The 71,400-nt window shown below is 42.6% G+C and overlaps 1 pseudogene; it reads left to right on the forward strand.

Annotated features, from left to right (window-relative positions):
* Positions 1–28,226: 28,226 nt before the first annotated feature.
* On the forward strand, positions 28,227–37,701 carry LOC132022351 (small ribosomal subunit protein eS25-like; annotated as a pseudogene).
* Positions 37,702–71,400: the final 33,699 nt, after the last annotated feature.

Genomic DNA, 71,400 nt, shown 5'->3' on the forward strand with positions numbered 1-71,400 from the left:
TATAGGAAACAGTTGCTATGACAACAGCCCATCATGCCAAAGAAGACCCCAGAATACAAGTTCCACCTCCCCAAGCCAAGAGTGCTGAAGAGACATGCAACCTGACAGGAAGAAAAAGACAAATGGAGCTCAGTGATGGGGCCACAAAGAGAAATGAATTACCCAGAAATGAAGAAATGCCATCTCCATGGCATCCTGTATGCTGTTCCAGTCTATCAGTCCAAGAGTGAAGAAGACACTTCCAAAGCAACCATCACGGCAAGGATAGAAATCAGAAGCAGCCATGGGTGGGAGCGCCACAAATATTCACTGATTGCAAAATGCTTTCACAAACTATTTGCACACAGTGCCTTCAAGATGTTTATCTCAATCCAAAATTATCTCATTTATTTCGTTAGTTTTCTATCAGTCTTTCCCACTGGATTATAAGGACATGAGAGCCTTGTCTGTTTTGCTCACCACCATAGCTTCACTTCTGAGAATGATGCCTATAGCACATAATAAGCAGTGCCCAGAAGACATCTGAACAATGAACAAATGAGGGGCAAGTGAGCAGGTGCGCATGGTCTCTCCTCAACTATCGTGAGACAGATACATTTCACCCAGCTTAAGTGAGGAAGAAAGGAAAGCATAGAGATGTCAGATTCACCCAGCCCATCAATGGTTAGCCTGGGCCTTAAAACCAGAACTCCTGACCCCAATTCTCACACTTCCTGAAATGAAAAACACATAAAAATTGTCTTGATCATTTAATTTCTCATACCCTTGGGTCATACACATTGTTAGGACTCACAGGACAATCCCAGGGCTGATGGCTTTGCTTTAATCAGCTCAGGTCTAAAATCAACAAGACATTTTATCAAACTGTGGGGATCTTTCTTGACACCATTCTCATAAAGACATGTCACAGTGAGCATGGGGACTTCCTGAGGAGTGACTCCATTTTGTCCTCAGCAACCATGCAACCCTCCTCCCATCCACAAAGAGGCTGCAGATGCCCATCCAGGAGCTGACGCCCAGGGGGAGAGTTTTCTACATTCAGAAGAGTGCTGCTCATTGACACCAAAGGAGGTAAATGAGGTAATACTGAATTCTAAGAGGCCCAGAGGAGTAAAGTGACTCCTACAAGGTTACAAGCAAGCTGACTTAGGTCAGGTCAACTACCTGAATGTGTCATTACAGGGAAAGTGGAAGGAGGGAGAGAAGGACAGACAGAGGGAAAGGGGAGGAAGAGGAGAGGGCAGGGAGGAAAAAGGAGGAATGGAGGGAGGAAGGATCCCAGAGAGGAAAAAAACCAAAAAGTACTTTTGGTGATTCAAGCATTCACATTCATATATGAGAGAAGAAGCATTTAGGGACATTTAGGGACAAGGGGAACTTCCCAGAGCCTCTCCCACTACTGGCACCAGTGATCACTCCCCTGCCTTCCCCCAACCCAGCTATGACTACTTGTCAATTGATCCCACTCCATCTCTTTTAAAAGCACCAAGGATTATGCTGATTTATCATCACAAAACTCAAGTCTCAGATATCACAAGGAGGCTGTACAAGAACAAGCTAAAAACAGAACAGAATTCTGTGTCTTCCCTCAAATTTCCTAAAATTGGGCAGACACACACACACACAAACACACACACAAATGTGAGATTTGCTCCCCCACCCTCATTCTTGCTATCGCCACCAGCAATTCTCAAAGCCCAGCCTAGAGACTCCCCAGGCTCACTGGGGATCAAGTCCAACCTGAGGCATCTTTAGCTGAGCCCCATGCTGCCCTGGGGCACCTGAGCAGAGTGTGAGAAAGGGCATCCCCTGTTGATCCAGCTGTCCCAGGCCCTGGCCAGTGCTTTACAAACAGTATTTAATCTTCCCAGCAAGCATGCAAAGATCCCTTTTTTAACAGATGGGGAAATTAAGGTTTGGAAAGACAAGGTACTTTATTGAGAACACAGCTAAAATGCCGCCTCTGAAACTCTGCTCTTTTCATTAAACCAAACACCTAACTCATTGCTAAATTATTTCAAGATGAAAACACACAGCTTTCAATTCTCCAAAACAAAATTGACCACATTTACTCAAGGCTGGATAATGAAAACCTCAAAAATTTCATCACAGATAATACTAAAATTGCAAATCAAGGTGAAAAAGACAAGGGCAAATGCTGACTTTAACCTCACTGGGAAGTGGACCCCCATGGACAGAAAACTGAGCACTTCCACACACTCAGCAAGAGTCAAAACAGTACTCTTCCCCAAATCCTGCAGTAGCCTGGCTCTCAGGCATCAAGTCCTCTGAGGTTTATAATGACAGTCTTCCCACAACAGGCTGTGGCTACATCAGGCAAAGCATAGCAAAAAGGACTTTGAGAGCCTCACAAAGCCTCTCATTACAAACTGGAGGGGAGTCAAGATTCCCTCCGTATGGAAAGCATTCTTCAGCTCCAATGTGCTGTTGGGGTGGTAGGCACAGGGGAAGGGCAAGAGTTCTGCAGTTGGATATAATTCAGGGCATGTAAACAGGGGGGACTCATCCATCAGATGTCTTGCTCACCAAAAAAGCTACCAGTCATTCGTCCAAGAGATTCCTAGGGAATAAGGGCAGGACCCCGTGGATTTTTCACTTACTAAGTAGTGCCAGAGACTCACTGTGGGCTTAGCAGGGCTGAAAGATGGTCTCAATTTTACTGAAAAGCACCCAAGCCCGAGGCAGACACCAGAATGCAAGTATATTCAGCTGCAAAGAGAAACTCAACCCCACGTGGGCCCCCATCTCCCGTGTTGGCATGATCTGCACTTTTCGCTCTCTGCTCCAGCTACTTGGGAAGCCAAACCCTAACCTGCGGCGACTTTTTTATTTGCCATGAGCCATCCACGTCACAAAGACCAGAAACGCTCAAAATCTCTTTGATCAGCACTTTCATTGTAGGAGAGAGGTGTGAAACCAAACTGCAGCAGAAGATGGCCTGGTGAACAGGGCATCGGAGCAAAGGTGATTGGATGAATCAGAAGTTTAATGGCCTCACCCTGGGAAGAGCCTGGTGCAGGTTGATCACTCAGAGATGTTTTGCCAAGGAGACCGCCAACCCCTTTCCCTCTCATTCCTGCAGCTCTACTGAAGCCAGAAATAGTCTAAGAGAGTTTAGTGAAATTCCTCTCCCCTGTGCAAAGCAAGGGCCAAATGACTGGTGTTTCTCTTCCATTACAGCTGGCCAATCCTGCTTCTAAGACTACTCTTTCCTCCAGATGCTTGGGTCATTTGTTTACATCACCGTCAAGACCTAGAGGCCTCTCTGTAGTAGCTTATTTATTCCACTCTCATTCAGGGTTCATGTTGGCCCCCAGGTACTGACGAGTATTCTCACACAGAAGAAGAATCTGAAGCAACTTTTGAAAAATGCATTTGGGACCTGATCTGTCCAAATTATCAAAGCAAAGTTTCTATAGTTTACCACTTTGGCTAGGAAGTTTCTTTAATGAAATTCTTCAGTGCTTCACTAATTAATATACAGGTTTGGCTACTTCAGAAAAGATCCCAAACAATCATGGTTTAAACAAGATAGAATATAATTTCTTCTGACCTAACAATCTGAAGGTATACAATCTAGGACTGATACCATGGCGCCATCTGGAACAAGTGCTTTTTATTTTGTTGCTCTGCCAACCATAGTACAGTCTTTATCTGCATGACCTAGGATGTCTCCTGGTAATGCCCGTGCTTCTGTTACGGGACAGGACAGTGGGTGGCAGAAGTTAAAAGTTACCTTCCTCCATTCATTCATTCATTCATTCAAAGATTCATTCACTTATTTTGGGGGGAGGAGCCCAGGGAGAAGGAGAGAGAGAATCTCAAGCAGACCCCCCCAAGAGCAGAGCTCCACCTGGGGCTCCATCCCATGACCCTGAGATCATGACCTGAACTGAAATCAAGAGTTAGACAGGCAACTGACTGAGCCACCCAGGAACCCCAGCTTCCTCCCTTTAAAGGCATGACCTGGGAGTCACACACATCACTTCTGCTCACACTATTGCCAGAACTTAGTCTACATTCTAGCTGCTTGTCTTGTAGTATTCTTTAGCTGGTGAGCCTGGTGCCTAGCTGCAAACTCTGTATATCTGTGTAAAACTGGGAGAATTATCTCTGCCCAGCTACTATCATTTCTCCTTGCCACAACTCTACTCGCCTTTGAAAGTCCCACAACTCCTTAATAAGAATTAGTATAGCCTACTGTATAAAATTAAATTACAAATATGCTACTTATGGAAAGCAAAGATGTCACATGGCTTCAGAAATGATTTTAAGAAATCAAAATTCAATGTCTAAAGAGTATCATTCTAAAGTTCAAGACTAGGGGTGTTCTTCAATTAATACCTGGGTATGGTGGGCATGTTAGCTTGAGAGATGACTTCATGTGAAGGAAGAGTCATAAGCAGAAAAAGGAGTTTGGGGTTCCACTGGGGAGGGTCCTACATGGGCAGGCCAAGGAGACTTGTTTCTCTCTTCATGCTGGATTTCAGTTTGGTGTGCATGTTCAGGTTTATAGAGCTTAATTATGTTCTCTATAAGTAACTGAAGATATATAGCATTGGGCTTTCATAGACAAAATCTTCAGATCATATTTGTTCCTGAATGAGGATCAGCTCTATGCTCGGCTATCATGGACCAAAGTCTCTAACTTGATTGCCGACTATAAGTCAGCTCCATCATCATACTTCCTCCACTCTCCCCTTATTATCAGTGAAATGTCCTGTCCTGTTTTTAGCTGAAAAAGCAATCTCTGAGCTCTTGAAAAATAAATGAAATGAAAATGAGATGTAATTATGTATGGTTGCAACCATAACCACAGACTTGGTTGGTATAAATGTTGCAATATTTTATGGGTCAGCTTCTGATCCACCACATGAAACATTTTTTTTTAAATTTAAAACACTTCTCCCTACCTCTATTGACTGTATAATCATTCAAACTATTGTTCCCAATGGACCAGAGGGGTGCGTGCATGTGTGTGTGTGCACGTGCATGCACACGTGTGTGTGCAGCATCCAGATAGAAGGGAGGTGTTTAATTAACATATCATTGTCTTCTGTTGGGGAAGAGGGGGCCTTTAGACCCAGCCACTTCCCTATTAGTTCCAGCTCATTTTTCTTGCCCAGAACACCTCACTTAATAATTAGCTCATCTCTCTCTGGGGCTTCGTATATAAACATGCCACATTTCAAAGTACATGAAACAAGAGAGGTAAAGTGTGTCTGTGCAGTTTGAGGAAACTGAATTCCCAGATTTTATTCTCTGGGCCCAAATGGGTTCCATTAGCCTCAGGTGTTCTTCCAACAACAAAAAACTTATCCCTCCCATTGTAAAAATCCATCTAATACAAATGGTTAACCAAAGAACAGAGAAAACAAGCTCTAGCCAAAAAGAAAAGAGAGGAAGAGAGAGGATGGGAGGGAGGGAGGGAGGGAGGGAGGAATAGATGAGACATTCTCCCCGAACACCAAGCTTGAAGGCTCTCCACGTGAAGGCAAAGGTCAGCCTCCCTCCCATAGTAGCTTCTGAAAATATCCACCTCCCTTTCAAATACTAACTGTGCAGCTTTTCTTTCAAAAACTACTCCCCCACAAACAACCCATGTGCTTGGAATTGGTCAACAAAATCGATCATTTCTGGGTTGGTCAGCCCACATTTGAAGAATCTGCAGACTGGAAAGGCCCTGGCGGCCAAAGGGGGGTACTTCTACCCCAAGGAAAGATGGAATCCAAGCCAGAAATTCTTGGCCCCTGTTTTATAACACATAGAAACCTCAGAGTGTTGGGAGGGAAAAGAAAACAAACAGCTGAAAAATCAGCTTCTTCTTTGCCCTTCTTTAGGCTTTTTTGAGTCACACAAAAAAATCCTCCAATGTTTTGCAAGGTCTTTAGATCTCTAAACATACCAATTAATAGTTTTATGAGCAAATCAACTTGCTTGTCCTACAGTAATAAAGTCTTTTTTTTTAAGATTTTATTTATTTATTTGACAGACAGAGATCACAAATAGGCAGAGAGGCAGGCGGGGGTGTGGGGGAAGCACGCTCTCTGCTGAGCAGAGAGCCCGATGTGGGGCTTGACCCCAGGACCCCGAGATCATGACCTGAGCTAAAGGCAGAGAGGCCCAATCCACTGAGCCACCCAGGCGCCCCTAGTAATATAGTCTTAAACAATGACATTTTAAAGCTGTAAACTCTAAGTTTATATTGTACACATTCATATTTTCTTAAGCTTTACACATCTGGCAATACCTCACATCGTTTCTAGTTATGCAACAGTCATTCAATAAAAATGTACTGAGTTGCTGCTATGGGCCAGGTACCAAGCTAGAATCTGAGGATAACACAGGGATCTGCCCACATAGAGCTTACAGCCAAACAGAAGAAACAGGCTTTGAACAATTGCAGGACAAAGAATTCAGTTTCTTCTGTGACTGATCTCAAATCCCAAATCAATTTGAATCTATCTTCATACAAACACATCACAGCCGAGGGCTACCTCTCTCACTGAAGTGGCACCTCTCGCCACCTGCAGGCAGCCAAGGTGTGTACTGAGTGTGCTCAGGCAAGCTGCAATGCCACACCCACTTTCCTCCTCCTTTGATTTCAGGGCAGCTGTCCAATCTTCATCTCTGCCTACAGGCTTTCTCTGCCTGCTGGAGCGTGCTCTACCAGATCATTAACACCAACCACTGCCACCAGCAGCGGCCCTCAATCCATGACGGCCAGAGGTCGTATCCAGATACTCTCTCGTCCTGGGAAGCACATGTAGAGGGTGTTTCCTGAATGAGAGCTAGCTCCCCCTACGTAGAGGTCCACATTCCAGTAACTTGCTTGGTAAAGCGCCCTTTGTTGGCTGCCTTCCTCTCCTGTCTTACTTCCTCATTCTCCACAGTCATATCCTAGAATCATCTCCTACCTAAATAATGTACTTGCACTCAAATCCTTGCTCCAGGGATAACCCCCCCCACACCGCGCCATGCCATTGCGAAGAGCCTGCCTGATGCACACTTCTTTATGAAATCAGTCATCATTCAACAGCAGCTACTGAGCCTTGGCTGTTTCATTTTTCTGATTTAATTTATTAATTTTAAAGAAAGAAATGTGGGGGGGTGCCTGGGTGGCTCAGTGGGTTAAGTCTCTGCCTTTGGCTCAGGTCATGATCCCAGGGTCCTGGGATCGAGCCCCTCATCGGACTCTCTGCTCCGCAGGGAGCCTGCTTCCCGCTCTCTGCCTGCCTCTCTGCCTACTTGTGATCTCTCTCTCTCTCTCTGTCAAATAAATAAATAAATAAGTCTTTTAAAATTAAATAAATAAATAAGAAAGAAAGAAAGAAAGAAGGGTGGGAGTGTCTCCTATGCCTGGTGAGTTTTTTGAGTCCGGTGCACTGAATTACATGGCCTTGTTGCTCTGAGCCACCACGTTGTGAAGTTTGCCATCATGGCCACACAAAATCTCTTCTCTTTCCACTGACACCTATTTCCTAGTGTTCTGTCCCCTGGTGACAGAGGCCTAGAAGGGGGAGAAGGATGGGAATGGGGTGAGATAGGCCACTGGAGTGCCCTTTTCACAACAGGAAAGGGACAAATAAATAAAAAAATATTATTTTAGAATGATAAGGGAAAAAATGACTTTTCATGAAGGTGATGTGGACTCAGCGTTCTTCATTCCTCTTTGGAACTGGAAAGCTCTAACTACATTTCTGTTGTTTGCGTCTACCAAGGGGCATCTACCAAGAACCCACCACGCTCTCTGCTGTTTATTTTAAAATGTCTAACTTAGCAAGAGTCAGAAGCAGTTTAATCAATTTAAGTCAGAGAGGGGGGTTTCGGAAGGATGCAGGGGAATCTCACGAAATAGCCAAAGGTGGGGAAGAGCACTTGGGTATCCTCAGACATTCAGCTGGCCGGTACCTACATGGCCTTACTGGCTGCTCACAGCCACCTCCCTTCTGATTGGGGGAGTCTGTACCTAGCTGTGCCACTTCCTGGGTATCCTGAAAATTCACCCTGATGAGCTCACAAAGTCCTTGTGAGTGTGGAGAAACAGGCTTTAGACCGAGCTTCCCAGAGAAAGACCTGACCTGATGTAGGAACTGCCACCAACTCCAGAGCCGCTTTGCGTCTCCCATCCCTCAGTGTCATTGGGATGGAGCCCACTCAGCCACACTGCTTGCTGATGTAATTCCCCAAGTCCTACACAGGATTCTCCGGTTGGGGTGATCTAGGCCCCCACTGTACACCTTTTCTGCAGAGGAAGCTGGGAAATTTAATTTGATTTGTTTGATTATGGTTTTTGGAACCTACCTTGAGGTGAAAAAGATTCATAAAATAGGGTATATCAAAATATGGAAATACTCACAAGATTTGGACAGCCACACATGGCAGGTATCCATTATAACCCACAAAGCAGAGGGAAAAAAGGCCACAAATTATATAGCGTATAGCTTCAACCGCTGAAGAAAGACTAACCTATCTCCATTCTAGTCTAAAAATCCTAAGAAACAGATCTTTGGTCCAAACCACCAACCACCCCCTGAGACAGTTATAGGGCCACAGAAGAACACGGTTCCTTCTGAGGGAACCATGTATATATTGGCAGTAGAAGGGAGATAGATGAGGTTACGGCAGCCTGAAAAATAGAGGTTTGAGGTCATTCAAAATAATAAGTAATCACAAGATTAGTTGAATACTATAGAAGGGATCACTGAAGGATTCATATTCAAAAATATTTCAGTAAACTAGGTGTCAACAGATATGAATCCCCTAGTAAAAGGTGAACACTGGGGAGTAGCAGTACAAATGAAAAATAAACACATGCAAAGATGCTAACCATCATTAGTCATCAGGGAGAGTCAAATTAAAGCCACGAGAAGATCCCAGTACACATCCATCAAAACGGCTAAAATTAAAAACCCAAATATTGATGAGGATGTGGAATAACTGAAACTCTCATGCTTTGCTGGTGGGAACACAGATACTTTAAAAAATAATATAGTGTCCAAACTTCCAGTTATAAAAAAAAAAAGTCACACGGATGAAAAGTACTGTGTCGGGAATACAGTCAATAATATTGCCATAATTTTGTGTGATGATAGATGGTAGCAACACTTGCTATGGTGAGCATTTCATAATGTGTATAAATGTCAAATCATGCTTAAACACCGAAAAATTATATGATACTGTATGTCAACTCTACTTCAACTAAAAATATAAATTAAAAAATAAATTTAAAAAATGTAAAACAATAAGGCTATTTCATGTAAACTTAAATATACATCTACCATGTGGCTTCACAATCCCCCCCCAAGAGAAATGAAAGCCTATGTCCATACAAAAGCATACATGTGAATATGCATAGAGCTGGACTCATAATAATCATACTGGAGAGAGTCCAATGTCCATCATCTGGTAAGGTGATAAACTGTGGTATGCCCATACATTGGAACATTACCCAACAACAGAAAGGAATGAACTACAGATACATACCACAACATAAACAAATCTCAAATGCATTGTGCCTAATGAAAGAAGCCAGTTTCAAAAGGCTACAAACTGCATTTCTTTTATATGAGATTCTTTTTAAAAGGCAAAACTATGGTGATAGTGATGGTCAGGGGCCAAGAGGTGAGGGAAGGGGCTTAACTACAAATGGGAAAGAAGGAATTTTAGGGGGTGATGGACATGTTCTATACCTTGGTTTTGATGGCAATTATGCAGGTGTGTATACATTTATCAAAACTCATCAAATTGTACACCTGAGGGGGCCAATTTTACGTTATGTAAATTACACATCAATAAAGCTGACAAAAACAAAGAAAAACAAACAAACAAAAAACCTCTGCTCGCCTTTTCCTGCCCTTTCTGAAGTCCTCCTGTACTTACTTACGTAATGTACGCGGTATGAGGAATCCTCTTTGAGTTGTGTTTTTTTCCAATTGTTATTCCAATTATGACTCTTTCTTGCTAAAATGCCAATTCTCTGACAGAAGGGAGTTATTGAAAACTGACCTAAGCCAATTTGGTTACACACAACATTGCTTCTTCTTGGTAGAAACAGCAGCCACAGAAGAAGTTGGAGGATTTGCAGCCTCCTCACACCCTCCCCATCCCATTACATTGATGGAAAACCTCAAACCAAATTCTGCCACATATACACACATTTACTAAAAAACAACTTACTAACAAGTAAGCAGAAAACCACTTATAAAGCCTGTTCTATCAGCCCTGAAAAGTCTAAGCTCTCTATCCTTGAAAATGCTTTGACCAACACCTCATATGAAAAATTTATCTGAAAAAGACCAGACAACATTCCAGAAACAAGATTCTGTTACCTGCACAGGTGGCATTAGGTAACCAGACACTCCCCTAAACCATGACCGGATAGAAGACCATTTAGGATCAAGTGCCTGTTGCCTGCCCTAAGGGTATAGCTAGATTCTTCTACCTGGTTTATGCAAGTGGCTCTGAAACATTTTAGCCCACCTACACACATCTCAAATATATTCAGTTCATCAAACTGAGGCTCACTTTTATTACACAGGCTACTAGCTCTTACTTTCACCAGTGAAACCCTTTGTGACATTCACAATGCTAATTAGTGAAGCAGAAAGTACTCGGCAAGGTATGGATCTCGTTAGCATTTGTAGCTGCTGCCTGAACTTCCTGATTAGAATGAAGTTGGCCATGTCCTGGACTGGGTGTTCCTGGCAAGAGCTGCTACCCTTGGAGTTGGAACTTAAAACAAATAGCATAATCTTAAGATTCTCTGTCTGTGCTGAACTTTTTGGAAGCAAATTCTAGACATCATTCCAAAAACATATCCTCTTCTTCTTTTAACTCTTCATAAAATGTTTTACTTCTAATAGATGCTTAGTAACTGATAATGACTATAAGCCAAGCAAATTAAGAATGGGGGGTTTTTAAGCAGGCAGGCAGGCAGGAAGAAAGAAAGAGAAGAGGAGGGAAAGAGAAAAGGAGGGAAGGAAGGAAGCCTCGGACCTCCAGACGTTCCTTGTCTTTGAAGGTGTAGATACTCAGCCGTGGGCTCTGCCTCAGCTTCTGGTGTAGCTTTTTTGAGGAGCTTTTGGGGCTGGTGTGTGTTTTTTTTAATATCCAAAATAAGGAGATGATGTGGTCTGTGAAAAAGCTAAGTCACTCTGTGTAAATAAAACTGGGGAATTTCTGGAGTGAAAAATAATTGCTAGAGGCTAATTAACAGCCTAAATTTAGTCAGATTAGTCTAGGTCACTGAGTTTGCCATTTCAAGGAAGCTCTACTCCCCCACCCATCCCAGTCACCCTCCAAGTCCTTTTTTCTATATGACCAGTCCTAGGGGTCATGGAGTCAGAGCCACTGGGGGCCAAACTCAAAGGCAAGAAGTGATGGTGTGACTAAACATGAAATCAGACCTCTAATCCCAAGTACCACCCTGCCACCTACATTTCTGATCACTTCTAGTTGAACGTTTTATGGCAGCATGGCACAAGCTTTGGAATTCAAATTGTGGCTTACCACTAGATCTATGGTCTTAGGTGAATTACTTAGCTTCTATTAACCTCAGGTCCCTCATGTGTAAAAAATGAAAACAGGGGCACCTGGGTGACTCACTTGGGTAAGTGGCCAAATCTTGATTCTGGCTCAGGTCATGATCAAAGGATCCAGGTCATGATCAAAGGATCCTGGGATTGAGCCTTGTATCAGGCTCTGCACTAGCAAGGAGTCTGCTTAAGGATTCTCTCTCTCCCTCTTCCTCTGCCCCTTCTCCCTGTGTGCGTGCTCTCTCTCTCTCTAATAAATATATAAATCTTTTTAAAAAATAAAAACAAAAAATAAGAAAAGCACCATACCTACTATAGTTGGGCACTCAATGCATGTCCTTGCTTGCTACCTCTCCCCCTGCCAGTAGCAGCACCCATTAATCTTTAGTGGAACAACTCCTTATTCCTTTTGGCCCACATGGTTCTCATAAAGCCATGGAACCAATTGTCACAAGGCCAAGATCTGGCCAATCAGCATATTCTATCCTGGTATCACAGTGAACTGTTCAGTTAATAGTTCATTACCCACTGGGACTCAGTTCTGAGACTTATATTGGAACTACTGTATATTCTCTCTCCCTTATGAACTTGAAGCCGATAACGATGTGGGTCTAGCAGTGCTCAGGTCACCATGTGGAAACAGGCTGCCTGAGAATGAGCCGAGGCAAGAAAGAAGAGCACCAAATCCTGATGCTTAAGCATTTGAGAGCAGGTGGGCCTAAAGCAAGGCCCACTCAGGGACTGGTCAGTTACAGGAGAGAATAAATTCCATGTTTGGCTCAAACCAGTTTGAAGTAGGTTATCTATCACCTAAAAACCAAAATACCGGGTGCCTGGGTGGCTCAGTGGGTTAAGCCACTGCCTTCGGCTCAGGTCATGATCCCAGGGTCCTGGGATTGAGCCCCACATCGGACTCTCTGCTCTGCAGGGAGCCTGCTTCCTCCTCTCTCTCTCTGCCTGCCTCTCTCCCTACTTGTGATCTCTCTGTGTCAAATAAATAAATAAAAAATCTTAAAAAAAAAAAAAAAAAACCAAAATACCATTAGGGTGCCTGGGTTGCTTAGTTAGTTGAGTGTCCAACTCTTGATTTCAGCTTGAGTCGTGATCTTGGGGTCCTGAGATCAACCCCTGCACCTGGCTCTGCACTCAGCATGGAGTCTGCTTGTCCCTCTCCTTCTGCTCCTCTCCTTCCCCGTGTGCTCTCTTTCTTTTCTTTCAACCTAATTAATTTTTAAAAAACTAAAATATCATCAACTCTGAATCCCAATGTCTGAGTTTAAATTGTGATTCTGTGACTCATTACCTGCAGGAACTTGGGAAGTTTGCTTATTATCTCTGTGCCTCAGTTTCCTTACTAATAAATGGGATATCAATAGCATCAACATCAAAGGTTATTAAGGATAAAATGAGTGACTACACATAAAGCATTCATAACAGTACCTGGCACATTGAGAATATACTATTTTACTATTATAATAATTACCAGCTATTGCTATTATATACTAATGACTATTACTACTACTATTATTTTTTTTAATCTCATAGATTTATAGGGTTTGGGGAATATGGCCAATGAATTTGAGAGAAATTAAGAACTGTCCTGGTTGGGGCATCTGGCTGGCTCAGTTGGAGGAACACGCAACTCTTTTTTTTTTTTTTTTTTTAAGATTTTATTTATTTATTTGACAGAGAGAGATTACAAGTAGGCAGAGAGAGAGAAGGAAGCAGGCTCCCTGCTGAGCAGAGAGCCCGATGCGGGACTCGATCCCAGGACCCTGGGATCATGACCTGAGCCGAAGGCAGTGGCTTAACCCACTGAGCCACCCAGGCGCCCGGAACACGCAACTCTTGATCTCAGGGTTGTGAGTTCAAGCTCCATGTTGGGTATAGAGATTACTTTTAAAAAAGAGAAAGGGGGGAGGGAGGGGAAGAAAATATTCTCCTGATTAATGCTCACAGAAGGAAGGAGTCTTAAATTTTATCCAGCCCAATGTAAGGACCTTTTAGCCTTATTGTCTTTATTGCTAGACTTAAATCACCAGTTAAGTGAGGTCTGCCATAGATGTATTTAGGATATATCTTAATAAAAGACAAACTTTTGTCAAGACCCTGATGATGTCTATATGGATAAGATTAAGAGCTCTGGGTGAAGTTAGGCATCATATTTGACTAACCAATTAAACCTAACCTCAGTGAGAAGATTTGAGCAAAATTTGTAGGACTGGAGAGCATTAGTCTTGCAAATACCTACTACAGGAAGTTTCCTGGGAACAGGAACGGTCAGTGCAAAGGTCCTGCCAAGCATTTTGAAGAAACCACTGGATTAGAGTAAGTGAGGGGGATGTTTGTGGGAGATGAGGGGGCAGAGAGGCAAAGAGGCCAGGTCATGTGGGAGACATATTTGCTCCATTTTTTTACTCTGTGTGAGACAGGGACCCAAAGCAGGGTTTGGGGCAGAGAGGTGACATTTGACATTTGTTTTTAAAGATCACTCCAGTTCCTGCATGCAAAGTAGACCGTCAGTGAGCACAGGTAGAAGCATTGAGGGGAAAAGCTCGAAGAGCTCTTTAGTATCTAGGTGAGAGATAATGCCCCTCTCAGCATGTTGGCTTTATTCTCTCAGACCAGCTTCTCCTGATGAAGAATCTGTGTCTGCTGGTGGCTTTAAGGCTTGCACCCACAGTTTATGACCAGAGAGCAAAGGCCTCCTTCCCTTTAATTCTTAATTCCCTTAAAAATGAATAAGTAGAACCAGAGAACAACACGCACCATTCCACTTTACATTCCACTTTCCATCCTACCACAGGCCTAGTACCTAGTTGGCCCTCACTGAATGCATTTTGAAAAATAAAGAAATAGCACAAAACACAGAGACCTGCTACTTGACTGATTTTGTGGGATGGATTGTAATACACCATTTATATCCTTGTGTTGTTTCTACTTGATGACCAATGATCCTATGTTCAAATTTACCAGATAAATTTAAGAGGGACGCCAATGGGTATAAGAAGCATAAGGTCACACCCAGAAAACTGAATTCCTGGCCTCGTTAACATTATCTTCTCATTGAATCATTCTTTCCTATAGAATGAGAAGAACATACAGTTTGAATTAGGCAATATATTTTTAAATCTCAGGCATTGTTACCATAACAATGAAAGTAGGGAGCCACTTTCAAACAATTTATCAACATTTTTTTTCAAAAGAATAAGGACAGAATCATCAAGTAAAGCTTAGAAGAGAACAAGAAAGACATGGAGAAATATGGAGCATTTATATCAGACCCTGGAGATGCCTGGGTGGCTCAGTCAGTTGAGCATCTGCCCTCTGCATGGGTCATGATCCCAGAGTCCTGGGATCGAGCCCCACATCGGGTGTCCCCGCTTGGCGGGAGACCTACTTTTCCCTCTCCCATTCCCCCTGCTTGTGTTCCCTCTCTCTCTTCCTCTGTCAAATAAATAAGTAAATAAATAAATAAAATATTTTTAAAATAAATAAATAAATAAATAGAATCGGGCCCTGAAAACCAGCAGCCCAAGAATCTGATATGGATAGATAAATAGATAGATAGATAGGCAGACAGGCAGACAGTCATGTATTTTATTTGGACTGCACAGCACTGGCCCATTCACTGATTTTAATTTTCAAATTAGTGGTTGACACACAAAAATTGGGATATTTCATATGAAGTCAGATCTCTTCCTCATTATAATATTAAACTATGTGGCAATGTTGAGCCACAGTTCTCTCAAGGCTCTGAACAGCAGGATTTCCTTTAGCAAAATTTCCATCACTCTCAACCCATGTTCCGCTTCTAAAATTTTTATTTCCCTAATACTCATTTTTTTTTAAATGGAACTAACAATCTCTAACTTGAAGTATATTGTCTGAGACACTATACAAAACAGAATCCAGAATAGTGTTCTAGAACTAATATGGTAAAAAAATTTCAAAATGCACCCAAAATGCAGAAGGGACAATCTGATTATCCAGCCTTGGTCTTATTAACTACAGAAATGCAGAACTTCTGAATTAAGAATAGGGAAGTTTCGGGGCGCCTGGGTGGCTCAGTGGGTTAAGCCTCTGCCTTCGGCTCGGGTCATGATCCCAGGGTCCTGGGATCGGGCCCCAGGATCGAGCCCCGGGTTGGGCTCTCTGCTCGGCAGGGAGCCTGCTTCCTCCTCTCTCTCTGCCTGCCTCTCTGCCTACTTGTGATCTCTGTCAAACAAATAAATAAAATCTTTAAAAAAAAAAAAAGAATAGGGAAGTTTCAAATTGGGTGCGTGTATATTATAGACAGAATAAAACAGGCTAATGTGGTAAAATTTTGGCACATTTACCACAACTGAGGCCTTTAGCCATGCCAAATCACAGAGATAAATATAGAATCATTCAAAACCATTAGGATTATTAGTTCCTACATAAGAAAAACACGATTGATAAACGCCTGCCTAAATAGAAATCAGATCTTTGGCCTCTGTCTGCTATTCTACACCATAACTGCAAAATTCCTAGTGTGAATATATTACAGCCAGGAACTGGAGATGACCCAAACTATGAACCCCAAATCGGAAGGATCACACTAATTTGTGAAACCCAGGACTGAACTGAAACAAAACACAATTTTTTTTCCTAAATTGTGAACTCACCCAAAAAGATTTCTATGAAAACCAATAAAATCCAGTTAAACTAATATGAACTATAACTGAACCAAGGTTTTCTAAAACAGTTAAACCAGAACAAGAAACCAAACCTGAACCAAACCAGTATTTTGTCTGTCTGTATCTCCTCTGGTAAGTTTCTTTAAAGGCCTTCATACTTTTGTTCTGGTTACTGTGCATATCAAAACTACAGGACACACATTTCAATCAGTTACAAACTCTTAATTCCAACAGACACTTCTAGTTGCCAACCAAATACCCATTCCTTCCTATGTCTTTAAAAACAACCCAGATTTAGTCAAGAAGACAATCTATCCAACTTCCTTTTCCTAGCCTCTCTTGGAACCAAGGGTGACCACATGTCTCAGTTTCAAACTATGAGAATTTAGGCAGATGTTGGAAGAAACTCGCAGGATACCTTGTTCCCATGGACCCATTCTACATTCTTCCATCCTGGAATTCAAGTACAGAGCTAGAACACCAATCAAAAGATAAATTTCAAGATAGAAGCTACGCACAAAGATGACAAAACAGGGACGCCTGGGTGGCTCAGTTGGTTAAGCAGCTGCCTTCGGCTCAGGTCATGATCCCAGCGTCCTGGGATCGAGTCCCACATCGGGCTCCTTGCTCAGCAGGGAGCCTGCTTCTGCCTCTGCCTGCCATTCTGTCTGCCTGTGCTCGCTCTCTCCCCCTCTCTCTCTCTGATAAATAAATAAAATCTTAAAAAAAAAAAAAAGATGACAAAACAGAAATCGGGACATGGAGACATTGTTGATATCCTACAGGTCCATTCCAGCTCTAGACTTCTTTCACGTGAGAGTTCAACAACAACAACCTGTATTGTGCATGAGCCATTGTTTCAAGGGTTTTCTGTTATACATAGCTAAATCTTACCTTAATTTATAAATTAAGTATGCCAACATTATAGAAAGCAATTCAGTATACCTTTTTTATTCAACAAATATTCACTGAATACCTTCTATGTTTCAAGGATGCATGAAAGATACTGACATATTTCCTGCTCTCATGGAACACAGAAGAAAGAAAATTTGGCTAGATGACTAAATCCCAGACTCAGCCTCACTGTTAACTAGTAATGTCTTTGAACTTGGAGAAGCCCCTTCACTTCTCATAAGCTTCAGTTTCTTCACATGCAATATGATGAAGTTTGACCACATTTTTCTCGGCCCATTTCCAGCTCTCCGTTCGTATGATTCAGTTGGTTTCCACAGAAAGTCAGTCATTTTCCAACTCTCCATAGAAACCTATCTCACCCTTGGACCCAGAGGCCAGTAAATATGATCCTAATTGCCCTGCCTTCAACCGTAGTTAATAAGACCAAGGCTGGACAATCAGATTCTCCCTTCTGAAAATCTGAAATTGGAAGATTTTGACACTGAGCTAAGGTCATGTGGAACAGAGGTCAGAGTAGATGGCATGGCAAACCAGGATCATCTGTGAGTCAATATTTGGGGAGCAGAGGCACATGAGGAAGCAGAGACAGTGGCCTGCATAATGAAGCAGGAAATTGGAAAGAAGAGCAGACATGAAAATCCAAAGGTACCAAACTGGCAGTATGACAAGGCAGAACTAGTCTTTAGTTGGATTTTCATTTTCATATTTTTCTCACAACATTTTAAATAACTTGGGTTAGTTGTCAAGATTTTCAAAAGAGGTTACATGGAGCATGGGGTGTGATGCATAAAGAATGAATTTTGGAACACTGAAAAAAAATTAAATTAAATTAAATTTTAAGGATTTTCAGGGGCACCTGGGTGGCTCAGTGGGTTAAAGCCACTGCCTTTGGCTCAGGTCATGATTCCAGGGTCCTGGGATCGAGCCCCGCATCGGGCTCTCTGCTCAGCGGTGAGCCTGCTTCCTCCTCTCCCTCTCTGCCTGCCTCTCTGCCTACTTGTGATCTCTGTCAAATAAATAAATAAATAAAATTAAATAAAAAAAGAGAAATTTTCAAAAGAGGAAGTTCTGCATAAAATTCTAAATTTCCAGCTTCTCTGAATTAGTGGAAGAGCTGATGACACAAGGCCTTCCTATTGCATAGCCACAAGAGACCAGAGCAGAGATGTTTAAAGGTCTCTATTGTTCCATCTCAGCCTAAGTGGAAGTCTCTGTGAGCTGGTTTTAATCTGGTGAGTTATGTCAGCACCTTTCTACCCCGTGTCTTGCACCACTGCTGTGCATTTGTCTCCTTCATTTCCCCTCCTTGCGGGGCTCTAGTTGGTATGCGAGTGTGAGCCTCTGTTCCTGGCAATGCAGTCTCATGAGAAAATGACCAGCTCAGCTACAACTGTCCAATTTCAGTATTTCCTGTGTAGCCCCACCTCTGCTTCAATGACTCTCCTTGGATATTTAGGAAATTTCAAAGCCAGTAGTGAGGAAAGCCAAGAAATGGCACAATGACATCTCGGAATCTTCCCCTACTCCAAATGCCTCAGAAATTGTCAGAACCAGGTACTTCTGAAGTAGAAGGTTAAGATAGGACTCAAAGGAATATTGATTGAAAACCAGATTAAAAGCAGCTCACAGAGACCTCTACTTAGGCAGAGATGGAAGAATAGAGACCAGATTTAGCCTCCTACCGGACACAATTCATAAAAGAGACAAAATAGATAAAACAATCGTTCTCAAGACACTGGATATTAGGCAACAAAGTGCAGCCATCACTGAGAGAAGGAAATGAAGATGTGCTCCGTGTCTATCCCAACTTACCATCTTGAGATCGTTTCTATTTTCACCCAAGATTGGTAGAACACACATTCTCTTTAATGCAAAATGATCATTTACTAGAAGAGTCCATATTCTGGGCCATAAAACAATTTCAATGAATTTAAAAGGACTTAAGTCAAACAAAGAATGTTCTATGACCAAAATGAAATTAAGATAGAAATCTTTAGGAAAACATACCTTAAAAATCCCAAACCAAATGGTACAATTCTTAACCTACGTGTCAAAGAAGAAATAAAAAGAGACATTAGAAAATACTTTGAACTGAAGGAAAATGAAAACACAATACGTCAGAATTTGTGGAATACAACTGAAGCAGAACTTAGAGGGAAATCTATAGCATCAAATGCCTAAATTAGGGAAAATAAACAGAAGAAAATCTCAAATCAACAACTTCAGTTGCCTTTCAACTTAAGAAACCAGAAAACAAAGAGCAAATGAAACCCAAAGTAAGCAGAAGAAGGGAAGTCATAATATCAAAAGTTTAAAAAAGTAATACTAATTCTACACATTCTTCCAAAAAAAAAAATGGGCACCTGGATGGCTCAGTGGGTTGAGCCTCTGCCTTCAGCTCAGGTCATGATCTCAGGGTCCTTGGATTGAGCCCCACATTGGGCTCTCTGCTCGGCAGGCAGCCTGCTTCCTCCTCTCTCTCTCTCTCTCCCTGCCTCTCTGCCTACTTGTAATCTCTGTCAAATAAATAAATAAAATCTTTTAAAAAAATAAAATAAAAAACAAAAAAGACCAACAGCCAACATCATGCTTAATGGTGAAAGACTGATTACCTTCCCCCTAACATCAGAACAAGGAAAGGATGTCTGCTTTCATCACTTATGCCCATATTCCGAACATTGAACTGGAGGTTCTAGCCAGTACAATAGGCAGGAAAAAGAAAAAAAAATGGTTTCCAGATTGGAAAGAAAGAAATAAAACCATCTTTATTTACAGATGACACGATTGTCTATGTAGAAAATCCTATGTAATCTACAAGAATAGCTATTAGAATTAATAATAAGTTTGGCAAAGTTTCCGTGCATAAGAGCAATGTAAAAAATCCAATTATGTTACTACATACCAGCAACAATAGTGAGAAATAGAATTTAAAATATAATACAATACCATCTAAAAATGTAAAACTCTTACAGATAAATAAAACAAAAGATGTGCAATGAAAACTATAAAACATCATGGGGAGAAATGAAAGGATACTTAAATAGAGATATACTATTTTCTTGCATTGGAATATTCAATATTGCTAAGACGTACATTTTCCCTCCATGATCTTTGGATACAACACAATCCCAGTCAAAAATCCAGCAGGCTTTTTACATTATACATTATATTATACATATACACGTATACATTATACCTTTACATTTTATATTGTTAACTTTTATATTAACAATATAAATTTTTTTAGTTGACAAGTTGATTCTATAATTCATTTAGAAATGCAAAAGGCAATATAACAGCCAATTTGACTTTGAAATGTGGAGGATTTATACTACCTAACTTCAAAATTTAGTATGTGGTTATAAAAATCAAGACTATGTGGTATTAAATTCAAGATAGACAAGTAGAACAACAAAATAGAAAAGAAGAAAAAAAAATACTTGCAAAAGTACAAAGGCAATTTAATGGGGAAATCAAGGTCATTTTTACAAATGGCCCTGGAACAGCTGGATATCCATATACAGAAAACAGAACTTTGACCCACACTTCATACTACATTGAAAAAATTAACTCAAAATGGGTCACAGACCTAAATCTAAATAAAACCTAAAAGTATAAACTTTTAGGAGAAAATCTTTGTGACCGTGGGTTGAACAAAGATTAATTAGGTACAACACCAAAACAAAATCAATAAAAGAAAACGAATTTGATAAACTGGACTTCATCGAAATTAAGAACATCTGCTCTTTGAAATACATTGTTAAGAGAATAAAAAAGACAAGCCACAGACTGAGAGTAAATACATGTAAGTCACACATTTGATAAAGGATTTGTATCTCAAATATGAAAAGAAATCTTAAAACTCAATAAGAAAAGAAAGTAATCAGATTTTTTAAGTGGGCAGGGGATTTGAACAGACCATTGACCAAAGAAGATACAGATGGCCAATAAGCACATGCAGAGATGCTCACCATCATTAGCCATCAGAAAATGCAAATTAAACCACAAGAAGATACTGTTATACACTTACTAGAGTGTTTAAAATTTAAATGACTGACCAAATCATGTGTTGGCAAAGATGTTGAATAATTAGAATGTTCTCATTCGTGGCCAGTGGGAATGCAAAACAGTGCAACCACTTTGGAAAACAGTATGACAGTTTCACTCAAAGTCAAACATATACCTACCATGTGGCCCAGCCATTCCACTCTGAGGTGTTAACTGAAGAAAGATGAAAAACTCTGCGGGTGCCTGGTTGCTGCAATCTGTTTAAGCGCCGGGCTTTTGGTTTCAGATCAGGTCCTGATCTCAGGGAAGTGAGATGGAGCTCTGTGGGGGCTCTGTGCTCCGTAAGGAATGTGCTTGAAATTCTCTTTTCTTCTCCCTCTGCCCCTCCCTCTTATGGTTTCATTCTCTCTAAAAGAAATAAAGCTTTAAAAAAAAAAAAATGAGAAACTATGTTGACACAACAACTTGTACACGAACATGCATAGCAGCTTTATTTGTAATAACCCCAAATCGGACACAATCCAAATATTCATCAACAAGTGAACGAATAAACAAATTGTGGCATGTCAACACAATGAGACACCATTTAGCAATAAAAAGAAATGAACTACTGATATGCTCAACAACACGGACGAATCTCAAAATAATTATACTGAGTGAAAAAAGCCAGAACCTCTCTCCACAAAAAGAGAGAGAGAGAGAGAGAGCGCACGCACAAAATGTATGATTCAATTTATACAAAATTTGAATAGAAAATGCAAAGTGATCTATAGTAACACACAGCACATCAGTAGTTTTCTGGGGATGAAGAGGAAAGAGTAGGAGTAGTTAATATGTTCATTATCTTGACTGTCATGATGATATCATGGGTATATACATAATTATAAAATTGTACATTATAAATAAGTGCTATATATATTATGACAATTATATCTGAATAAAACAGTTTGGTCCTTAAGTTCCTAGCAGCTCTATACACCTAGGCAACTGGTTTTCCATAACCCTGCCATTAGACTTAGGTTTCCTCTCTGAAGGAGTTAACAGAGGGTCTGGGGACTGGAGAACAGCAGGCCCAAAAGTCAAGAAGGGAATTATAAAGAGAAACAAACAGCAAAGTCCACATACTGAAGGTTGAGACTTACAGCCCTCTAGCCCCACTTGGCTCCTGGAATCCTGGCAACCAGGCCTTTCTCTTCCAGCCAAAGGACTGGAAAACTCTTCTCTAGGTAATCTTATTGGCCCAAGAAGAAAAACAAACATTCTGACATTCTGACAGTTTTTAGGGAAAATCCCTAAAAAACAATATAGCCAGATAACTCTACAATGATGAGTCTCATAACAAACCCCACCTGTGAAATCAGACCTTTTGACTGGCTTTTTAACATCCCACTCTTAAACATGAGCAGACAACTAATTGCTGTGGCAATTAAGAATTGTGTGATTCTTTTAATTATGTGCCTACGTAACTTTTGTAAAAATTGTGGGAAGGGGGGAGTGAAAGAAAATCAGTTAGAGATGAATAAAGCTCTTGAAAAGTTTTTGGCATTTTCTAATGACTTCTCCATAAAAAATAAGATAATTTCTCTATTTTCTTTTTTTTTTTTAAGATTTTATTTATTTGACAGAGGTCACAAGTAGGCAGAGAAGCAGGCAGAGAAAAAGAGAGGGGGAAGCAGGCTCCCCACTGAGCAGAGAGCCCAATGTCGGACTTGATCCCAGGACCCCAGGATCATGATCTGAGCCAAAGGCAGAGGCTTTAACCCACTGAGCCACCCAGGAATGCCATCTTCTGATAATACTCCCTACCCCCCTGTTCAAGCAACTTTTCTATCCCTTCATGTTCTCAGATAAAATTCTAATTTTAGTTGTCTGCTCATGTTTAAGAGTGGGATATTAAACCCACTGATCAACCTTAACATAGCCTTAGCATGAGACATGGTGTCTTCCTGTGGTCCAATAGGAAATACACAGTACTGCCTCTAAAATATCCTTGCCAAAAAATAAAAACAGAAAAGAACTTGAATCTAATCAAGTATCTCATCTGGGTTTCTCAAAATTCACATCTTGGTACACATAGTTCTTTCTCATGTGTATACTATGTTTAGCAATATCCCTGACCTCTACCCACCAGATGCTAAGAGCATCACCCAGTTGTGACAACCAAAAAAGTCTCCACATATTGCCAAATGTCCTTGACGTGAACGGGGGTGGGGATCTCCCCCATGTCCAGAACCACTGCTCCACAGATAAGTACCAATTCACAAGAAATGGGATGAAGAAATATGCTAAAAGATACCCCAGGACACAATCAGCCAAATTCAAAATGTGGGAAACTCTAAAGGACAGATGACCCAGCTTTCTCAACAAAATAGAGCATGTGGGGTGTACTGAAAGAGGCACTAATACAGTTTAAAAGCCCCTTTTTAAAAAATCAACAAATGCAACATGTGGACTTGTTTGGCGCCTGATTTAAACCACAAAAATGTATTTTTGAGACAATTAGAGAAATTAAAATGTTAGGTATTATGACACCAAGAAATATTGCTAATTTTGTGAGTGTGATAATAGTACTGTAGTTATATTATTTTTTAAAGCTTTCTGTTGGAGATACTATTAATAGATAAAGGGGTATGAAGTCTGTCTGGTTGCAAAGGGAGTAGATTGGGAATAGATCAAGCAAGAACATCAGAATGGGGCGCCTGGGTGGCTCAGAGGGTTAAGCATCTATCTTTGGCTCAGGTCATGATGCCAGGGTCCTGGGATGAGCCCCAAGTCCAGTCCGGCTCCCTGTTCTGCTTCTCCCTCTCCCTTTGCCTTTCCCTCCTGCTCACTCTCTACTCTCTCTCTCTCTTAAATAAATAAAATCTTAAAAAAAAAAAAAAAAACCTGTCAGAACAATGACAATTATAGAAATCGAGTAGTGGGGCAGATGGGCATTCATGCATAGCCAGACCCCCTTAAACAGTGGAAAATGTTCCAAGTCCCCAGTGAATGCCTAAAACAGTAAATAGTACTGACCCGTAGTCATACACACCTATTATAAGACTTAATTTATAAAATAGGCACAGTAAGAAATTAACAATAAAATCTAATAAAATAGAATAATTATAATAATATATTATAATAAAAGTTATGTGAGTGTGGTCTCTTTCTTTCTCAAAATATCTCACTATACTATACTCACCCTTCGGCTTCCGATGATGTTGAGATGATAAAGTTACCACGTGATGGGATGGTGGGACCCCACGTGAATGACGTCTGACGCTGGACACGCTGACGTCATGACGTGAGTGACGTATGTATCGTGAACGATGTGCGTGACGTGGTGACGTACGAGATGTGAAGTGAAAGACACGCTTGACGTGATGACGCATGAGGTGAATGACACAGGCGCCCGAGGTAGCATTAAGCTACTGCTAAGGACCTTCCGATCAGAAGTCTGATCAGAAGTCTCTGCTTGCCACTGTAGTTGACCCCAGTAACTGAAATTGCTAAAGCAAAGTCATGGTTGGTCGCGGGGACTACTGCACTGGGCTACTTTGTGTATGTTTGGAATTTTCCCTAACAAAAACTTGATTGGAGAAATAAAATCCAAGAAATTAATAAAGTATGGCTTAATGGGAAGCACATGGACTGGGAGTCCTGAGTTTGGGGTTATATTCCCCGCAGCTCTGCTAACCGGTCTGGTCTTTTTTTTTTTTTTTTTTAAGATTTTATTTATTTGAGAGAGAGAATGAGAGAGAGAAGAAAAGGGGGAAGGGCCAGAGGGAGAAGCAGACTGCCGGTAGGGAGCCAGATGCGGGCCTTGATCTTAGGACTCCTTGCTAAAGGCAGCCACTTAACCAACTGAGCCACCCAGGCGCCCGCAGTCTGGTCTTTTCTTTTTTTTTTTTTTTTTTTTTTTTTAAGATTTTATTTATTCATTTGACAGAGAGAGATCACAATTAGGCAGAAAGGCAGGGAGAGAGAGAGGGGAAGCAGGCTCCCTGCTAAGCAGAGAGTCCAACATGGGGCTCGATCCCAGGACCCTGAGATCATGACCTGAACCTAAAGCAGGGTCTCAACCCACTGAGCCACCCTGGTGTCCCCAGTTTGGTCATTTTAAGCCAGGAAGTCATTTTTCTGGTCTGTAGAATAATGTTGATGAGTTAACCAATTTCCATGAACCCTTCCAAGTGAAACGTCAACGATTCTGTGACATGACTTGAAAAAGTGAGCTGAACAACTGCCCTGAGGACTCAGGAGTTTTCAAAAGTCTGAATTTGTGGTGGAGACAGTAGTGGTTAAGTTGTGACCCAGGATTCCCAGATTCCCTCCCAGGCCCCTTGACTAGCCAGGAAGTATCAAGATGAGCTGTATTGGAACGTTCTGGATTAGAAAGACCCTGTTGAATGAGGCTTGCGTCAAACCCCTCTTTAAGCAGCTGTGGCTGCAGTTTGAGTAACTTGTCAGGGAAGTGTGAATTACAAGTCTGTATTACAAAAGGGTTTATTTTCAGCCTTTCCAAAAAACAGTGAGAAAGAGGGAAGCATGCATAATAAAGCAGCTGGCATCTGAGGCAAAATTTGGCTTTTACTTGTCCTCTCCTTCCCTTTCAAAGTCTTGAACTATAGGTGTATGTCCTGCAAACCTGCGAGAAACTCTCTGTAACTTTGGAAAGAAAGAGCAAACAGGAAGAGGGCAGGTGGAGAGGGCGGAGGAAACTACCACTGCTCCTGGGGTTGCCGAGTTCAAGTGGCAAAGGAAGAACTGAAGTCCTCTTCTCCCCCGCCCCGACCCCCACTAGGCCCCGCTTCAGCAAAATGATTAGATTCAGTGGGACTGACTGCCCACTGCCACAAAGGAAACCCTTATTAGAGAGAGCTCCCTGAAATGCCCCTGGAAATAGCATCCCAAAGATCTTTCTGCCCTTGCTTTGCAGAAAGCAGAAAGTTTGCCCTGCTGCCATTTGTAGAGCACCATCCATTGTGAAGGGAAGAGGGAACTCACACCAGTTCCCTCCCCTGCACCCCATCCTGGGTCCCAAATGAAACCTTAGCTTCTCTCCCTCAGCCTATCACAAGGGCCTTTCAACAGTCTTTGGGCTCCAGGGTGACCTTCCACAAATGCAAACCTGAGCCTCCTCTTTAAGATATTTTCACAAGCCCCCATCGCTGTGGGGGTAAAATCCAGGTTATAGGACCTCTATTAGAAGCAAAGAGTACTGGGACGCCTGGGTGGCTCAGTTGGTTAAGCAGCTGCCTTCAGCTCAGGTCATGATCCCAGCGTCCTAGGATCGAGTCCCACATCGGGCTCCTTGCTCCGCAGGGAGCCTGCTTCTCCCTCTGACTCTGCCTGCCTCTCTGTCTGCCTGTGCTCGCTCTCGCTCGCTCTCGCTCGCTCTCGCTTGCTCTCTGACAAATAAATAAATAAAATCCTTAAAAAAAAAAAAAAAAGAAGCAAAGAGTACTGGTGGTTTAAAAGCATCCTCAGGAATCTCAGGAGCAGCATGACTTCCCTGGATAAACCTAGAAGGAGCTTCTTTATAATACTCAGAGGCCATTCCTGGGGCAGAACACGGGAATCCATCCAGTTAGGCCTAAACCTCCCCGCCTCTCCAACTCTGCATCTCTCCAGTCTTCCCAGACCTCTTCTGTTACCCAGGGGCAGCACATCCCTCCCCTGCAGAGAATACTACGGAAAGGGCAGCCCCAGAGAGTAGATTCCCCAGCCTGAGGCAGGGAGGAGCTAGAGCAGCCCCAGGAGGGATGGAGGGATATATTCCCAAGGTCTTGTCCACCTGAGTTGTCAGTCAGAACTGCTCAGCACACAGTGCAGAGTCAGAGGCAAACAAGGATCCTGAAGGGTAAAGAGAGCCTCCCGTAGCCCGCAGAAGGGGAAACCAGGTCAATTCTGGAGATGAATGATAAGTGCTTGAGGTAGCTTTACCAAAAAAGGTTTAATTAACACAAGCAACACAGGAATAAATTCTCCTGAGAAAATCCTTAAACTATTTCATATTAAGCTACTATATTATCTTGGATGTATTTAGTTGTAACAGAATGCTTGGCTAACAATGGTTTAAGTAGTAAAGACATTTTAATGTCTCAGGTAACAAGATGCTTGAAGTAGAATACCGTCTCCTTGGAACAGCAAGACGACGTCAGGATGCTGGACTGATGTCGCTATAGTTCTCCTGGCCTTTCTCTCGTGGTCGTAAGATGATTGTCATACTTCCAAGCATCATGTTTTCAAACAATATCACCCAAGGCAAACAGGAAGGGGAGAGGCAGAACTCTTCGTCCACTGCACTCTGTTATTAGGGCCAAGAAATACTTCCTGTAAGTCACCAGCAGACTAAGTCCCATACCTACCTGTAGGCAAATCACAGGCAAACAGGAGTGGTGTAACTACACTTGGCTTAGATCATGATTCAATGCCGGGACCTTCCTTCCCTGAGCAAATGCTGCCCTTTGATACCGAAACAAAATGTGAATTATTAGCATGGAAGAACTGTGAGGTAGGGTGGTGGGAAATGGCAGCTGTGAGGCAACGAACAGTGTCTACCACTACTGACGTCCTCTCTGCCCACCCCCCAGTTTGAATAGTTTGATGTCCTCCCACCTCCCCAATGCTAACCACTATTATCATTCCAGACTTTAGGTGCATATACATATGCATACACACAGCACACCATATTAGACAATAGAGCTGGGGTATTTAATAGACTTATGGTATTGTGTGTGTGTGTGTGTGTGTGTGACACAAACATGCCATCCTCCTTAGGCATCTTTCTTTTTTTTTTTTTTAATTTATTTTACTGTTATTTTTTTAGGCATCTTTCTGCAATTTGCCTCACCATTCAACAATATATCTCAGTGATCCATCCATATCAATACTTATTGATCTATGCTATTTTTGCAACTGCTATATAGTGTTCCCTAGTGTGGATGTGTGGCGGTTAATTCGGTACTTCCCTATTGACAGCCTCTCGGTTGTTTTTAGAGTAACTTCTAAGTGCGTCTGTGGATAAATGCACTGGATATTCTCCATTTGCTCCTCCAGGTCCATCTTTCTCTGCTCTGTGTTTAGATTGCTGATCACTATGAAGAGCATGAGAGCCAGCTCTGAAGAGCATGAGAGCCAGCTCTCTGGCATCTGGTTGGGTGAAGCCTCTGTGAGTGGCAGGAAATCAGAGACTCTAAGAGAGAAGCTGGAGAGTTATTCCCCTCATTCCCTTCCTGCCAAGCTGCAGGTTGGCAGAGACTGTTCCTCTACGGAAGCCTCCACTCCTGTCCTGGGGATGTCCTGCAGCGAAAGGTCTGAAGGGGTTCCCGTATCTGCTGTTGTCCCTCTGTTGCTTCAGGCCCAAGGCGGGTAGCATTTCTCCTTGCTGCTGACAATCCCTCACCAGGTGCTGTTTCCCAGATTCTAACTGGTTTAGCTAATTACATTCATTTAAAAGAGCAAGAACCGTGAAGACCCAAACTTTTCCATGCATGGCTCCATGTGTCCGTAATTGGCCTCACTTTTCCTCCCAGCATCGCCCCTTTCCGGCTTCTACTTTCCTCTCCTCTTTATCATTTTGTCTCTATATAAGCAGCATCCAGATGACCCCCACTCTGATCCACTGGCTCCTGGCTTCTACTCTACATGTTACCTTATTAGCACACTGGGTCTTCAGACTTACTGAGCTGTTCTTGTGTGGGGAACCCACAAGATCTCTAATAGGTTGCTACTTAATGGGAGCCAGAAAACATTCTCCATTCTCATAAAGCAGGATTGATATATATGCATGTGGTCCCCAACTATAGGAATGTTCCCCCAGGGTCATGACAAGAGCCCACAGTCCATCTCTCACCTCTCTGAGCTCCTTATACTTCACCTCATGCTTCCTCCTTTTTTTTCTAAGATTTTTTAATTTATATGAGGGGAGGGGAGGGACAGAAGGTGAGAATCTTCCAGCAGACTCCCCACTGAGTGCCGAGCCCAACACAGGGCTCCATCTCATGACCCATGAGATCATTACCTGAGCCAAAACCAAGAGCTAGATGCTTAACCAACTGACGCGCCTCGGCAGCCCTTGCTCCATCCTTCCTACTAAACTCAACATGAAGTTCTTTGTTTCAGGCCCTGAGGTGACTTTAGAAACCAGTCAACAAATTTCCAGAGCTCCTACCAAAGCAGTTAAGAATATGGGCAGTGAAGTCCAATAAATCAAGGTTCAAATTCTGACTTTACAACCCAACAGCTGAGACAACTCATGCAAGTTATTTAACTGCTCTTGCCTCCATTTCCTCATTGTAAAGTTGAAATTGTAGTATTACTTACCTCTTAAAATTGTTTTAAAGATACATTAGATACATCTAAATATATATCTCAAAGGTATTAGCATAAAGCCTAGTCCAGGGAAATCCCTTCATACATGGTCTAAATGTTATTCACTCAGTACTATATAAGTTGCTGTGGAGGTAAAAGCCATGGTCCTACCCTCAAGGAGTCCACAGTCTACAAAGAAATTTGAGAAAGAACATTCTTGCAACAATTAACAACACAGGTGACCCCTATATTTTTGAGGAGCAAGTTATATGGTGTAAGTTTCAGTACAAAAGTTTTGGGATGGTTCTTCACATATCTAACCTTTCATGTTGCCTGACAGGTTCTTGAGGGTAAGCACCAGGCATTAATGCCCCTTGCATGCCCAGGGCTTGGCACATAGTAGACATTCAAACAGTCTGTCTAAATAATCAAGGAATGCTTGGATCACATGTTAGAACAAGCACCTCATTCTTTACAAAGCACTTTGAAAGTGAAGCATCGTTTCATTCCTGTAACAACCCTGTGAGATAATTAATGTTGTTACCATCTGAATTTTTCAAAATAAGGAAACTATGGCTCAAAAACTTAGCACTTTGTTTAAGTCCCACAGTCAGTTTATAGGAGGGATGGTCTGAGACCCAATGCCTTTGACCATAAATATGGAGCCTCCTCCTACAAGGACCACAGAAATTCATAAGCCAAAAAAAAGTCTAACCTCTGCTGAAAGTCTTTTTCTGCCTCCAATATGCTCTCTTTCTAAACCTTTCTCTGCTCTCTTTGGCTGATGCTGCTGGTTCCAGGTTCTTCCTTTAGCCAAAGGGAATCCAATTTATTTGGATTTCTTTTCAGGGAGGCAGAGACTCTCCTGTTTATCCAATCCCCTATCAGACATATAAATGCATAATATAGTCATTAAACTCTGAAATACATGACACAGTAATAACCACACACAAGCTGTTAAAAAACTCATTACCTCCAGTGGGAGATAGTCACCATGCTTGCTTCTTTCTCCTCACAGGGCCAAGGCAGAATGCTGGCTCTCTGGTTAGGGAAAATGTTTTACTTTTCCCAGGAATCCCTCTTTTTTTTTTTTTTTTTTAAGATTTTATTTATTTATTTGACAGAGAGAGATTACAAGTAGGCAGAGAGGCAGGCAGAGAGAGAGAGAGGAGGAAGCAGGCTCCTCGCCAAGCAGAGAGCCCGATGCAGCACTCGATCCCAGGACCCCGAGATCACGACCTGAGCCTAAGGCAGCGGCTTAACCCACCGAGCCACCCAGGCGTCCCCCAGGAATCCTTCTAAAAGCAGTTGTATTGTTGATAAATCCTAGCTTATTTGTTTGCTTCTGAATGCATTGGAAGGCAATGTTTAAAAATTTTTTTCATCACAGAAAACACTGCACACCCTTTGGGGGGAAAAGTTAAGCAAAATGAAATATGCAGAAGTGCCTGGGTGGCTCAGTTGGTAAAGTGTCTTACTCTGGATTCCAGCTTAGGTTGTGATCACAGGGTCATGAGATAGAGAGCCCCATGTTGGGCTCTAAACTGGCCATGAAGCCTGCTTGAGATTCTCCCTCTCCCTTTCCCTTTGCCTCTCCAGCTGCCCCCTGCCCTTTACCCCAACCCAGGCATATGAGTGTGCATACTCTCTCCAAAAAAAAAAAAAAAAATTAAATGTGTAAAGTGAAAATGCTCAAGAAAATGAGAAGATAAGCCACAGAGTGGGAGAAAAATTTTGTGAAAGTCATACCTAATAAAAGACTATTCAAAATATGCAAAGAACTTTTACAATTCAACAATAAGAAAATGAACAACCTGACTTAAAAATGGGAAAAAAGACCTGAATAGACACCTCAGTGGAAAATAAGCATATATCATTAGGGAAATGCAAACCAAAACAGTAATGAGATACCACTACACACCTATTAGAATGGTCAGATCCAAAATGCTAACAGCACCAAATGCTGGCAGTGATCTGGAGCAATGGAAACTCTCATTTGTTGCTGGTAGGAATGCAAAATGCAAAAACTTTGGAAGACAGTTTGGCAGCTCCCTACAAAACTATACTCTTACCATACAACCCAGCAATTGTGCTCCTTGGTATTTACCCAAATGAGTTGAAAACATGTCCACACAAAACCTGCAGATGGATGTTTATAGCAGCTTTATTCAAAACTTGGAAGCAAACCAAGATGTCCTTGCCAAAACTTGGAAGCAACCAAGATATCCTTCCAATGTGAGTTCATTGACTGTAACAAATGTAGCTCTCTGGTGGGAGATGTTGATAGTAGAGGAGCCTAGAGGGGAGAGGGATTGGGGATATATGGGAAATCTCTGCACCTTCCCTGCAGTTTTCTTGTTAATCTAAAACTGCTCTAAAATTAAAGTCTACTTTTTTCAAAGTAAAAGTTATTTTCCCTCAGCTTCCCATGCTCAAACCCACTCCCTATATGTATTTGTTGTCAAATGTTTATTGTATTTTCTTCTGGTCTTTTTTCTCACACACATAATGTATATGAATTTGTAAAACCTTTTTTTTTAAAGATTTTATTTATTTATTTATTTGACAGAGAGAGATCACAAGTAGTCAGAGAGAGAGAGAGATAGAGAGAGGAGGAAGCAGGGTCCCTGCTGAGCAGAGAGCCCGATGCAGGACTCAATCCCAGGACCCTGAGATCATGAACCGAGCCAAAGGCAGAGGCCCAACCCACTGAGCCACCCAGGTGCCCCTGTAAAACCTGTTTTAAAGGTCAGCACAAGCTCTGTATATTTGATAACAGTGTCTTATTATAATAGTGGAAATACTTCAAAGTACCTAGTCCAAAATAAAGAATAGTTAAGTAAACTATAACATATTGTTAACTGAGCACTGCGTAATGGAAACTACTTTGCACTGTAAGGGATCTAGAGGAGGAGGAGTGGTAGTGGTAACAGTAGTAGTCGTGGTGGTGGTGGCAGTGGTGGTAACAGAAGTAGTAACAGTAGTTATAGCTGTAGTAGCAGCAGTAGTAAGAATAAAGTAGTAGTAATGGTGGTAGTAGTAGTAGTAGTAGTAGTAGTAAGAGTAAGTAGTGGTGGAGTAAAGTAGCAGTAGCAGCAGCAGCAGTAGTAACAGTGGTCATAAGGTCATTGTAAAGTAGTAGTAGTAGTAGTATTTAAAGTAGTAGTAATAGAAGAATCAGACAGAACTGGATTTAAATTTCTTTCTTGCTATTTAAATAATTACTGAGCACTTGCCAAACCTTGATTTCATCTGCACCACTTAATAACCCCAAAGGGTTATTAAATCAGTCACATTGAAAGGATATATGTAAAGTCTTCGGCAAAGTGTCAAACACCTAATGGGTCCTAGGTGTCCCTTCTATCAGCCACAGTCCCTTCTCAAGCATACACCCTTTTCTCGGTGACCAGGCCTGGCACCAAGTCAGCAGTAAAATAAATGCTGGCTGAGTTACACTGGAATAAGACATTATAACTCTTTTAAATCAATATTTAGAGACATGATATGAGGTTTGGGATTTCAAGCAGGACAAGATTTAGCAGAGGGAATGTGAGGTTGACACAATGTTGAGTGGTCTTAGGGAGTTGAAGTCAGGGAAGCCTATACTCTCTGGCACATGGTGGAAGGACCATCACAGGTGATCTCAGCTGATCTCAGTACCAAAGAGGTGATTCCCAAGGGGATGCCAGAAGCTGCAGCAACACTGCCTGTCTGCTCTAGTAATGAGTTTTTCTCTGTGCTGCTGTCATGACTCTGTTGACTCATTGAGAGAGAGAAACCAAAGTGTGCAAAAAAAAAAAAAAAAAAAATGCAGAAAAGTAAGTTCTGATGAAGGAGAAAGAAGGAGGAAGCTCATGGCTCAAGCTCTAGAACATTGTAGGAACATTTTTTAGGGGCACCTGGGTGGCTCAGTTGGTTAAGCATCTGCCTTGGGCCCAGGTCATGATCTCAGGTTCTGGGATTGAGCCCCACATCCGGCTTCCTGCTCATTGGGGAGCCTGCTTTTCCCCTCTGTCTCCCTCTTCCTCTCCCCCTGCTTGAGATTGCGTGTGCGCTCTCTCTCTCTCACTCTCTCTCAAATAAATAAAATCTTTAAAAAAAAAAAAAAAAGGAACATTTTTTAAAACCAAAAACAGGTGTGCCTGGAGGGCTCAGTCAGTTAAAAGTCTGCCTTCAGCTCAGATCATGATCTCAGGGTCCTGGGTTCAAGTCTTGTGTCAGGCTCCCTGATCAGTGGGGAGGTTTCTTCTCCCTCTGCTTCTCCCCCACTGATGCTTGTGCTTGCTCTCTCTGAAATAAATAAACTATTTAAATAAATATACAATAACATGGAAAACAACTTTAGTTTTATATTATAAATACGTGCCCATTGCTGAGAAGAAAATCATCTACAATCTTACCAGCAAGAGAAAGCTCCTGTTAAACCCTTATGAATCTTTCCTTATGAATCTTTTCCTATGCTGCATACCTATGTCATACATTTGTCACATGCGTAAAGTATTATCTATGTATATGTGTGTTTTCTAGATATGATATCGTCTTATCATGTCAATAAACCGTCATCCATTACATCAGTTTTAATGGCTGAATAGAATTCCAGTGTCTGGCTAAACCATACTTTATGTAACCAATCATCCATTGTCAGACACTTGGGTCATTTCCAAAATCTTGCTATTAAAAAGAGCTGCCAGAAACTTCCTTAGAGCCATGCAGTGAACTTCTGATCCTCTTTCACAGAAGGATGAAAGAGAACAATGGGCTATTTGCGAAAGTTGACTTCCACTCCAAACCACCATCCCCTTTTCCCCACCCCTGGTGATACCCAGTCCTCTGGAGTCCAGCTGGAGGAATCCACGGTCAGGACCTCAGATTCCTGAGGATTTGCCCCACTCTCAGAAAGAGTGTCTGAGCGTTTCTGAATGCATACAATTAGATGTGAGGGCTCTGAAACCAGGCCAGCTCTAGCCCAAACTGAGGAGCACATGAAAGAAGTCTTGGCTCACTTTCAACTCCCTCTTCACTGTTTCCTTTCCTAGTACTGTCCAGTCCTCCCAAGAGGCAACTGACCAGCACCCCCAAACCCCTGGGTCCTCTCTCCCCATCTGATCGGCTGTGACATTTCTACAGCCGTGACAGCAGCCAGGATGGAAAGGAACCATATCTTCTAGTAATGTATACTCTTCAAGAAACTCCCTTTAACATCTTGAGCCAGCCAACATGATTTGAATTAAATCTGCAGGGAGGCTCAAATAGGTAAGACATTATCCCTGCCCTCAGGTGGCTTACAGTCTATAGTCTACTTCAGTTTCCTAGGGCTGCCTTATCAAGTGACACAAACCAGGTGGCTTAAAACAACAGAAATATATCGTGTCATAGTTCCAGAGGCTACCAGTCAGCAATCAAGGTGTCAGCAGGGCTTGCAGCCCACCTCTAGGATTCCTGCCTCTGTCTACCCGTGGTCGTCTTCCCTGCATATCTGTGTCTCTGTCCAAATTCCCTTCTTATTTTAGGACACCAGTCATACTGGATTTAGGGCCTACCCTAATTCCATATGACCTCATCTTAACTAATTACATCTGCAAAGACCCTAATTCCAAATATGGTCACATTCTGAGGTCCTGGCTGGACATGAATTTGGGGGGGGGGGCACCCTACTCACCCCACTTATGCTCTGAAAGAGAAAACGGTGAATATAAAAAATTAAAACTGCTGGCATCAAATTACTACTACAGCTTTTTTGGGGGGCAGGGGAAGAATTTTACTTATTTATTTATTTATTTATTTGAGAGAGAGTGAGCAAGAGAGAGAGAGCAGAGCAGGGGTCAGGACCGGGCCAGAGGGAGAGGAAGCAGACTCTCTGCTGCGTGGGGAACCCAAAGTGGGGCTTGATCCCAAGATTCTCGGATCATGACCTGAGCTGAAGGCAGATGCTTAACTGAATGAGCCACCTAGATGCCCCCACTATTACAGCTTTAAAAGGACCACGAGGGCTAAAATATGGGAACATGGGATGGCGAGGAGTACCTCACCCTGTCTTGTACCTCCTAGTCTGGGCTATGCATTTGAGCCAACCTTGCTGTGAGCTCCCAAGGGACCCTCTACAATTGCCTGTGGAATAAGGAATATTTCTTGAATTCTCTCCAGCTCTGCTTTGCAAGCGTGTTTGTTTGGGGTTTTTTTTCCTTGCTGGGTTTTTTTTTTTTTTTTTTTCTGATCATAGTTCTGGAGACAATTGTGGCAGAGAGGAGATAGAATGTAATGCAGAACATATAAAGCAAAACTGCAACATCTTTTTCCCCGAATTTGCTGTGCTTTTTGTACATCTGTCCCCTTTTCCTCTGTCAGGTTTAAAAAGTAGGAGGTGTGTGAAGCAGCACTAGCCTCTTTGAATCCAGGAGCTTGCTCTGTCCTGCCCCTTCTGTATACTGCTAACACCGCAGGGCTGCAGACTCCTAGTGAGACAGTTATCCAGGAGTCTTTCTCGCCAAGACCTTGGGCAGCAGTCTCTGCATTTCCAGAGCCTTCCTTCAGGTGTGCAAGGGCAGGGCACAGGCTAGGATTTGAGAGCCATCCATCACAGCACATCTCTTGTATAGGCAGGAGTTCTCTTCAGAGGCATTTGCCCCACAGCTAAATTCTCGCCTTAGACCAATTTAAGGGTGACTGTGTTTCTCCACCAGCTCATATCACTCATAGCAAGTGTTTTCATGATCCGTACCCCACCGACAGTCCCCACACGTTGTCCAATGGAAACTCTGACCCCGTCCCCAGGCTGTCTTCTGTAGGCACCTTTCATTCTTGGCCTGAGAGTTTTGTGTGGAAGTGCAGGAGAAATCAACCTTTGGAAGCAACCCTCAAGCAAGGAGTACCAGGTGATGGTGAAAAGTGCTCCAAATTTCTTGCCTGTGGGAGGAAGGGGGATAACTGAGTTTTGTTTCCTGCTATCTCCCAGAGGTTCCAGCAGGACTGAGCCCCAGTTGCCCATAGTGGTAACCTGCTCACTAAAGTATTGTGGACTATGTCTTCCTTCCCCACTCCCATCCCTGGGCTTCCTGACATCTCTTCCCAAACAAACTACTTGGACTCAAATCTGTGTCTCCAGGTTGGTTCCTGGGCACTCAAGATACACAGTTGCATTAGCCTGCATTTCTCTGTTGGGTAATGAGCTTCCCCACAGACAGGTACCAAATCTTATTCCCCTCAGCACTCACCATTTGGTCCCTGCCAAATGTTTTAACCCACTGAGCCACCCAGGCGCCCCCTTGCCAAATGTTTTATATACATTACTTCAACTCAATAGAGATCATTATTATTAATGATCGCCATTATTATTATTATTATTATTAATGATCATTATTATTAATGACCTCTATTATTAATAATAGAGATTATTATTCCCATTTTAAAAACTAGGAAAATGAAACTCAGAGAGCTTAAGTCACTTGTCCAGGGCCATGTAGCCTAGAAGGAAGACCTGGGATTTGAACTAAGGTGGCCTCTCTCCTTAGCCTATACCATTAATGACTGCCATTAGCAGTGGTATTCAACAAATGTTTGCAGAAGAAACAAAGATGCTAGCAAGCAAGCTGATAAGAATTGGTACAAAGTGCTAACGAATTGGATGCTAGAGATAGGGCTCAAGATCACCTAATTTCTTGAATGTATTTAAGACCCAGTGGAGATAGATCTTCATGAGTCTTTTTTCTATTGATTTGAGAAGGATTTATTGATTCTTACTGTGCCCTAGATACTGGATAAGATCCTGTACAGGCTACAGAGAAATGTAAAGTAAATTCAAGGAGCTTTTTTGTCCGACATCTTAGTGAGCTGGCAATGAGAGCAGCTGCTCTCTGAGCTTCACTATGCTGCAGGGACAACAAGAAAAAAGATCCTGGAAAGTCGCCCAAGAAAGACAAAGACCCAGTGAACAAATCTGGGGCCAAGGCCAAAAAGAAGAAGTGGTCCAAAGGCAAAGTTCAGGACAAGCTCAATGACCTGGTCTTGTTTGACAAAGTGACATATGCCAAACTCTGTAAGGAAGTTCCCAACTATAAGCTTATAATCCCAGCTGTTGTCTCTTAGACACAAAGATTCGGAGTTCCCTGGCCAGGGGAGCCCTTCAGGAACTCCTTAGTAAAGGATTCACTGAACCAGTCTCAAGGCACAGAGCTCAAGTCATTTACACCAGAAACACCAAGGATGGAGAGGCCCCAGCTGCTGGTGCAGATGCATACACAGGCCCCACCAATGGTACGTTTTGAAAAAAAAACTTCATTAAATCAAAAATAAATAAAGCAAATTCAAGGAGCTGGGGGTGAGGTAAGACAGAAGTAGCTGAAAAGATAAATTACAAGACTAGAACTGCCATCAGGCAGAAGTGATGCATAGCCAAGGATGCTGAACAAAAATGGGCTAGGTTTTCAAAGATGAGCTCTCGGGGCTGGAGCAGACAGACAGTTGGGAGGAGGCGGGGCTTCAAGGACAGGTACTAGATGGCTGGAAGCCAGGACAAGGAGGGAGAATAACAGGGCAAAGACATGTGAGCAAAGCCACAAAGCAAGGGGATTCCAGACAATTTGCTTCATCATTCTGCCTTACCCCCTCCTCCCAGTCAAAGGGAAAAGGTAATGTTTACCAGGAGAAAAACCAAGGTCTAAGAGACAACTGCTGAGGATTACAGATACATGGTCATTTCCAGCTGCTTTTCAAGCTAAGATAGCATAAAAGAATACAAATCACATACTAAAAGGGTCACCCTTCCTTCAGGTCTGAGGGCTGATTGAGCAACTGTGACCGCCATGGCTCCTGCTCTGAAAACTTGGCACCAGAGGACACTGCATAACTGCCAGCTCTCTGTTGTGCTTGGATCACACCGCCTAGAGGCCAGGAGTCACAGATTTGGGGGATTGAAGATCTTTCCCTGAAGGCTTGGCAACTGAGATCTCATTTACAGCTCCTGTTGTGGGAGAGGACTGCTGCTTTGATCACCTTCAACTTCTCCCCAGTGAGGGAGTGGGCAGGCCAGATTGGGACACAGGAGAAACTGAAAGAGCCCAGCCGAACACTCTGCACAATTTGGTAGAGGTCAGGTATGGAGAGCCTTGAAGACTATAGGCTACCACGGGCAGAACTGGCTCAAAAGGACCTCACTCTTGGTGAGGGTCCAGAGTCTATGTCCAGAGCTAAGAGCCCCCACTATTTTTCAATCAACCCCAAACTAACTCTGCAAACACAGCTTCAAGACCTACCATCTAGGTAGGGGACCTACAACCATCACCCGTCCGCCTGCCCCAGGCCTCTTCCAAATAGAAATTCTAGAGCCAGAGTTCTTGCCAGCTCACATGGGGCAACTAGAGTTTCACAGCCATGGCTATAGGAACACAAAGGCTGGATCCAGGTCCTAGGAGTTTCCAGAGAGCTTTGCCGTTTACTCAGCAACAGTCTGACACCCAGCGAACACCAGCAGTTGCTGAAATGACACTGAGTAGCCAATGGACCCATGTGGGGATCATATCCATGGCTTTGTCCGCACTCTGCCGCAGACCAGGCCAATGCAAGGGTATGGGTGCCCATGGGGCTGCCCTCACTCACTAGGGGCCAAGAGCAGAATTATAGATGCTTCCCCATTTCCTCTTCCTCCCCTCCCAATGTCCCTGAGATGCATTTCATAAAGCTTCTCGGAAGGTGGCCAGTTCAGTAACACAGCCTTTTATTGGCTCTTCCCCCTTGCCTCTTTCACTCTCAAATAAGATGACTCTCACAGAAGCATTCCTGTCAGGCCCTGCTTTCAGGAGAACACAGGCTCAAGCACTCAGAAACTTTAAAAGATACCATACTCGGCTTCTGAAAATGAGCCCAACAGAAGACAGCAGTGAGGGTTTTCTTGATCTTTGAGTATGCTTATGTTGACTTTGGGACCCAGTCAAGCCTTAACTCTGAGAGAGGTTTTCAGGTACATCCAGCCCAGAGAAGGAAAAAAGGATCTTTACTTCCTACATGAGAGAGGCATGGCAGGTGAATTTTTTTCACTAAGTCCTATTTCATTTTGTCAATTCACTAAAACCCATCTTGTGGGAGAGCCAGTGACTCACCATGTAAAAACGGGAAGAACAGTTTCATTGGAAGTGGGAGAATTCACACACTGCTCACATGCACGCCTTAGGACACAAGGTGAGGTAACGTGGCTTAGCTGCCATCTAAGTACCCTCGACTTGATAGAGAGGTTTTAACCAAATATAGCAAGGAGGCATCCATTTGAGAACCTATCTCCTTCTCCCAAAGCAGATGATGTTAGTGGAGGAGAATGGGATCAGAGTTCAAATAAACGTGAGAGAAAAGAGCCAACTTCTAAAGAGGAGGGAAGGAAAAACCTCCCTTGCACCTTCTCCTGTTCGCGTGCCAATCTAAGTGAAATTGCTTTCAAAGTGCCACAGAAAACACCTAGTAATGTCCACAACCTCAGAGGGAAAGGCTGAGTTTTATTTATTATGACAAGATTACAGGTCGTAAAAAGAGTAGTGTCTAATTTTTAGAACTGTCACATTTTAAAAATTATGTTTTAAGCTTAAGACTGTTAGGATTATAACATCATTTTTTTCTATATTAAAAAATGTGAAGAGTAGAACAAAAACAATTCTGAGTTTTCTGAAAAGTTGTGACTTGAATATATATATATATATATATATATATATATATATATATATGTTTTATATATATATATTTATTTATTTTTTCCCCTTCATGGCCTCACCCCCTAAGGAGGGCCTGTGAGCGCCTCTGAACGGCCAGCTGCTGAGCACTTTGGAGTCTGGTTAGGAGCATGAGCTGTATAAGCCCATTCCTCAATATTTACCCAAGAGAAATGAAGACTTTAGTTCACACAAATACCTGTACACAAAGGTTTATGCATACTTATTCATAATTGCCCCAGACTGGGCACCACCCAAATGCCCTTGGGATTAGTGAATGGGAGTGAACTGTGGTACATCCATACAATGTAATAGGGCTCGTCAGTTAAAAGGAACAAACAATAGATGGATGCAGCAACAGAAGAAGAAATCTCAAATGCATTTTGCTAAGTGAAAGGAGCCAGTCTCAAAAAGCTACATGATTCCATTTATAGGTCATTCTGGGAAAGGCAAATCAGAAAACAGATCCCTGGGTGCCCAGGACTGCTGGTAAATGGAAGGAGGGGATTGACTATAAAGAGGCACAAGGGAATTTTTGAGGATGGAACGGCTATGTATACTCATGTGGTGGTGGTCCTACAGCTGTATGCATTTGTCAGTGCTCATAGAATGGTACACCACTAGAAAGGGCGAATTTTACTGTAGATAAATTACACCTCAATTAAAAAAAATAGATAAGATCCATGGAATCCCCAGCCTGGGAAAGAGCTTCAGCTCTGCTACTTCCTTCTGTGAGAACTTGGAGGAGTTACTTAAGCTTTCTGAGCCTCAGTTACCTCATCTCTACAAGAGGATTTAAGAGTGCCTGTTAAAGTGTTACAATGACTCAACAAGTAAGGCAGCTCCTGACACCCATTCAGCATTAGATCTTATTATAAAGATCTATATCCATCCAAGAATCATGGTATCAGGCCCCTCCCCAGGTGGTCTTGATAGCTCTCTGCCCTGCACTCCACCACCCTGGACCTCTGCCCAGCCTGGATTCCTGGGGGGAAATTGATGCCATCCCTTGAGAATTCTGGGGAGCCATCTCAGCTGGGTTAGAGTTTGGGTTTGTGACCCTGTTTGGTTTTGAGTCCCAACCAATAAACTGGCATCTCTAGGAGTTTTTAAATCTCTCTCCTGCAGCTACCAACGGTGCCCTTCAGCCAAGCCAGTAAGCTCATAAATGCCACTCCAGCTGAAAGATGTGTGTTCACTCTCCCGTGCTCCTGTAGGGCTGTGATGTACCTATTCTTCATTTCCTGGCTCATAGTAGACAGCCAATAAATAAATCGGATGTACCATCCCAGGGCAACTAGCTTCTGGGCATTTTATTGGACTGTGCTAAACACTGTTGGATTGCAGGTTCTAATTCCTTTCTTTAGGCACGTGCACACGCATCTATATGTGCGTATAATTCTCCTAGCTAACACTTTCTCAAACATATTAATGAAAACCTACTGTTCCACTGAAGTGTTTCAAAGATCCCAAGCAGGACACCTGGGTGGCTCTGTGGGTTAAGCCTCTGCCTTCAGCTCAGGTCATGATCTCGGGGTCCTGGGATCGAGTCCCACATCGGGCTCTGCTCAGCAGGGAGCCTGCTTCCTCTCTCTCTGCCTACTTGTGATCTGTCAAATAAATAAATAAATCTTTAAAGATCCCAAGCAGACTTTTCTATAGTTAGGAAGTTTTGTGAAACATTCGTTCATTATATTAAGTAACTGGATAAATCCCTAACAGATTTCCATTGATTAGGCGGAAATATGGGCATGAACCATACATGCACTGTGGGGAGGATTTAATGGCTCATCTGTTCATTAACAGAGGCAATCATGCAACAAGTGTTTACAGAGCCCCTCTCCTATGTTAGGGTCTAAGTTGAGGGTGCTGGGGTTCCTCCTTCCCAGACTCCACACCTGAGTCTCCACAGTGTCACCACACAGACATCACACCTGTTGGGGCCTTAGCTTTCTCAATGGTAATGGTTAAGGCCGTTTCAGACTCATTCCAGAACCAATAATCTATGACTTTGGAGGTTGTATTGCAATTTCTGGTAGCAGAGACACATTTTGCTGGAACTGATAATGATGCAGCTGACCTGAAAAAGAGGGAGAAGTTAAAGGAATGTCTCAGTGGTCATAGTGAATTTACACTTTTTGTTTCTCTGCTTTGAAACTTCTTATGATGGAATGAAAGATGCACAGGCCCTCAAATGGGGTAGAGAAATGGGGAGCAAGCACACGATGGATTCAAATGATATTTGTAAAAAGTTTTATTTCTTAAAATTAAATAAAATTCAACAGGGCTAAATGTTAATTTGGGGTGTTAGGAGTTCATACCTGTGAATTACAATGTACTCTGCATTCTTTCCTGTGTCTAAATATTTCTCGGTAATTAAAACACACACACACACACACACACACACACTTCCTTCCTAAGTAACGAAAACTGTGGTGCGACAGTGTGCATTTTTTTAATCACAAAAAGCATATTCCTGTACTTACCCGAGGAATCAGTCCTTCCTTGGAAATAACGCCCTGCTGCCACCCATCTCTCAGTCTCCCCTCTGGCTGCTCTCCAGGATCCCGCCTATCGGCGCGAATGAGCAAAGGGACTCACTACTTAAATCATGACTACTAATAGCCGAGGTTCTTCAGTTCCTCTACACCCTTCCTACCGTCCCCAGGTCACCTGCGCCTCTGCACTCCTGCCCTCGTGCGGTGCGACTCCCTGCTGGTGGGGCAGCTCTGAGCTTGCTTTCCACCAAGAGGGCGCGGGGCGGGAGAGAGCCAGGCCCCCTAGCCAGGCCGGGAGCAATAAGGACTCCCCATTTCAAAGGAATGGGCGAGTAGAGGGGTGGATCCACCTCGCCTCAAAGGCTAAAAATAATCCAGTTTTGTAGACTTCTGAGTAATGCACAGAGAAGAGGAGGACAGGTTAGGATCTTTGCATCCGTTCTGCGGAACTTATGCTGGTCAGGAAAGAGTTAAGCTGGGACCCCTCCATCCTGGGTTCTCTCCCGAATCAACTTATAACTAGAGTTTACCACTCATCTCTTCCATAATAAAAATGTGATTAGTAGGAGCCAGGTGGGGTTCTGTCCCACTGTTAAGAGGCAAGCCCCAGCAAGCAGAGATGCAAGGCAGCCTCCCTGAGCCTGTCTTTTCAGCACACCTGAGCCTGGGTATTTGGCCTTTCTGGGCAGACACCACTATCTCTGGAAAGACTGTGGGGGGTGATTAAAAGTGCCACCTCTTCCCCTAGATGGTTGTATAACAAAGGAGGTAATAGTGCCTTTAGCCTCCTTAAGAAAATCCAATTTGACATTCCTAGCTGCTTACATTTAGATGCAAGATACCTATCTCCTTTAGCCAAGACGTGATTGCTCTCTTCCCTGGGTTTCCTTTCCTCCGGAACTGCAAATTCTCTCAGTAAGACAAGGACTCCTTACTGCACAGGATGCTGCTTCTCCCCCACTCAGATCTGAGTGTTTGTAACCCTGTCTGAATTCTTTCTGCTGCGGTGACCTCCTTCAGGGACAAAGGTTAGAGTCCCGCAGGAAGCCCCCTTCGCTGGCTGGCACTGCGGAGCGTCAGCCCTAAGCCCTATCGCCTTGACAGAGACTCTTTGCTGGACCAAACTTCAGTCAGCCTCCTGAACCTTGTAGACTGTCCACTTCCTTGTAAAAACCTGTTTTAATAAAACCGCTGCTAAGTTGGTTTGACCAGAAACGCACCCCATCCCCCAACCCCTGCAATATCTGTTCACCTCCCTCAGATTCTTCATATTCCGCTGCCCCCAAGTGATGTCTGTCTCCCTGGCCTGCCTTCAGCAAGAATTTTAGGACCCGGGGTTAGCCAGATATCCTTTTATCCGCTATGTTTCCTCTTGGTAATTTTCCACCCACTGACCCCACCCCCTCCTTGGCTACAAATTCCCACTTGGCCACACTGGCTTCTGAGTTGAGCCCAATTCCCCCTACTGTGCAACCCCACGGCAGTCATCCTGAATAAAGTCTGCCTTACCACTTTTAACAAGCGTCCCTGAGTGTTTTTGCTTTTTCTTTAACAGGCTCCTCCTGGGTCCCTGGGCTGGAGAGAGCCAGGCCCCCATCCTTCTTGGGAGGTGTAAGCAAGGAGTGAGGTTCTGCCCCATTGGATCCACGGAGTAAACCAGCCAGTTCCCTACAAACGAGTTGATCTTCGGTGCGAGGACTTGTGTGTGGAATGTGGCTCCACTAATTCATCCTTCACCCACTCAGTGGGGGCACATAGCTGTCGCAGAGCCAATTTTTCTTTTCTTGGTGAATACACATCTCCCCCCCCCCCCCATTGGATTTAAAGGTACATCAAGGACCCATCTCCTCTCCATCCAGGTGTCATTGCTAAGTATTGACCTCCGGACCCTCATACGCTGCACAGACTTAGCTTTTGCAGAGGGACAGATGTGAAGGGCAGTCCCACTCAGCTTCCGAAGGAGGTAAGAAAGCCAAGAGGTAGAGCTAAAAAATGATTCAGGTTCTGCTCCCTAAAATCCTAAAATACACTTCTTTGAATTACTTGTAAGAAAGAATATAAACAGGGGTGCCTGGGTGGGTCAGTTAGGCGTCTGTCTTTAGCTCAGGTCATGATCCTGAGATCCTGGGATTGAGTCCCACATTGTCAGTCTGTTGTCGAGTCCCCTGCTCAGCAGAAAGCCTGCTTCTCCCTCTCCCACTCTTCCTGCTTGTGTTCTCTCTCGCTGTGTCTGTCTCTGTCAGATAAATAGATACAATCTTAAAAGAAAGAACATAAACAGCTAAGGTCTTTGAAGGCATTACTCTCTGCCAGGCCCTGTGCTCAGCCTTTAAAGAGATCATCTCATTTCATCCCTACATTTACAGGGGCAGGGTCTGAAGTTTTAACAGGTCATGAAATAAACGTTCCACCGGTGAGAGGTGGAGCTGGGATTCGAACTCTGATCTGTCTCACTCCATACACAGAGCCCCTAACCTTGATCCCTCGAAGGACCCTTGTTGAGATGCCAAGTGGTCTAGCGTGGCAAGTGTACCGAGAATAGACCTGGGAAGACATAATCTTGAGCCTCTTGGTCATCTAACTTTTGATGTGATTGTGAGGAATAGTACAACCTATCTGGGTGTCAGAGTTGCAAAAGGCAAATCATGGTTTGAGGTCGGTCTCCTTCGCAGGAGTGGTCAGACAGGTTTGACTGCTAATCTCTCAACAGAGGTTAAGGAGGCGGAAAGGAGATACGCAAGCTCACAGGAGGAAGTTAACCAAGATTCCTCAGGCTTGTGCGCTTCTTAGAAAGTATCCCAGCTCCCCACTGAGCTCCCTTTCTAGCCAGTACCTGGAACACAGACCCTGCCCCAGCCTCCAGGGAGTTCTGGAAAACAACAAACACAATGGGCCGCTTTTGGTGCCCAGGTCTCAAAGGCTTCATTTACATCTCATGTTTACACAGGATGTTTTAGGGTCTGGCAACTTTGACATTGTCATTGAAATAGCCCCCAGAGCAGAAGAGAGGTACAGGTCGGAGGCAGATCCTGAAAAGGTCCCATAACAGGCACTAAACTTCTTTGAAATTTGATCTTCAGTCCTCTCCCCTTATCTGTGGTGTTGGTTCCAGTTACTGCTGTCAGCTGTGGTTAGGAAGCAGATGATTCTCCTTCCGACACACAGGCTAGCGCTACACAAGGTGCTCACGCCATCCCTTTCGCTTCACCTCACCCATAGGCAGTTTATCATCTGCCATCACCACAAGAAGGGTGAGGACAGCACAGTAAGCTATGGGGGGGGCGGGGGGAGAGACCATATTTACATAACTTTTATTAGAGTATATTATTCCACTTGTCCTATTTTATCACTGTGAACCTCTTACTGTGCCTGATTTATAAATTAAACTTCATCATAGCTATGTATGTACAGGAACAAATATCACGTATATAGGGTTCCAGACTGCCCGGGGTTTCAAGTGGTCCGCTGGGGGTCTTAAATAAGGAGAGACTACTGTGTTATCTTTTTAAACACATGCAAAGTTTTCATTCTAGTCACATCCTGCCCAGTTTCCCCCCTTTTAAAAATTTATTTAAATTCAATTTAATTAACATATAGTGTATTATTAGTTTCAGAGGTAGAGTTTAGTGATTCATCAGTCTTATTTAACACCTAGGGCTCATTATATCCCGTGCCTTCCTTACTGCCCATCACCCAATTACCCCATTGGGTAAATAATCCACCAACCTCCCCTCCAACACCCTTCAGTTTGTTTTCTAGAGTTCACTGTCTCTATGGTTTGTCTCCCTCTCAGTTTTCATCTTGTTTTATTTTCCCTCCCTTCCCCTATGTTCGTCTGTTTTGCCTCTTAAATTCCATGTATGAGTAAGATCATATGGTATGTCTTTCTCTGACTGACTTACTTTGCTTAGCATAATACCCTCTAGTTCCATCCAAATGGGCAAATGCATGCCTATTTATTTTAACCGAAAGTATTTTTTTTATTACTTAGTCGCACTACTTATCTTTTCCCCTAAAACCTAACATAATCAGTTATAGTTACTTAGCACAGCACTAGTGTTACAGGCCTTACCTCACCAAATACTCACAGTCACCCTAACGAGCAGGTGCTGTGATCCTGCCCAGTTTATAGATGGGTAACTCTTCCCTACTTCGTTGCTGCCAGCACCGTGAAGACACATTTCGCCTCTGGCTTCTCCCTGCTTGGGTGTTCTAGATGACTGCCCTCTAATTTTTTTTTTTTTTAAAGATTTTATTTATTTATTTGAGAAAGAGGCAGTGGGAGAGAGCATGAGTGAGGAGAAGGTCAGAGGGAGAAGCAGACTCCCCGTGGAGGTGGGAGCCCAATGCGGGACTCGATCCTGGGACTCCGGGATCATGACTTGAGCCGAAAGCAGTTGTCCAACCAACTGAGCCACCCAGGCATCCCCGATGACTGCCCTCTCTTAATTAAGGTCATATGAAAGAGTCTTTACCATCGTCATTTTTTAAAACATAAAACTATGTAGTAAATATTAAGATAAACATAAATTTGTCAAACTATACCCCTTTCTAAGGCTGAGAAGCCCCTCCCACCCTTCTGAAAACTTCTAAAACAGAAATTTGCCTTGGGTGTTCCATTATTTCAGATAAAGACTCCTTTAATGTGGTGATTAAGCTACTTAGACTCAAAGCATGGGCTCAGGAGTTACAAATCCCCACTAAGCCATTTCCCCCTGATGTGATCATGAACTAATCATTGACTCTCTCAGCTTCAGTTACCCATAAATTGGGGATAATAATAGGACATACCCATAGGGTTGTTAGGAGGATTCAACGAGCTAATACATATACAGCACCTGTCACAAAGTATGTAATTGATAAATGTCAAGTGCTTTTCTTAATAAAGAGATTAGGGGTGGAGATTGCTTTAAGCAACACCTTTTAGTCAATAACACCTAAAACCACATTTCTGAGGTTGGGAAAATGTTGCCATTGCAAATTCATCTTTAGATATTAGAGCAGGTGTACGGACCTTTGGCTGTAAAAATGTGATCCCCAAGCAATGTCCTGGGTTCTGAGCCAGGGAGGGAGTGTAAGGTAAGGTCTACTGACTCTTGCAACAGAACTGAATTAATTTCCTTCGGAATCTGAAAGCCACTTGTGAGGGAAGAATGAAACCATAAGGGGACCCATTAGCTAACATGGAGTTATCCCTCTGAAACCAGGTCAGCATTGAGCCTTGCTGGCTGTAGATCTAATGAGATCACAGTCACACCCTGCCCTCCTGGGAGGCAGCCCTGATCACCCTCAACCCCAGCTGAGATGACAGTAGCTGCTCCAACACTGGGCTTCCCCTTCTCCAGCCCCCACATTCTCATTTCTCTGCAAGATGAAGAACTCGTGAGAGGAGGCCCTGCAGTCTTCATATCTGGACATCCCTCCCTGGCACACAGTACATGCCCTATAAATCTTTCCAGAAGGAATTCATGCAAAGCAGCAAAATCCCCTTCCCTCTTCTCTGGGGCATATCTGTGTAACCAGGGCCAGTCCTATGGCTTATACACACACATGTCAAAACATGTGCCTTCCAGCCCTCACAACCTTCCCATGCCAGACTGGGAGGTACAGCTGCCTTCATCTAAGGGTTACCTCAAAGAGGTCATTCAGGTGGATGTTTATATTCTTTATATTTTTACTGCATAAGTATCTTGGTCTCCCTAGTATCATCTTTCCCAAACATTTCTTAACCTGGACTACTTGGGCCAATGAAAAAACTAATCTATTTTATGTTGATTCCATTAGCTTCAGTTTCTTGACCTAGTAACTAAACTGGAAGAAAAACAGGGGAGGGGAAATCTTTCTATAGCCTTCCAAACCCTGCATAAAGGGGCACCTGGGTGGCTCAGTTTTTAAGCTGCTGCTTTCTTTTCAGGTCATGATCCCAGGGTCCTGGGATCGAGCCCCACATTGGGCTCCCTGCTCAGCGAAGAAGCCTGCTTCTCCCTCTCCCACTCCCTGTGCTTATATTCCCTCTCTTGCTCTCTCTCTCTCTGTCTCTCTCTGTCAAATAAATAAATAAATAAATAAATAAATAAAATCTTTAAAATAAAACAAAACAAAAAACCCCTGCCTAAAGAGAAGACTTAGTGGCTGTGGCTCCTCTCCTGTTCTCTTAATTTCCATGTGTGCTTATCTCCCCACACCAATTCTATATACGAAGATGTCAGAAAAGGAACATACCTGGATAAACTTAATAAGACTTTCTCTCCATGGACCTCATGGAGCCTGGATCCCCTACCTGTAAATAGATTAGTCTGATGTCTGGCAAGGATCCTGGATTTATAATCATTGGCCCTGCTTCTTGCTGGCTATGACATTTTGGATAATCAGTTAAACTTCTGGGACCTCAATTTTTTATTTATAAAAGCAAGTTCAGCCTAGGATGTTTTTAATGTTCTCTGTGACGCTAAAAGCTAGATAGCACTATACAAACCTGAGGAATAATTAGTGTCCCTGAAACGTGACTTCCTTCCCTACAACACGAGCTAGTGGAGGTTCTGAGAATAAATGTCCCTTGGGAAAGAAAAGCGAATGCCAGCAGATCACATTCAGAAGAAAAGAGAGGCTGCACAACCACAGAAGTATCTTATTTACGCAGAATATCTCCCAAAACCTTTGTGGAGACATGTGACTCTGAAAGTTGCCTTCCCATGGGAATGAATGGGAATTGTCCTATAGACATATCAGTGGAAACTTTGGCTTGAACTACTACTATTTTAACTTATACATTACCTGGCCCTTTTAGAGGACAAATTATGTCAAGAATTGCCCAAAGAACTAACAGTACAACCTGTGCTCTGTTGTCCAGGGCTATTTTGGGTTTTATAAACCATAAGCAATTAAAAAAAAAAAATCAATGCCCTCAACAACTAAAAGTCAATCAAGTTACTTAAGATTTCCCCCAATATATATAGCCATTGACTGATTGCCAGGAGTCTGACTGTAGCACTTTGGGTCTTGTGCAGACACCAAACTACTTAGCCAGCAGACAAAAATACAGGGAGCTCCAATCATCCAATCAAGAGACCATTAAAATATGGGTCATAAATCTCTGGTTCTACAGTTCACCAAGGACAACGTCCAGCAACCTTCTGGCCTTGCTAAAAGGTAACTCTATGGAACTGGGTCCTGCTTTTCTCCTCCTCTTTCTCATAGTTGTATCCTAAGATTGGGGTGCACAGGTATCCTCAGGGACCTTTTGTTTTCTTACCAGAAAGGGAATCTCTTTTCCCTAAAGGTACCTGGGGGGATTTTACTGGTTTAGTGTTTCAGCCTCAGCATTAATCCTGAGAATGGTTTCTTTCCAGGCTCTCTCTGCCTTTGGCCATGATCAGGCTCATGAAGTTGTCCCTGTTGTCCAGCCAGCTCTTTCCCTCCAGAGCTGTAAGTGTCAGAGGACAGAGGAGCAGTGGCTGCCCCTGGATATGAACTAAGAGCAGTTCCATCCTGTGGCCAAGGCACTCTAGGGTCAACTGATGGGGCTCTGTTCTCCTCAAGAGGTAACTGGCAGGATACTCCAGTCCTGGCACCACTGGTGCTAAGGGGACTGAGAACTCAGTGCACATGATCCATTCCAGCTGGAAAGGTCTGCTGCAGACCCTCTGAGCTCTAAAACAGGGTTTCCTCATCTGCAAAATGAGCTTATCATGGAAGTAGAGTGCCCAGTACAGTGCCTGGCACATAGCAGGCACTCTGGTGCTGGTGCTTTTTCCACCTACATCTGAAATCCAACTTCTGAGGCCCATAAGAACCAACTGATTTTCTAACTCTAGAGGGATATGATCCATCAATATCCAAACCTTGCTAGAGAGCTCTGATGAAGAATGCCTTTCAGCCTTTGTTAAGAAAAATTATACAATATCCTTCTGACCTTGTACAAGAGCATTTGTAACAAGCCCACCTGAGGGATATCTGATGCTCTACAGTTGAGGTTCTTAAGTTGTAGCAGCTGGACCAGAAAAGCAAATTCTTGGGGTGCCTGGGTGGCTCAGTGAGTTAAAGCCTCTGCTTTCGACTTGGGTCATGGTCTCAGGGTCCTGGGATTGAGCCCCACATCAAGCTCCCTACTCCGCGGGAGCCTGCCTCAACCCCTCTCTCTGCCTGCCTCTCTGCGTACTTGTGATCTCTCTCTGTCAAATAAATAAAATCTTAAAAAAAAAAAAAAAAAGAAAGAAAGAAAGAAAGAAAAGGGGGAAAAAAAAGCAAATTCTTGGGCCCCAACCCAGACCTACTGAATCAGAAACTCTGGAATTGGGGTGGTGCAATCTTTTTTCCAGTCTGTCTGGACTGACCCACTGGTCCAAAGAAACATCACTTTGTGCTCACAGAACTGACTGACACAAAGTAAATGTTATAAAATGTTAGCTGTTATCATAAATTAGCCTATGTAAACATAAGAGTGGGATGATACACACATTGGAGCAGAAATCACAAAGAACTGGAGAACTTGGAGTGGAAGCCTCAGGGCACCAAGAACAGAGGCTGTCATCAAGCAGGCTGGCAAAACCCAGGAAGGCAGGGAGCAGCACCAACTGTGTGTGGATGAGCAGAGGGAAATTATAGGCAGGGTCTTGGCAGGGCGGACCCAGCTGGGATGAGGTCTGACGATCAAATCCAAGAGGGTTTCAAGTGGCCCAGGGACAACTTTAACCTGTTAGTTAAGAAGACCTGGTCTCCACTGGTCACCACTAAAGTCTTAAAGGTTCCAGACTCACCTGTCTATCTGGTTCTCTCTCTCCCAGGTTATTGGTTGAGTCCCATTTCCAGTGGCTCTCCAAGTGCCCACAATGGTGGCATAGTTATCTCCAGGGGTGTGGACAGTCAGCCTAGAGCCGGCAAGCCTGATCCTGGAGCCCATCCACCATCCTCCTCAGATTCACATTCTTGGCTCCCACAACTTCACAGGGTTGAGGTCATTTCCTTCCAAGTTCTGGAGTCAGAGACCTAAGAACTAAGTTTTCAGTCAGGGCCCTAAGTAAGAGCTGACTGTTTAAATGATGAGCCCAGACAGAAATACAAACATGAGGCTGGTAATACATCGCTAGTGTTTCATGTGGTAATATGCCAGGCACAAAAAACCTAGCCCATTCACAAGTGGGTTAATCCATTTAAAAATTGGTGCCTAAGCAGCAAAAGCTGAATTTGGGTCTCAACGGTGAAATTAATTTCATGAATACTTGAATTCTATTTGTAACCTAAGTTTGAAGTGAAATCACATTAATAAGAGTCACTTTCTTAATGTTATGAAAGTTTTCTGTTCATTATATTTCATATAATTTCCGAGTCCATCAATACAGTAGTATTTGACCACTGTTTTGAACCACTGAAAAGCATTTTTAATTTTTTTTAAAGATTTTTATTTATTTGACAGAGAGAGACACAGTGAGAGAGGGAACACAACAGGGGGAGTAGGAGAGGGAGAAGCAGGCTCCCCTCTGAGCAGGGAGCCTGATGTGGGGCTCAATTCCAGGACCCTGGGATCATGACCAGAGTTGAAGGCAGATGCTTAACGACTGAGACACTTTTAAATTTTTAATAATTTGTTTGAAACACTGACTGGGGTGGTGCCTAGGTGGCTCAGTTGGTTAAGCGTCTGCCTTTGGCTCAGGTCCCGGTGCCAGGGTCCTGGCATTGAGTCCTGTGTCAGGCTCCCTGCTCAGCAGGGAGTCTGCTTCCTCTCTCCCTCTGCCTCTGTGCATGGTCTCTCTCGCTGTCTCTCTCTCTCTCTCTCTTTCAAGAGAATACATAAAATTAAAAAACAAAACAAAACACTGACTAGGGATGCCTGGGTGGCTCAGTCGTTTAAGTGTCTGACTCTTGATTTCAGCTCAGATTGTGATCTCAGGGTCTTGAGATCCACCCCTGCCTCAGGCTCCCTGCCACCTCAGCATAGTCTGTTTGAGATTCTCTCTCCCCCTCTTCCCCCACCGATTCCCCCTAAAATAAATAAATAAATCTTTTAAAAAATTAAATTCCATGAAAACAAAACCAACCACTGACTAAGCCAAGCTGGTAATGTGGAAATGTGTTCCGGTGGGTGAGAAATGGGAGGAAAGAGAACAGAGGGGAACAAGCTGAGAATTCAGATACAATAGCTGGCTGCCTCTGCTATGGCCGCTATACAGGATCATATAGGAATAGCTGGCAAAAGTCTGTGGGTTGAGAATATCTGCACAAAGCATGCATGATATCTACCTATCTATCTAGAGAAAGAAATGGTAGAGATACTATGGTAGAGGTAATCCAACCTCTCTGTGCCTTAGTTTCCTCATCTGTAAAATGGGGATAGTAACAGTACCTACCTAAGAGGAAAATTGTAAGGATGAAATGAATTCATAATCTATGTAAGTCACTTTGAAAAAGGATATAGCAAACACTACACGTGTGCATACTATTATTTTAAGTTTACTTAAATTTGGAGATCAACTTGAGAGGATACGTCATTGATTCCTAGTTAAAGGAGTGACAGTATGATGAGAAAACGGATATGGGGAGATGGGAAGGAGGTAATTTGCAAGGTCATTTGGTCAATTCATTGCCCTCAAAAAATATATTGACGTCTTAAGGGATCCTAGCCCATCATTCCTTGATGAGTCAGAAATTGGTCTTGGCGGACACCATCCATAAGCTTTTGTTCTGGCATGGTGCCCACACTTTGCCCCTACACAGTCAACACCCCAGAGAGCAGTGAATCGATGTCCTTATCCAGACCAACCAAATCAGTTAGGAGCCATGTTAGGAATAATTTAAAAACAAGAGCGATCTGATGGAGGAGAGCTGCAAATAGAACTGTTAACCTTGACAGCCATCCAGAGTGAGTTCTGTGGCTGGAAGCCATCACTCCATCTGTCTGGTAAGTCACTGAAAAAAAGCTCACCATTTTCAGGTCTTTAAAGATGAATGCCTATCAGCCCAAATGGCCCCAGATGTGTGCAGAAGCCCCAAGTCCCTGACTTCCTCTTTTGGCCAAGATACCCCTTCTAAAAGTCATCTGAGGAAGTCACTTAACCACTCAGTTTCCTTATCTTGGAAAAGAAGAGAACATTCAGTGCTATAGTTACTACCCGTCTCCCTAGGGAGTCGACGGTCGCTGGGTAACTAAAAACCCTATTTAAAGTGTCCAGTGTTACAGAGACTAGCAAACTATGCCTGATTCATTCACTTGGGACTCACTGATGTTTTGGAAATTTGAGTAACTGAATAATGCGGAGGGTAGGCATTAGGTCTGGCCCTGTCTTTCAAACCTCCAGGAATCTGGAGATTTTAAAAAAAGAGAGAAAATCATGAGCATATCCTTCCTAACAGATACTCTTTTCAAGTATCACTGCTATCTTCTCATTCATGGACCTATTCATGATATTCTCACTCTTATACTGAAATATTCCATTTGCTCTACTCGTACACATTATATAACTAGTGAGGCTGCCACTGGAATCAGCCCTACTGGGAAACTATTGTAAGCCAAATCTTTCAAATTGTGGAGTCTCCAGGTGTGTTAAGAGGCACCCACCGGTGCACCTGGGTGGCTCAGTTGGTTAAGCGTCTGCCTTCTGCTCAGGTCATGATCTCAGGGTCTTGGGATTGAGCCCCACATCAAGCTCCTTGCTCAGCAGGGAGTCTGCTTCTCCCTCTTCCTCTGCTCCTCCCCACCACTCATGCTATCTATCTCAAATAAATAAATAAAATCTTTACAAAAAAAACAAAAACAAAAATGAAGCACCCACCAATGCCTTCTTTACCACTCCAATTGGGTAAGAGGTTAGCCAGAATTAGAGGATTTAAAGCAACCAAAATTAAAGCTAGAGAGGAACAGAACTGGAATCATCTTAGTGTCTGCCTTTTGGCTTTGTTTGCTTCCTGTTTGAACAAACAATGCTCAGGGTGACAGTGATTCTGATTTTGTCATACATCAGAGTCACCTGGAGATCTTGTTAAAATCTGCATTGCTAGACCCACCCTCATAATTTGGGGTTCAGTAAGATAAGGGAGATGCCTGAAAGTCAGCCTGTTTTCTATAGATTCACAGGATGTGTTGCTGCTGGTGCAGGGATCACACTTAGAGAAACACTAGGCTGAAAGGTACATTCTTGCAGGCGAAAATCTTATGTTCTGTGTCTAGTTCGGGTGAACAGCTGTCCTGGTCTTCTTGGAATTGAAGGGTTTCCTTGGATGCAGGACTTTTCAGTGTTAACTGGCATAGTCCTGAGCAAACCAGGGTAGTTATCATTCTAACAATAGAAGAGATAGTGACATCCCTAATCTTTTTAAAGTTTGGACTAATTCATCAGGCTACCTAGTTAGTTAAGAATTTCCTAAGTCCCAGAGGCTACATAAGGGCACATTAGACACATTAAAACAAATTAAATAGCACAGTTGCAGTTCTTGTCCTCAAAGAATTTCCTGTTTGAGTTAGTCCTTCAGTCATGTATTCATTTGTTGATTCAACACATTTTCATTGACTGCCTGCCTGTGCTAAGCACCAGGGGTGGGGGTGCATCAGTGAATAAGACAGGCAGGGACTGTGCCCTTGTGGAGCTGGCTGGCTAATTGGAAGACCTGAACCTGTGTGAACAAAGATGAAATGGAAATAATTCTTACCCTGAAGTGGCATATGAGACTCATTTGCGTTAATGTTCAAAGACTTTACCAAAGAAAGCCATATGTTATAATGATCATAATCACATCACAAGAATCTTCTGAAAAGTCCCGATTATGATCTCAGATTCCCCATTTTTGCATGCAGAGGGTAGGCCATGAAGCTAGAGGCCAGGAGGACAGAGGCTTAGCTCTGGTTTTCTACTAACTTCTCTTTGACCCTGAAGGACTCATTGGTGTCTTTGTTCCTCATTTTCCTCACACTATCATCGTAAGAATCAACTGTGATATTACTATGGAAACACTTTCAATATCAGCAAACTGATTTATCTGGAAGACAATTTATATGTAATGAGACCACGCAATTCTAACACCACAGATTTCCTGGTGCAACTAAAGTGCTCAAATCAGAACAATTTCCATGACCTGTAATTCTTTTATGGAAACATTTCAGAAATGAAGAGCCAAGGTGAGTATAGGTTTTTCATTTTAGAGGACAGAACTTTCATAATTTAGAAATTCCCAAGGACAAATGGAAAATTCTTTGAAGACCAGGGGTTTAAACTGGTGCCACTCCTTGTGAATTCAAATTTCTAATACCAGAGATTCTAATGAATACCTAAGTAGCATAAGGAAAAAAATACACATCTCTTGTCACCTCTATTTTTTCATCTTAAAAAAAGAGTCCTCTTTCTAAAGTTGAAAGATATCTAAAAAAAAATTTTTTTAAGTCTTCCCTTTTTTTTCTCAGGGTATATGTTTGTGCAGACATCCTAGGAACACAAGGTGTCTATCTGAATCAGGTCATGCCCTGCTTACCAACAATTTAGTCCTCCCCATAGCCCTTAGATTAAGGATCAAATAACCTGAGGCTGATAATTCTCAACCCTGGCTGCTTTACCTGGAGAAGTTAAATCTGTATCTGGTCCTCCTCCTCCAACTGAATCAGAATTTTTGTGAGTGGGGCCTGGGTACTAAATTTTAGTCTGGTCTGGTTGGTCTGGTTTAGTATGGTCTGGTTGCTTCAACAATCTCATCTGCCTGTGCCCTCTCTTTCTTGGTTCTACTCAGCTTCACTGGCTACAATCCAGGGCATTTGCACATGCTGTTCCCCCTCTTAGCTTCAGCATTCCTCCTCTGACCTCCTGGACCTTACCAAATTGCTCCAATGTATAGTCTCCTGGCACCAGAGTCTGGCCTCCTTCGCACATGTCACAGCTGCATGGTACATTCATTTGCAAAATCCTCGGATTAATGTCTGCCTCCCCACCAATGACTCCGAGCTCCTTGAGATCACAGGGCCATTGGTTTCTTTTTTTTTTAATTTTTTATTTTTTAAAGATTTTATTTATATATTTGACAGAGAGCGAGAGATCACAAGCAGGCAGAGAGAGGAGGGGAAGCAGGCTTCCTGCTGAGCAGAGAGCCTGATGCAGGGCTCAATCCCAGGACGCTGGGATCATGACGTGAGCCGAAGGCAGAGGCTTAACCTACTCAGCCACCCAAGCGCCCCAGGGCCATTGGTTTCTGTTTACTGTTGTGTCTTTCCCAGCTCTAGTGAAAGGCCTGACAAATAAGAGGTACTCAATACTTATATTAATGCAGGAAACAAATGACAGGATGGGACATGTCCAATATTTTGTGTCACAGGCTTTAAGAGAGCAAAAAAATATACATGTTTTAACAGATGTTGGTGAGGATTCAGAGAAAGGGGAGCCCTCTTACATTGTTGGTGGGAATGCAAACTGGTGCAGCCACGCTGGAAAGCAGTATGGAGGTTCCTCAGAAAGTTAAAAATAGTACTACCCTATGACCCAGCAATCGCACTATTTACCCAAAGGATACAAACAGAGTGATTTGAAGGGGCACCTGTACCCCAATATTTATAGCAGCAATGTCCACAATAGCCAAACTGTGGAAGGAGTCCAAATGTCCATCGATAGGTGAATAGATTAAGGAGGTGTGGTGTATATTCTATATATTACTTGGCCATCAAAAAGAATGAAATCTTGCCATTTGCAACAACGTGGATGGAACTAGAGGGTATTACGCTAAGCAAAATAAGTCAGTCAGAGAAAGACAATTATCATATGATTTCACTCATATGCAAAATTTAAGAAACAGAACAGATACACATAGGGGAAGGGAGGGAAAAATAAAACAAGACAAAATCAGAGAGGGAGGCAAACCATAGGAGACTCTTAATCATAGGAAACAAACTGAGGGTTGCTGGAGGACAGGGGATTGGGGGGAATGGACATTAAGGAGGACACATAATGTAATGAGCACTGGGAGTTACGTAAAACTGATGAATCACTAAACTCTACCTCTGAAATTAATAATACATTATATGCTAATTAATTGATTTTACTTTTTTAAATTTTCTTTTAAGATTTTATTTATTTTGGCGGGGGGAGAAGAAGGCTCCCCACTGGGCAGGGAGCCCAATTCAGGATGCCAATCCCAGGACCCTGAGATCCTGACCTGTGCCAAAGGCAGATGCTTAACTGACTGAGTCACCCAGGTGCCCCTAATTAATTGACTTAAAAAAAATTTAACAGTGTTTCTTAAATGTCCTGTGTTAATCTAAGGAAGTATTGTCACAAACCATTGAACCCCACTTAATCTTCACTATAGCTCCCTCAGCCAAGCTTCAAAGACAAGCATCATTTGGAAAATAAAATTACAGAACTACTATAACAAGCCATATCCTGTTGAGAGTTATTTTGGGAGGTGCCTGCAAAAGGGGGGTTGTACACTCCCTTTTCTGTGCCTGGAGTGGGGTGCAGAGTCTGAGGCCTCCCTTCCAGAGGTATGTTCTGAAGGAAGAGTTCATCCACATGGTAAGCGTGCTACAAAGCCCGGTTCTATTCTCGGTCCACTTCTACAGGGCCTGTCAGTCTGTCAGTCAGTTCGTCCGTAATATCTATCCCGAAATCCAGAAATTCACATCAGCCTTGACTTGGGTTCACATATATGTAGCATGAAACATAAGAGAGGCTGAGGATGCCAGAGATACCCGTTTTTTAAGCCTCGGCCGGGGTGGGGGTGGGGGGCGCTAAACTGGTCAACTCCAGCAAAGAAGTTTCCAGACTAAACTGGAATGCTCAGGAGATAAATTTCATTTACAAAACAAAGAATGGTCTGGGTTGGGTGTGGTAGAGCTGTAGATTTCAGATTCCAGATGTATATAAAGTGGTACAGTCAGGGTATTTGTATTTGGGTGGGGGGAAGGATATTTGTATTTGAAAGACTGGAGGCAAATAACAAAAGTCATGACAAATTTTAAAGTTATCAGTTAACACCAGTTCTCTTTCCTCTGTCCTCAACCACTAAAATGCACCTGCTCGGGTCTATGCTCTGTCTCCCAAAAGTGTGGATTACAGAGCCCATTGCCTTTCCTCATCTTCCAGCCTGGCACAAAGGCCCCTGAGAAGTAGCGAGGTCCTGGGTGCCCCTGTTGTTATCACAGAGTGAAAAACCAGCTGTGTTTCCTAGGCCCAGAGCTACGCAGAGCTCTAGCATCCTGCTGCTCCGTTCCGGGGAGACTCTCCATCTTCCTAGCCAGTCGCAGGGGTCCCCGGGTCTTGTGTAACCACTGGAAATACCCGGGGATTCACCTCGGGCTCCAACCACTGGGAGCTTCATTTCCCTCCAAACATTAAAGGGAGGTGATTCTTACTCTGCAGGGATCCGTAAATTGGAGGGTTCCGTAAATATGTCAAATCCCAATCAGTGCCCAATAAATGTTAATTCTTAATAAGTACTCTGTGAGTGCTAGTTATCAATGACAGCATTTCAAGGAGCATTTCAACCTCTCCTACACAGCTGTAGACAAGGTGGATTCTTGGGCAGTTGCTTTCTTTCCCAAGTCCAAGCCCTTCCCCTTTCTTCCCCAAGTCCAAGCCAAGTGCCCGCTCACCAGGTGGCCTCATGTTAACAGGGAGGAAGAACAATCTGCTTTGTTTGGAGTGACAGGTGCATGGCTCCAGATTGAATAAGATGGCCTCCTGACTCTTAACAAGGGGAAGGTATGTGCTAGAAGAAATGCATTTTCTTTTCTTTCCTTTTTTTTTCTTTTTCCTTTCCTTTATTTCTTTCCTTTTTTTTTTATTTTTTTATTTTTTAAAGATTTTACTTATTTATTTGACAGAGAAGAAAGTACAAGCAAAGGGAGAAGCAGGCTCCTCACTGAGCACGGAGCCCAAAGCGAGGCTCAAACCTAGGATCCTGGGATTGTGAACCAAGCGGAAGGCAGATAGCCAACCGACTGAGCCACCCAGGCACCCCAAGAAATGCATTTTCACTTGTATTATTGCCGCCATAGAAAAGAGAGGTGGGGAGATCCTATGACCTACAGGGTCTTTCTCTTTTAGTTAAAGGCAGTTTGAAACGGACCTTGGAAGCCACTTCCTGACCCTCATCACAGCATGAAGACCTAAAATTTGTATCCCACTTTATAGAGAGCAGAGTGCTTCTATCTTCTCTCCCTCTTTTTGTTTGCTTTGAGCAGAGAAGCAATACCACATGAAGGAGAGGTTGCTAAAAGGAAATGGGAGGCTGGGTGCGAGCCCTAGCGTTCTATCCTCCTCTGGGCCCTGGGCTCCTCATCCGTAAAGTGGAGGACATGAAGTAAACACTCTCTGAGATTGCTCCTAAGAACAAAAGAAAAAAACTCTAAGACTGGAAAACTTTAGAGAGAGAGAAATTAAGGCATTGAGGCACAGAGGAATTATATGGTTGGCACCATGTTTGGTGACCGAGCCATCACAAACTTAGCAAGCCCTGGACTGATCTCCCGATCCTGCCCCCGCGCAAATCTGCTACAGCCACAGCCTTCCACCTCATGATCAGGTGCAGACCCAGCCTTCTAGTTGCTTGGCTTGAAAACCTTGGAGTCCCCCCAATGTCTTACATTCAATGCATCCACAAAGCCTGCTGACTCTGTGTTCGAACAATGTCTGCATCAGAGCACAGCCGCCCGCTCTGATCTCCTGTCTGTGACACTGAGGAGCTAGGGGAAGTGGGACTGCTCAGGCCACCGCCTCTTGGGGCCCTGTTGGCCCCATTTATAAACTGACCATAATTATGACCTCGTTTTCCTGTTGGAGTGGCTGTCTTTTCTTTGTTGATTTTGTAGGAGCTCACTGTACATTTTATTTATTTATTGTTATGGTTTTTCTTGTTGAGGTTTTATTATATTTCCTTTTAACTGGCTTTTTGGTTGTTGTTGGGTTTTTTTTTGTTTTTTTTTTTTTTTAATTTTAAGTAGGTTCCATGCTGGGCCCAAATTCACAACCCTGAGGTCAAGACTGGAGTTGAGATCAAGAGTCGGATACTTCACGGACCAAGCCACCCAGGCGTCCTGGCATTTTCTTTTTTTAAAATAGTTGACACACAATGTTAAATTAGTTTCAGGGGCACAACATAGTGATTTTGATAAGTCTATACTTATGTTATGCTATAGTCTCAAGAATAGCTACAGTCACACAATGCTGTTACAATGCCATTGACTATATTCCCTATGCTGTATCTTTCACCTCCGTGACTTACTCAATCCATAACTAGAAGCCTATACCTCCCACCTCCTCTTCACCTACTTACCCCTCCCCACACACCCCTCCCATCCGGCAACCAACAGTTTATTTTCTGTGTATGGGTCTATTATTGGTTTTTTTCATTTGTTGATTTGTTGCGGGTTTTTTTCGATTTCACATATAAGTGAAATCATATGGTATTTGTCTTTCTTTGTCTGATTTATTTCACTTAGCATAATACCATCTAGGTCCATAAATATTTTTGCAAATGGCCAGATCTCATTCTCTTTTATGGTTGTGTAATATTCCATTACACACACACACACACACACACACACACCCCTCACCACACCACATTGCTTTATCCACTCATCTATCAATAAATACATAAGTTGCTTCCATGTCTTGGCTATTGTAAATAATGCTGCAATGAATGTAAGAATGCCTTTTTCTTTTCAAATTAGTGTTTTTGCTTTCTTTGGGTAAATACCCAGTAGTAGAATTACTAGATCATATGGTATTTCTTTTTTTTTTTTTTTTTGAGATTTTATTTATTTATTTGACAGACAGAGCTCACAAGTAGGCAGAGAAGCAGGCAGAGAGAGAGGAGGAAGCAGACTCCCTGCTGAGCAGACAGCCGGATGTGAGGCTAAATCCCAGAACCCTGGGATCTTGACCTGAGCTGAAGGCAGAGGCTTTAACCCACTGGCCACACAGGCGCCCCTCATATGGTATTTCTATTTTTAATTTTTTGAGGGACCTCCATACAGTTTTCCACAGTGTCTGTACCAATTTACACTCCCACCAGTAGTACCCAAGGGTTCCTTTTCCTCCACATTCTTGCCAACACTTTTTATTTCTTGTCTTTTTAATACTAGCCATTCTGACAGGTGTGAGGGCCTAATGCACTGTGGCTTTGATTTGCGTTTCCCTGATGATGAGTGATGTTGAGCATCATTGTACATTTTGGATATCAATCTCTGATTTGTTTTAGACATTGCAAATTCTATCTTCTTCCATTCTGTCAGCTGGCTATAAATTTTGTCCATGGTGCCCTTTATTGAACTGAAGTCCTCTATGTAAAGGTAATATAATTTATTGGATATTTCATCTTAAGGTCTGTGTTTTCTATGACTTAAGAAGGTCCTCCCAGGGCTCCTGGGTGGCTCAGTTGCTTAAGCATCTGCCTTTGGCTTGGGTCATGATCCCAGGGTCCTGGGATTGAGTCCCTCATCAGGCTCCCTGCTCAGCGGGAAGCCTACTTCTCCCTCTGCCTGCCTCTCCCCGTGCTTGTGTGCTCACTCTCTTTTTGTGTCAAATAAATAAAATCTTAAGAAAGAAAGAGAGGGAGGGAGGGAAAGAAAGAGTCTTTCCCTGGAGCACTTGGGTGGCTCAGTCAGTGAAGCATCTGGCTCTTGATTTCAGCTCAGGTCACAATCTCAGGGTCCTGGGATTGAGCCCCCATCAGACTCAGTGCTCAGCAAAGGGTCTGCTTGAGATTCTCTCTCTGTTCCCACCTCTCTCTCGCTCAAATAAATAAATCAATCTGTAAAAGAAGAAGTCTTTCCTTAACTCTAGGTCACAAAATCATCTACATATTTACTAACCTAATTTTCTTCCATAAGGTGAGAACCCAATCTAGTAAATAATTCATTCATTACCTATCGATTTATGAATTATATTATATAATTAAATTCTCATACATACATGGGATTGTCTCTGAATTCTGTTTCATTGACCTATTTGCCTGTTTTTGTACCCAAACCACATGGTTTTTATTAGTATAGGTTTAAAAAAAATTCCCAACAGCTTTATTGAGGAACAGGTGACCAAAAATATTCCATGTATTTAGCTGTACAACCTGGTAATTTAATATACATATACATTGTGAAATGATTACTATAATCAAACTAATTAATGCATTTATTACCTCATATATTTCACTTTTTTCCCTTGTGATAAGAATGCTTGTGATCTACTCTCAGCAAATTTCAAGTATACATTCAGTACTACTTACTAACTATAGTTATCATACTCTACGTTAGATCCTTAGAGCTTACTGTACATGTTGACCAACATCTCCACATTTCCCCTCATTTCCCCCCATTCCCCTAGCCTCGGGCAACAACCACTCTACTCTTACTATGGCTTTTTAGTATGGCTTAATATCTGGTAGGGCAAAACCTCATATTTTATTTTTAAGAGTGACACATTGCATAATATACAGTATAAAATATGCTGATTTCATATATGAAGTTTATTCACCTGTTCACGGAAATTTACTTCTATTTAGAGTAGGTTTTTGGGTTTTTTTTATTTAACTTCTTCAAAAGATCTCACTGGAATTTTGAATAGGATGGCAAAAGATTCAAAGATTAATGAGGGAAATATTTGTATTTCTTTATTATTAAGGCAATCCGTCCAACAGAGCATGGGTATGTATATAAATCATCTTCTATATCCTATATTAGAGTTTTTCTTTTCACTTTCAAAATTTTGAAATAATCACAAATGTACAGAAGATGGGGGTGTAAAAAATAAGGAATTGTTTTCTGTCTGAGTCCTTTGAGAGTATGTTTCTGAACTGGCACCTTTATCATGCCTTGATGATATGCCCTGCACTGTGCATTGCTTACAAACAAAGACATCCTCCTATATAACCCTCATATACCATCACAGTCAGGAAATTTATACTGACATATCTTCACCTTATAATCCTGGGACTCCAAGTTTCATCCATTGTCCCAGTACCATTTTTTTTTTTTTAAGATTTTATTTATTTATTTGTCAGAGAGAGTGAGAGCACAGGCAGGCAGAGTGGCAGCAGAGGCAGAGGGAGAAGCAGGCTCCCCGCCGAGCAAGGAGCCCTATGTGAGACTTGATCCCAGGATTCTGGGATCATGACCTGAGCCAAAGGCAGCCACGTAATCGACTGAGCCACCCAGGCATCCATCCCAGTACCATTTTGCATAGCAAAAGAATCCCATGCAGAATCAAGCATTGCATTTGGTTGTCGTGTCTCTTGTCTCCTTCCATCTAGAACAGTTCTTCTGTCTTTTCATGATTTTCCTGGCCTCAGTTTACATGACTTTATTTTGTAAGATGTCCCTCAGTGGGCTTTGGTGTTTTATTGGGATTCGATACAGGTTATATGTCAGGTTATACACACTCCCACAGAGGTGATGCTGTGTTTTTCTCACTGCGTCCTGTCAGGAGGTTCATGATCTCAACTTGTCCTGTATTAATGATGGTCCCTTTGATCAGTGGTCTAAGGTGGGGCATGCTAGGCTTCTCTTCTGTGAAGTTACTGTTTTCCCTTTGGAATTAATCATGATTTGGGGGTATTTTGAAACCATATAAATATCTCATTTCTTCTTCAAATTATTAACTTGTTTGTTTATATCTGTATTGAAAAGATTTTCTGTTTTACTCAAAGGGTTATAATCCATCATCATCATAATTTTGAGGTAGAAACTGTGCCCAGTGTGACCAATGGGAGCTCCTTTAGTGAAAGTCCTTTTGATACATCCCCATCATTCTGTGAGCACTTCCTTTCATTTCTCGCACAATGGAATGTGCCAGAACATATCTCTACATAGATATTCCCCTCATGCCACCCCACATGGAATCTGAATCCCATGTCGGATTACCACCTCTCCCTATACACACACACACACACACACACACACACACCCCTACCTCACCTAGCACCAAATGTGATACCTGACACTTTGTTGCTGGCTCCTATCCTCCACCCACAGAAGTCTACCATGCTCTGCCCCACCCTAATGGCTAAGGACCAAATGTGCAAGAGAAGAGCAAAAGGAAGAAGAAACTGGCTTAGAGTTTTAAAAGTTTTATCAACAGAAATTTTGTATATTCTTGCTGTATTAGTTTGCTAAGTTTGCCATAACAATGTACCATAGGATGGAGGGCTCAAACAACAGAAATTTATTTTCTTATACTTCTAAAAGTTAGAAATTGAAGATCAAGTTGACCACAGGAATTTTTTTTTTTTTTTCTGAGATCTCTCTCCTTGGCTTATAGATGACTGTCTTCTCCCTATGTCTTCACATGGTCTTCCCTCTGTGCATGTCTTTATCCTAATTTCCTCTTTTTACAAGAACACCAATCATACTGGATTAGGGCCTACCCCAATTACCTCATTTTAACTTAGTTGCCTTTTTAAAGACCCTATCTCCAAATGTAGTCCCATTCTGAGGTATTGGGGGCTAAAGGCTTCAATATATGAATTTGGGGGATACAGTCAGTCCATAGAATGTAGTTAGGCTAATTCCTAGATATATTATGACTTTTGATGACTATATTAAATATTCTCTTCTATTTTAATTACATTTTAGAAGGTTATTGCTAGTATAGACAGATGTTTGATTTGTAAATGTTGACTAGCAACCCTTCTAAGCTCTGTTATTAAATCTAATTCTTTGGGGCACCTGGGTGGCTCAGTGGCTTAAAGCCTCTGCCTTTCGCTGGGGTCATGATCTCAGGGTCCCGGGATCAAGCCCCACATCGGGCTCTCTGCTCAGCGGGGAGCCTGCCTTTCTCTCTGCTTGCCTCTCTGCCTACTTGGGATCTCTCTCTCTCTGTGTCAAATAAGTAAATAAAATCTTAAAAAAAAAAATCTAATTCTTTGTTGATTGTTTCCTTTTCCATCAAACAATGATATATTTATCTATTATCTGACATCCCCTTTCTCCAAGGCCTTTATTTCCCAAGGGCTGCTGTTTCCTGGAGGTGTGCTCTCACCTTCATTAGATTAGTTAGATTCCCATAGATAACTGTATATGGCATGTATCTCTACATGCATGCGGTGTATCTTTAGAGGAAGAGACAAGGTCAAGAGTGGGATTTTTTTTTTTTAAGATGGAACATATTTAAATGGCCAAAGGAAAAAAGTACTTGGTGAGAAAGGAATTAAAGAGATGAGAGGAAGGATTGATTTGGAATTCCAGAATGGGATTTTAGTAGATACAGCAGGATTAGCTTTGGAGAGGAAAAGAAGAGGAAGTGAAGGTGGGTGGAGATGTGGAAGAAATGGTAGATTGGAGGGTAGAGACAGACTGCAAAATCTCTGCTCTGATGGTCTTATCTATAAAGTCATCTATTTTAAGACAGGGGTGTTGGGCAATGTAAGGAAGTTTGAGTTTGGACAGAGAACTGAAGGAGAATTGTATAGGTTTGTTTTAATCACATTTTTTTTTCTTCATCTTACTGTAATCTGCTATACATGTGTGATTTAGAGATTAAGTCACTCCCTGCTCTTATGCCTATAAAAACTGAGAACAAGAGCTCTTGGCCAAGAATTTAATCAAATCCCTTCCAGAAATTTCAGGACATAAAAGAACACCCATCAAGAGGTACATGGCTCCTTTCTTATTCCTAGTATTTATATTGTCTCTGAGAATTCATGTTCATCTTTAAGTATGTGTGCATATCTGTATCTAGCAGATCCAAAAACCAGCCCCTGAAATTGTCAGGAGAATGACTATTCATCTTGTAGCTATACTGATGGGAAAACCTAAAAGTTAACTCAGTTTAGAGCAACCATGCCCACACCACCACTCATATCTTATACCTTGAGCCCTGGAATATCTCATTTCAGGAACAGATCCCATGCCCCAGGTAGCCACTGGTCAAAGGAGGTGAGAGACACATATAATACAATTGAATCTGACCTGGAGCTTGGAATCCAGAGCCAAAGACCAGCCCAGCTCAGTCAAGCCAACCTGTAGACCTAGGAACATGAAAATAAAGGATTGATATTTTAAGTAATGGAGCTTCAGGATAATTTGTTAGACAGCACAGCTGTGTCAGTAGCTGATGGATATATATCACTTTATGTCAGAAGAATCCAACTCTTAAAAAGGGGAAGAAGGGTAGAAGCTGACATTTTTTAGTTACATAAGCAGTAGGTGTCTCTATTTTATCTGGTATTGAATTATATATTAAATTATATTGACTCACTCATTTATTTATTCACAATTCATTCAAAAATCATTCATTCAAAATTCATTTATTCATTCATTCAAAAATAACGAGTACCTATTGTGTTTTAGACACTGGGGACAAAACAGTGAATAAAGCAGGTGGAACTCCTTGAATTCCCATGGAATTCCCATGGAATTTATATTCTAGTACATGAGATGCATTTCCTACAGGCTTATGTGGGTAAAGGAAATTGTTGTAGAATCGCTTAACCTCAGTACAGCTAGCTCACATTTGTTTAGCTACTACAACACGGGCTTTTAGCCATTCATGTAACCCAAATAGTTCCCTTCTCCACTTCCCTTTTGAAAGGAGTAACTTGCCCTGAGTTCCTGCTATTTGACAAACACTAAAACTACATTATTTTTAGTCATTAAAAAATCTTTAGAGTATTTAACAGTACTCCCATTATACACATGAGGAAACTTTAAGGTGAAAAAAATGAAGTGATTTGTCCGTAGTCACACAGCTGAGAAAGACCTGGGATTTGAGTGTACAGATACAAAGCCCTATCTTGATGAACCATATTGAGTCCCCAGGTAAGCTTATCATTGTCCTGAAAGATTCTAGATTAAAGGAAAATATTCTTCAATGTCAGCTACCTTTATGTTGCTATGAAAATGGTGGTTTCTGGGAATACCTCTATAACTTCATCTTTTGTTACTAATAAATGCAAGGTTTTTTTCTGATTCATATGTCATGGGCATATGTGGTTTAAGCCAACTAGAAATTCTTCAGTTGGTTATAGATCTCAGAACATATAATCCTGGTTAGTTCTTCAAATTTCTTGCCCAAAATCAAATCCCAAACCCCACTCTAAAAACAAAACAGCAGAAAACAGCTGTTTGCAGAATAACAATCTTAGAAGTCAATATAAATAATCAAAAGTTAAAGATGTTGGCTCTCCTGCCCAAATCTGGAAAAATTTGTGCATTAAAAATAATGATGATTGGGCGCCTGGGTGGCTCAGTGGGTTAAGCCGCTGCCTTCGGCTCAGGTCATGATCTCAGGGTCCTGAGATCGAGGCCCGCATCGGGCTCTCTGCTCAGCAGGGAGTCTGCTTGCTTCCCTCTCTCTCTCTGCCTGCCTCTCCATCTACTTGTGATTTCTCTCTGTCAAATAAATAAATAAAAAATCTTTAAAAAAAAAAAATAATGATGATAAAGGATTAGAACTGTGATACTGTGATTTATAGAAAATCAAATGCAAAAATGCAACACCTGATCCCTGATTTGATTGAGGGGGTTCTTTATATATTTTTGGAACAGGAAAATCTGGATCATATTTTAGATAACATTATTTCACTAATGTTAAATTTTGTAGGTGTGATAATGAGATTGTATTACACAGGAAAATGTCCTTGCTCTTAGGAAATGCAGAATTAAATATCTAGAGTGAAATATCAAATTGTCTATAACTTAACTTTCAATAGGTTAATCACATATGCAGGTGTGTGGATAGATATATTAGAAAATCTTGAAAATGCAAGAGTGAAAAAGCAAAAGAGAAAGCAAGTGTTAATAATTATTACCCTAGGGACGCCTGGGTGGCTCAGTGGGTTAAAGCCTCTGCCTTTGGTTCGGGTCGTGATCTCAGGGTCCTGGGATCTAGCCCCACATTGGGCTCTCTGCTCAGCTCCCCCCCCCCCCCGCCTACCTCTCTGCCTACTTGTGATCTCTTTCTCTCTGTCAAATAAATAGATGAAATCTTAAAAAAAAATTATTATTATTATCCTAGGTGAAGAACCCACAGATTTCATTGCTTTTTCTTTCAACTTGATTGTACATTTGAATAAATTCAGGAAAAATAAACGGGGAAGAAAAGCAAAAGATGTCGGAATAGATGGTGTCTCCATTCCTTACCTTGCAGGCATTTGGAAAACACCAGGCTCTCAAATACCTCATCCTTGGAAGATGCAGTCCTGTCTGAAGCCTGGTCAGGTCAACTGCTCTCACTGCAAACCCACATTGAGCGTCCAGCCTTCAAGTCTGGCACACTCAAAAGCTGACCAAACGGGAAGCTGGCTTCTCTGCTCCTTCCCGCAATGTCAGACATTCTAATGATCATGTGGAACTGGTTTTGATAGACAAGAGGATACGCGTGTCAGTTGCTGAGAACAACTGAAGGGTGAGTCAGGAAAAGACTGGGAAGGAGATGAGGGGGCAGAGAGATGGGGTGTTCGCAGCTGGGAAACAACTCAGGGAATGTGTGGGAAATGTGGGGGACGGGAGTTTGGGAGAAGGTAAAGGAGCAGGGGCTTACCTAAAAACCTTTAACACAAAAAGAACGGGGGTGTGGGGGGGCTTATTTGTTCTTGTTTATTTACCTGCCACAAGTTCCTGCTGTGAAACAGGCAGGTGGCACCTACCTGCACTTCCTCATCCTGCAAGTGAACCCAAACTTCCTTCCTCCTCTTTCATCCGCACCCTCCTTTCCTTGCAAACAGCTGGTCTTCTTTAAGGGAATGTGCCCAAAATGTGCCCACATTTTAGAGCTGGAATATGTGTGAAGTGAAATTGGAGGAGACAAGGTTAAAAACAGCAAGACCAGTTTGGAAGACTTCATAGTCATCACAGAGTCCATGACGATGGCCCAGATCAGGCGATAACAGAAGAAATGGTGAGGTGGCGGCTGATTTTGAATGCATTTTGAAGGCAGAAGTCAAGAGTGTTTTGACATTGCTTCCTGACCTACAAATATCACTGGCTCCTCCGATTTTCCTCAGCATTCTCTAGCTCTGCGATTTTTATTCTTTAACTGAAGGGCTTGGTTTTTTGTTTTTTTTTTTTTTTTTTTGAGCCACAAGGTAAGTTGGACTCTTGACAAAGGAAGACAAATCCATCCCTGATCCTGGAAATGCTATTCAAAGGGCAAGCCCTCCCAATAAAGATTGGTCAGCAATATTAAAGGAAGTTGGGTCCAGCTCTATATTCCATTTTTTCTGGGAAGTCTTACTTCTCACAGGGTGGTGTCTGTCTCCTATGCACTCAAGGGCAGTCTTATGTATAGTAATAATGTTGTACTGACATGAATATAGTATTTTACAATTGTTTTACATTGTTTGGGGAGGTCTTTTGTGACCCCTAGACTAGACTGCGCCCCCTGTCCTATGTTCCAATGGTGTCTGGTTCTTCTCCTATTGTAATTCTCACTACATTTTATTGTAGATTCTTGTTTAATTCTGTCTTGTTAGATGGAAAAGTTTTATGAGGAAAAGACAATGTTATACCCCTGGTTCCTAATACAGTGTCTGCTTCATTAAAGGTATTTGGTACGTTCCTGCAACTAAATGAATCCAGTGAAAAATAACACTTAATTTTCAAAACAATTCTTACAAAGTGACTGTTATTGTCACTACTTTGTTAATAAGAGGAAGGAGCTGCTGAGATTGTGGTCACAAAGCTAATTGTGGAAGAAGTAACTGGGAATGGTACCCAGACCTCAGCTCTTTCCACTGTGTTCTACCTGGAACCTAGAAGAAACATCCATTCATTTCAAGTGTCAACAGACACTTACTGATTATTTCCCACATGTCAGGCTCTACCGTGGGGACATGTTCATGGGGGAGGGGTATTCAAAAAAGAGTAAGATTTGCATTCAGACACTGCAAACCAAAAGCAGGGAAATGGACATGTAAATACATAATCACATTGTAGTGTGGTACATGCCATGGGAGTTCCTAGGAGGGATGTCTAACTGCCTGGGTGAAGGAAGGTTCAAATAGGTCCTTCTGATATGGGTTTGAAAAAAGAAAAAAAGAAGTCTTTTTCTAGGAACAGAGCAAGGAAGGTTAATAAAGGATAAGACTGATGGCTGGCACTGCCAAAACTGGGTAACTTTCCTGTTCTGCTGTTAACTCTCCCATCCCACCAAAGCCACAGCAGCTGGCTTCAGGAAATAAAGGGATCAGTCCCAGGAGCCCAGGCTTGCTTGACTCAAAAGCAGTCAATGCATTAAAAGGTCCATGGTGTGGAGTCAGGTTGTGTTATAATACCCCTGCAGCCCCCCTCCCTGGGCTACCTCATACAGACTGAAATACCACCTGTGCGAATGTAGTTCTTGGATTCCAGTAACAAGGCTCAGCTCTCCCTATCACACACAGTGGCCCCAGCACGTCGTTTCAATCAACATCTAAGTTCTATTTTTGCTACAAATGAAAGAACACTGGAAGTCATCTGACATGAAATAAAGTGAGAGCAAGGGGACACCACTGGTTTACCAGAGCCTGGGAGAAGTTGCCTCCTAACAATATAGCCAACTAGCCAGGACAGTCCACAGCCCTCTCACAGAGACATGGCACTCAAGAGCAGCCAAGAGAAGGTTATTGTGATGCCAAATTAGGAGTTTGGGGAAGAAAAGATATTACCATAAGCAGTTAAAGTGATAGGGAAAAAAAAATTTTTTTAAAGATTTTATTTATTTATCAGAGAGAGAGAGGGGGAGAGAGCGAGCACAGGCAGACAGAATGGCAGGCAGAGGCAGAGGGAGAAGCAGGCTCCCTGCTGAGCAAGGAGCCCGATGTGGGACTCAATCCCAGGACGCTAGGATCATGACCTGAGCCGAAGGCAGCTGCTCAACCAACTGAGCCACCTAGG

Source organism: Mustela nigripes, chromosome 7, assembly GCF_022355385.1.
Source record: "Mustela nigripes isolate SB6536 chromosome 7, MUSNIG.SB6536, whole genome shotgun sequence".
NCBI classification, from domain to species: domain Eukaryota; kingdom Metazoa; phylum Chordata; class Mammalia; order Carnivora; family Mustelidae; genus Mustela; species Mustela nigripes.